At 41.3% G+C, this 72,089-nt stretch overlaps 4 protein-coding genes across 4 annotated transcripts; 2 read left to right on the forward strand and 2 right to left on the reverse strand.

Moving 5' to 3' along the window:
• The first annotated feature begins 18,972 nt into the window (after window positions 1-18,972).
• Window positions 18,973-21,572, forward strand: LOC139881830 (pseudouridine kinase-like). The gene is given in 11 exon segments (XM_071866235.1): window positions 18,973-19,053; window positions 19,146-19,274; window positions 19,720-19,822; window positions 19,924-19,971; window positions 20,187-20,284; window positions 20,381-20,495; window positions 20,589-20,671; window positions 20,835-21,192; window positions 21,195-21,266; window positions 21,269-21,397; window positions 21,511-21,572. Coding segments are annotated over 11 exon segments (1,278 nt in total).
• A 177-nt stretch (window positions 21,573-21,749) lies between these two features.
• LOC139881831 (HVA22-like protein k) lies at window positions 21,750-24,483 on the forward strand. The gene is made up of 8 exons (XM_071866236.1): window positions 21,750-21,785; window positions 22,907-22,965; window positions 23,045-23,142; window positions 23,232-23,316; window positions 23,395-23,458; window positions 23,761-23,856; window positions 24,168-24,240; window positions 24,353-24,483. Exons 1-8 carry the CDS (start codon window positions 21,750-21,752, stop codon window positions 24,481-24,483), a joined length of 642 nt encoding a protein of 213 aa, XP_071722337.1.
• A 25,487-nt stretch (window positions 24,484-49,970) lies between these two features.
• LOC139881832 (uncharacterized) lies at window positions 49,971-51,277 on the reverse strand. The gene is made up of 2 exons (XM_071866237.1): window positions 50,595-51,277; window positions 49,971-50,520 (listed from the first exon to the last, which is right to left on the reverse strand). The coding sequence occupies exons 1-2, from the start codon at window positions 51,275-51,277 to the stop codon at window positions 49,971-49,973; spliced, it is 1,233 nt and encodes a 410-aa protein (XP_071722338.1).
• A 12,175-nt stretch (window positions 51,278-63,452) lies between these two features.
• On the reverse strand, window positions 63,453-64,082 carry LOC139881833 (uncharacterized). Its single transcript, XM_071866238.1, has one exon. The coding sequence runs from the start codon at window positions 64,080-64,082 to the stop codon at window positions 63,453-63,455; it is 630 nt and encodes a 209-aa protein (XP_071722339.1).
• Between the last annotated feature and the right edge of the window lie 8,007 nt (window positions 64,083-72,089).

Below are 72,089 nucleotides of genomic sequence, written 5' to 3' on the forward strand. Positions count from 1 at the left end.
TGATCAAGGCTTCAAACCGTCTTCTAGCGGATCCGTACCGGGCCGTGTCTCCAGGGATCTAGGTGGGCGGCGGCGCTCTCAAAAGCGTTCTGTAGCCGCCGCTTCTGAGGCGAAAGGGGAAAAGCATTCTTTGGCCCCTTACCGATCTGCTGGGGCGGCGCCTAGGTCGGCGAGGGGGATGCCAGAGCCGAGGCTGATGGAGGGCTGAGTCCGAGGGGCTATTGAGAATAGGTATGGCTTTGTCCATTCCTTTGGCTTGTTATGATGCCGACGATTATGAGCAGGTGTTACGGGTGATGACTATACGGGCTCTCGGATTCCTTCTAAAATTGGAAGCTTGGGTGGCCTGTGCTGCCTCTTACTTCGCCGATGAACGCTCTGATTCTAACAAGGCCCGAGCGTTTAGTGAGGTCGTAGTTGTTATACAGGGTATGTACCCAAATGTGGCTCTTGCAGGGAAGCTCTGGAATCCTTACAAGGCAGCGTTGAAATGGGGCGGTGTGGATCATGATGCGAAGAGACGGGTGGCTCCCGTTACCTATCATGAGGAGGATTAGAGAAGCCAGGCCAAGGAACAAGGAGAAAGGCTGAGGCTGAAGCTCGGGATTTTGCCGATTCTCTTCTCTATCAGGAGGATGGAGGCTTGTGTCAAGTTCCTACTTCACCGGAAATGCCTCTAGGCTACTTTCTTCATGACGCCCATATTTAGGCTTTAGGGTTCCTCGGACATTTTGGCTAGCGGTCATTTCTTTTTGTCAACTTTCCTGCACTGCGCGCCATAAATGTTAGCCTGTCAGCCTTATAGATATCAAATTTTGTACATTTTCCTCGGTAGGGCTTTTGTCTCTACGAATGCAGCAACTTATCTCTATGCATTTTTGCACTTCTTTTCTGAGTTTTTGCTTCTTCGGCTTTCTGTTTTACGTACTTGCTTTCATTTTGCTTGACTTTTAGAGCTATCTGTCTGAGGCCAGCTCATAGTTTTCGACTTCTAGTGACTTTGTGTCATGCCTGTCCCAACAAAAATTAGCCTTCGGCGTCAAGCGATAGCTTAGCTTCCGCATATTCATAGCTTCACTCTCTTGGCGTTGGACTTAGACTTTGATTAGTTCCCATATGTAGGGGTGGCGTCGGTGTGGCCGTGGCTCTTAGCCGTCGCTTGAGTTGTTGATTGCTCTTATATGAGTCTTTGTCTCGATCAACTAAGGGCGTCGGCTTCATCTTGGGGAGGCGACGGCTTAACTCTTGTTGCTATTTCTAGGCTTTATTATTGCATTATCAAATTGAGCGTCGAGGTGGCCAAAGCTCTTAGTCAACTTGTTGCTATTTTATTTCCGCAAGTTTTAGTTTCTCTTTTTATCGTCCGAACAAAATGATCGTCGGTCTGGGCGTACCTCTTTGCCGATGTTTGATGCTGTGTTGGGCGTACCTCTTTACCATCTTTGCTTTGTGGACTTTGGGAAACTTTGCCTATGTAAAATGTAAAATGTAAAGTGTCTGGCGTGGCTGAAGCTCTTAACCAACATCTTGACCTTTTGGGACTTCAAATTCTTACCTCGCCCGAACAAAGAGAGGCGTCAGGGTGGGCCTACCTCTTAACCGGTGGTTTAGTCTGCAGTTGTTCACTGGTGGGTGTTAGTAAGAATTTTATCAGTCAAAAAGATTGTCGGGGCGGGCTTGCCTCTTAACCGACGTCTAGCACTGGGTTGGGCATACCTCTTAACCAGTTGACTAGATCCTTTATGGACTGATCCTCTCGGACCCGAGGTGACGCGGGGGTGACGCCGGGGTGACGCCGGGGTGGTCATGACTTTTAACCGGCGCTAACGCTTGGGTGGGTTTCCCTCTTAACCATTCCCTATATTCCTGAGGCCAAAAGATTACTTTTTGCTTTGCCATCGACAATGGGAGCCACCAGGGTACCTTAAAGCCACCGCTCTTATGTCGCGGTGCCGCAACCGCTCTTCTGCTTGTAACCGAGGTCGGCTAAGTGAAAAAGGTCGAAACGGTGAGTGATCAATTCACAAATTCGGTCCTTTTCACTCGGCCTCTTAGTTAAGCATAGTGTTTGAGCCAGGCCGAGGGCTAAGATGGTCACAGGCCCATGCCCATCAAAGCGCTCATTTGGCCTGGTCTATATGCTTTCTAAGCCAGTAGGATAACCGATCGGGTGGCCGTGGCCTCGCTCTATGGCGGATGTCGGCTAAGACTAGCCTGTATATTTTCACCAAAGATCCTTCCAATCATGCCTTAAACATATTTGTCCATCGGGAAGTTGGTACCTTACTGCGGCGTTGCTGCCATTGACGAGGGCTTTTCGGGCATAGTCTTGCCCGGAGCTCGTGGCGCTGCCTCCAATGGGTGCTTTTTCTTTTGCAGGCGATATCTGCTTCATGTGCCTTTGAACAGGCTTGTCGGTTCGTTCCAGGGTGGGAATGAGTGCTGGGCCAGATGTCGTGTGCTCCTCTTGCTGGGAAAGCGGATTAAGGGCCAAGCCGAATAGGTGTTCGGTCATATACTCGACGCTTCCTACCTGTTTTACGGGCTCCATCGTGCCGAGGCGACACTTTCCAATTACGGCTTGGGAGTCCCTCAGGGTTTCAATATCTCTTGAGATGGTGATCACGAACGTCCGGGTGGAGCCGGACGGCTCTAACTCCTGTCTAATCACTGTCGGAAGGCAATGAGCTTCAGTCTCTGAATGAGCTTGTCCGGCATAGGATGCCGGTCCTAGGATCTGCTCTTCTTTCTTGCTAGATGATAAATCGAAGGCTGTGGTGGAGATGACTAGGCAAGCCGGCGGAAATTCCATTTCTCTTGGAGTTGCCGGTAGAGCAAGAGAGGTGGAATGTCATTCCGACGTCAAGAGGTGCTCCCGTTATTTTGAAGTTTCTTCGAAAGATCTTCTGAGAGCAGCGAAGAACTGAATGCTTTTACCTCTATCACAACTGGTGTACTCTTGCACCGTTCCCGCGCTTTTCATCTTCAGCGTCCCGACAACAACTTTGGGTTTGTTACAAGTGGCACTCGTTCCCATCGGGAAAACCATGAGGCCAAGGGATTTTTCAGACCCTACATCTAAGGTCCATTCTGTCGAGTTCAATTCTACCTTGCATACACTAAGTGCAGTAGCTAACAGTTCTAAACAGTGCCTACGGCTACCAGCTCTAGTAGTCTTAAACGTTGTGCTATCAGCAGATATCCTAAAATAGTAACTAGCCTGAGATTTAGAGGTCATATTCACTAACCTCCGAGATGTGATGCTCGTATGTCCGGTGCCGTATGGTAGGACCTTGGAGCTGGGTGGACCTTGGATGTCGGCTAGAGAGGACTCAGGCGCATCAAACAGCGGTATTTAGGTCTCCTTCAATGCATTCCCTCCAAATATGAGCTCGATGAGCTCCTCGGCCTGGGCCGGACGTGTCTAGCATGACGTCGTGACTTTCGTCAGCTCGGCTTGAGGGGCGGTGTAGTTATCCTCGACATCGTGATCCGTGGTTGGGGAATGTCCATAGGCTCGGTGCAATGCTTCCGGCACCGTAGCAGCTCTGGTCGTGCGGGCAAAGCGAGCTTTGAGGGGCCGGCTAATCCGTCGTGCACTTTTGACTCTACGGTCGCCGCGCGGCGTCTCCTACTTCGGCCTGGGTACCGCGTACAACACCAATACCACCAGAAGTGGGAAACTTAAAAGCTTGGTAGAGAAAAGATGACATGCCAAAGAAAGCCGATATAACTCTTCTGCTGAAAATTACATCATACTCTGTGGGGCCTTTTATGATCAACCAAATGATCATCTGCAGGGCTTTACGAGCTTCGGTCCCAATGGTCACGGGGAGCCGTATTTGGCCTTTCACGGAGATCTTGACCCAATTGACTGCGTAAATCGGTCTTGGTGATGGTGACAAATGTGAGTTCGTCAGACCCATGGCTCTGAACACCCGGTAATAAAGGACGTCAATGGAGCTGACGTCATCTACTAAAACCTTCATGACTGGCATATTGGCTATCATCATTGGGATAACTAATGGGTCTTCCTCCGAAAAATTTAGGACTATGATAGGCGTTGCAGTGCGGCCAGCGACGGCACAGGCCTTTCCCTTTCTTGGCGCCCTCGTATCCAATAATCAAATGTATTGCGCCCCCGATCATGGTGGAACTGGGGTTTGACCGAGCGGAGGTTTTCGGCTCGGTCGTTGGAGGAGGAGCACGACATGGACCCGAGGGAGGTCTTACTGGTTGCCCGTATGCAGTTTGGTAATAAATAGCGTAGCCGGTTGGAAATCCGTTATGCGCAGCCGTTGGGCATATAATGTGCAGGCATTCCTGGCATTTGGGCAAACTGGTGTGAGGGGTAGTACGGCTGCGCGAAGCATTGTAGTAGGATGCGGTCGGGCTCCGTGATGGAGGAGGCGACATCCTTCGGTCCAATTCTTCACGGACGCGAAGTTAGATTTCTTCTTCCAATAGTCGAAGCGATCGGCGTGTGCCAAGTCGCGAAGCGCCTCCAGGAGATTGTGGAGAGCAAGACCGAGGCGAAATAGGCATCTGCCTATGGGTACAGTTGTCGTCCCGATTAGGATGGTTTCTCTCTCTGAGCTGACGCATGTCATATGTTAGAGGGATGTCGACATGACGCCGAGAGTCCTCCGCCGTTCTCCGCTCTTTGATCCTGTCAAGAAGTTTTCATACATCGTCAAACGACTTTGACCCATCTGGGACGTTACGATTCCTCATTGTGTGCCAGAGGTCTCTACCGGGTCACGATGACCGGGCGGACTGGTCGTGAGGTCGTGATGTAACTTCTTGTTATTGTTGAGTCTGGGCGCGCCTAGGTAATGGAGTAGGTCGTGGAGCCGAAGGCATCGGGCTGCGAGCAAGGCACGAATCGGTTGCGGTACTCATAGTTCCTCTTGAGGAGCTAGAGTGACTCAAACTATTGTCATGTGCTTTCCCATTAGCATATCTGGCAAGTCTCACGAGCCTTATGCTAATATCGTTTTTCTCCTCGAAGGGAGTAGGATAAGGTCTCCGATTTCTGTCCCGGCGACGAACAGTTCTGGTCATAGGGGGAAAAGCAAGTGGCGCGGTTTCCAGTTCCGGATCAGATTCGGCACTAGCGGTTCTGATCCTCATGCTTAAGAGACAGTAGGGTAAGTCTGGGAGACTTATGTAGAAAGTTACCCGAAAAGGCAACTGTGTGTCGGAACTTGAAAAAACTCGATGAAGACTTGATGCTGAAAAAGGTGACTTTTCACGAACTCCCGGCAGTCGGCGCCGATGTTTCGACAGGATTCGAAACTAGTCAGAATGGGGGATGAGAAGTATTTGAGCCTCTACGACCTATCCGGATTGAGTGAGGCTCACCACAAAGCCGAGCAGCTACGTGGTGGATCTCAAGTCTAGAGAGGGAAGTATCCGACTTCTAAAGAGAGAGTGTAAATGCTCTTGATCTCTTATGTGTCTCTAAGTGTAAGTCATGGCTTACTTTAGACATCTAAGAGGGGTCTTTATATAGGGGAGACCTTTAGGTTTGACTTGGACTGTCAGTGCTGAAAGCGACCTGTACCGTTGTGAGGTCGTAGGTCTCCTCGACTTTGGGCTCTTCGGCCTCTTCGGGAGGGCGAGGCCAGCGGTGTCCGTGCCCTCGGGCGCGTAGCTATCAAAGGGGTGGAGCCGCTGTATGTACCTGGCCGATCCCTAACCGGAGGAACCTACGACGGCACGGTCCAAATTACCTAAAAGCCCCCATGTCGTATTATGGTCCATCTTCCACAAACTCTAAGAGTTCTCTCTTTCTAGTTCCCAAACCATATCCACAATCCTTCCACTTGACACATACTAGAACTCCCACTCTATATTCGCTCATCAACTTAGGAGATGAAATAGTAATGATCATTTGGGACCTTTTCTCCAAAAAAAATTCAAAACAAGGTAATTTTGGTTTGTTAAGACTAAGTTTGACAACTTTCGGTGAGCTAAGAGGAATGGTAGGGTTTGACTAAGCTTCAACAATTTTCACATTCCTACTAGGTAGCTCTAGGAGACCCTTATTAATAGCAACTTCACGAGGAGGCTTGAACATGACAATACCATAAGTAAGGTTCAAAATGTGACACGAGCTAAAAGGATTGTCTACCAAGGGGTTGTATTGGCCATAAGGCATCCAACTCTTGAGCATATGGATGGATTTTCCAAGAAAATATGTAGGTAATAGAGGGGGTTACCTTGGACAAGCTCGACCTTAAACCACTTTCAGATTTGAGAAAATAAATATCGGGTTTCTTTGATGAAGACTTCCCCTCTTATGTGGTAGGATTCCTTGGCATGTTTGTGCACTTGGTAGCATCCTTCATAAAAGTATAAGTGTTGGCATATCCATCATGATGGACTCTTCTATCAAACAGACAAGCACGACCATGGAGTAAATGGCAAGCCGTTATTGGTATAATGTAAAACCAAGAATCATCTTGGTACTGACCAATAGAAATTGGAACCAAGCCCCGTTTCCATACTCTAACGGCATGTTGAGGATCTACCCAAGTCAATTTGTAGGGCTTGGGGTGTGGAATAGCTCATGGCCAAATTTTCTATCATGCTTTCATTTGCTACATTCTCACATGCCCCCTGTCAATAATCAGTTCGCAGACCTTGTCATTAGACTTATACCGAGTATGGAAGAGCGCTTTCCTCTAATATTCATCTTTGGGTTCAATGCTCAACAAGTTCATTATGACCAGCATTTCACCTTCTTCATCTCCATAACATTGTACTTCTTTTATAGACTCTTGCATGGGAAGAGCATCTTGATTCTCGGCCACTTCACCCGCTTGACCTCCATCTTTTACATAAGCAAGATTTCTAGTGGCATTTGAGGGTCACTCATTGAGAAAGTAAACTAGACCACCGTGCTTGAAGCATTTGAGTTGAGATCTTGGTAGACCACCTCTAGGGCTTGGGGTGTGGAATAGCTCATGGCCAAATTTTCTATCATGCTTTCATTTGCTACATTCCCACATGCCCCTGTCAATAATCAATTCGCAAACCTTGCCATTAGACTTATACCGAGTATGGAAGAGTGCTTTCCTCTAATATTCATCTTTGGCTTCAATGCTCAACAACTTCATTATGACCAACATTTCATCTTCTTCATCTCCATAACATTGTACTTTTTTTATAGACTCTTGCATGGGAAGAGCATCTTGATTCTCGGCCACTTCAACCGCTTGACCTCCATCTTTTACATAAGCAAGATTTCTAGTGGCATTTGAGGATCACTCATTGAGAAAGTGAACTAGACCACCGTGCTTGAAGCATTTGAGTTAAGATCTTGGTAGACCACCTCTAGGAGGATTTGGTGAAGGGGCATTTCGAGTCCTTGGATGAATGTTGGAGCTCAAAGGAGGCTTGCTGATAGTGAATGGCCTTAGTATGAAGTTTGATTGCTTATTGAAAGTGGTGGAATGAGTTTTAGCTATTCCCTTTCCTTTCCTAGCTTGATTATGCTTTATGTTGGCTTCACATTGAAAGGAAAAGTCTCTTGACATCATTGAAAGTATTGAAACTTTGTGGTTTCACAATATCACTCCCATCAAGATTCAAACCTAGGATAAACTGAGAAATGGTAACCTCCCCATCTTTCCTTAACCTACATTTTAACATCAAATGCTCAAAAGACTCGATGTAATCTTCAACCAATCCCTCCCCTTGCTTGAGTTCTGAAAACTCATTAAGCAATTTTTGCCTATAGTCATGGGGAAAAAATGTTTCTTTCATCAATCCCTTCATCTTGTTCCAAGAATGGATTTTCGACTTTCCCTTGCGCTCTCTTTCATACACGACATTGCCCAACCATATAGAGGCGAACCTCTTGAGCTTAAGGGCAACATTTTCTTCTTTTAAATTTGGTATAACATATGTCAAGTAAAAATACTAGTATTACTTTTTAATGAGTTGGCAAATAACGCAAGGATATTGTTCACTACAATAGAGGGCAAGGCAAATAAGTCAAGTTGATATATTTAGCTTGTTACTAGTAAAAAACTAGAGTGTCAATTGACACGCCTCTTGATTTCAAAAGAAAAATTTGTTATGCTTGTTAGTTTTTCGTAGAGTAAATTATGGAGTCAAGGTGTTATCATATCAATAGATTATTTCCTAATTAGGATCTAATTGATCTTATAGATTGTTTCCTAATCCAGACCATTATGATAAGTTAGAATCTTCAAACGGTATATTAGAACCTTTCCTTTCTAGAATTTTCTTTGTAAAATAAAATTACAATATCACAATAATCTTGATCAATGGTTAAGATTGATCAAGTTAGAGATTAATGAAGACCACAACTTAGACTAGTGGAGGACAATAAAGATAGAATAAAGTAAATTAATGGACAATATTCATTAAGAGACTTATCTACGACAGAGTGACAAGCAAACATATTTGTAGAAGATTACATGTAAGATTTTTTTATGATTTTAACAACTGACTGTTAATTCCCATCATCAATTTGATCAATATTACGAACTGAATACAAGCCGAATTACCATGGAATTTATTTATAAAAGTTGTATGTCGACATCTGAGCTTTCCAACGGTTTAAACAGTGACTCATTTGAACATTCACATCCGATCATGCACAGAAAGTGATTGATTGATATGGACATATAGTAGATAGTATTGGAAGGCTTAATTCACAATAACTCGATCAGACTGCATGCTACATTACGTACTCCAACCAGTATCAAGACTAAAACATTAATATTATTCTCTTTGTCGTCTATTTTACAAATAAATAAATATTTGAAGCTAAATTATACTGTGAGATGAAAAGAGTAGAGTAAAGTTATTCAGCAGCTAGTCGGCTTGCGTTAGCAAAATTACAGGAGGCTCTACTCTCTGAGTCTTAATTAAAATAGCTAATTACTAGCTGGCTAGTGATTGACCATTACAGTACATACTTACTATAAGTTATTGATCAAGAGTTTGTTATGCGAATGGCCTTACTTTGAAATAAATTTTACAAATTTCATACAAACTCGTGGGTCTACCAAGAAATATTGCTCGTAGAAGAAATATTGCTCGTCGCAGACTTTTATTGGACTCGTGGGTCTCGTTAAGCCTGGAGTCGTATCCTTCATTTGTAGTAGTGTCGGTTTAGCATAGGACTTGGCCCTGCTCCGATAAGTTTGCCCCCGCAAGCCTTTGTCGGAGTGAGGGTCTTTGTCTTAGGCTTCGGTCAAATTCTCTTAGGAAGGACCGGTCTTGAACTTTGAATTTTGAATTCTGCCTTATCAATTCTGAGGAGAAGGATGTCCATCTTCTACTATGTGAAAGGACTTCTTCAGAGATGCTTTTTGACGGACCGATGGTCTTTGCCCAGTTATCATAAATGAGGCAACTGAAGAGATGTCTCATTTAGCCGTTCTAGGGTAGGCAAAAGGGGTTTTGCACGAAACGAGAGAATGCAAGTGCATGCTTGGCTGACGTGGTGAGTGTTCGCTTAATCGAGGCGTCTCTTCGCTTTCGGACTCTTGATCTTTTTTATCTCCTCGTTTCCAGTCATTGCTATAAATAAACCCCTTTATCGCCATTTCTCTCTTCATCCTTAAAGCTTCAGTCGTCTTCCTCGTTAGTGAGAGGAAGCGAGGGAGATAATTCTTTCTTCAGATCTTAGATTTTCCTTAAATGTTTCCTTCATGGCTTTACTTCTTCCTTTTCTGTGAGTGTAACCATGTCTCAGAGACAGTCTAGCCAGTCCCACAAGCCGTCTTCGAGTAGGTCAACGTCACATCATGTTCCCAGAGGTCAACGCGAGGGGCAGCGCTTTCTTGAGCGTTCTGTGACTGTCGTTCCAGAGAGGAGAGAGGAAGAGATCATCCTTTGGCCCCTTATAGTTCTATTTAGGTGACGCCTAGGTCGGAGAGGGCGGCGCCGGAGCCGATATTGATGGAGTCTTCTTTTAGATCCCAAGCAGCTGAGGACTCAAGAATGATTGACTCTGAGTGGTTGCTGCAGATAGATACGGCTTTACTATTTTCTTCGGCTTGTCTTGATGTCGGTGATGTGAAAAGGCACTGCAACTGGCGGTTACTCGAGCTCTGGGATTCCTTCGAAGAATGGAGCTTTTAAATGTAATACGCTCTCGTATGGGGCATGTATTGTAGGGCTCGGTTCTTCGATGGCACCTCTAGAGTTTGACCGTCTGCCAACAGGGGTCATCGATTCAAAGCCTAAGCGGTAGTAGAGAGCTATGAACTGGTGAACGTTCGAGCTTCGGACTTCCCTCAAAGGATAAAGCCGGAAACACGATGGACTCTTTTTTACGGACCTGGATCGTTGGGCTCTGTTCTTTGAGGGTTTTTCCGCATCTCGGCCTCTTGCCAATCTTGAGGAGCCATGCAAAGCGGGTGATATTTGTTTGAGCTCCCGGGTTCCCTCCAAGAATGGAGCCGAAAATCGGAGAAGCATGGCTCAGGTGTTTGAACGGTTGGGCTCGTTTTCTAGACAGATTCTCGAGATTTCAGCCGATTATTGTCTTCCAGCCATGTGCGGGGCCAAGGTCAGTGTCATGCTTCTGCCATCGGCAGAGTTAAACTCCTATTTGAGTTTCGACGTCGAGGCTTGAGCAAAGGTCTAACTCTATCGGATGGCAGATTGCGATAACTTCGGCTCTGGGAGTGGAGCCGAGGAAATCCATAGTTGGAGCAGAGTGTCCGAATCTGTCACCTACTAGATTCAACTACTATTTGGGTGGCATAGCTAGAGCCTGATGAGTAGTCAAATTTCGTAGGGTGACAGATCTCGGCGTCCTCGATTGCGGAGCAAGGGTTCACGGAGAATCGTGTCCGGTCCTTCATTGGCATTGGCCATTTTCATGCATTTAACTCATGCTTTGATCATAGCTATTTTGCGAAATGGGCAAGCGAGGCTGTGACTCACGGTGACCGGTCGAAGTTAGAAACCAAGAAATTGCAAGAAGTAGTTGATGGAGCCTTTGGTAATAACAAGCTGGTAAGTTCTTCCTATTCTCTTTCTCAAGTTGTCATCCTTTATGACTTGCTAACCATTTCTTTACTAGTTGCGCTCGGCTTCTGCGTTTTAGGCCGCTAATCATGTCCAAGAGTTGTTGAGAAGGTACGAGGACCGGGGGCAAGTCCTCAAAACTATGAAGGAGGATCTAGAAATCACCCAGAAGGAGAATGCCCATCATCGAGCTCAGGTCTGGGCGGTTGTTTTTGAGACCAAAGCGATTATTAGGGATTACCAGAAATCGAACGATTTCCTGGTCGACGCTTGGGACGTCGTGGAGGAGAACTCGGGCTTGATCAAAGCTAACGCCTTCAGTGAGGCCCTAGCGATTGTGGGTGCAGCCTTTCCCAATTTGACGCTTACAGGGAAGATCTAGAATCTGTACAAGTGTGAGCTAGAAGGGGGCTTAGGCAATGGCAGAGTCATGTTCGCCTCGGACTGACTCGTCCCCGGTTCCCCCTTTCTCTTGGTCTCAAGCTCGGTGGAATCCGTACAAGTGCGAGCTAGAAGGGGGCTTGGGCGATGGCGGAGTCATGTTCGATTCGGACTGACTCGTCCCCGGTTCCACCTTTTTCTTGGTCTCAAGCTCGGTGATGGTGTCATATTGGCTCCATCCAACTTCAGATAATGCCTAGAATCCTTTCCTTAAGAGCATCAGGACTAACCTATTGCTATGACTCCATGCTTGGTCTTGTGTGGCCTACTTGTCTATGCTGACTTCTTCTTTTATCAAGAGGGTCCAATCCCTACTCCGTCAGAAATACCTGCAAACGTTACATCGTGATTTCTTAGGCATTTGGTTTGTTGTCACTTCTATTAGCTTTTCAAGCCTGCGCGCCATAGATATCGGCCTGTTGGCCTTGTAAATATCGAATTTTGTGTATTTGCCTGGTCACGGCTTTTGACTTTATAATTGCAGTAAGTCGATTCTACGCATCTCTAGATTTTTGGTTTTTTTTTTGCGCTTTTGCTTCTTGAGCTTCTGTTTTGCATGCTCGCTTTTGTTATGCTTGAAGTTGCTTGCAATGTCTGTCTGGGGTCGGCTCGTAGCTTTCGGCCTCTAATGACTCTATATTATGTCTGTCTCAACAAAAAAGAGCCTTCGGCACTAGGCGAGGGCTTAGCCTTTAAAGATGCTTGGCTTCATTTTGCTGACTTAGGACTTAGATTGAATTTCGACCCAAATAAAGGGTGGCGTCGGCGTGGCTGTAGCTCTTAACCGACGTCTTAGTATTTTCTTGATTGCTCTTGCTTGAGTCTTTGTTTTTCATTAGCTGGGGGCGTCGGCTTCATCTTGGTAAGGCGGTGACCTAACCCTTTTGCTGTTATAGAAGGGGCGTCGGCTTCATCGATGTGGCCGTAGCTCTTAGTCGACGTCCTATCCTTAATGCTTCTATAGGTCTTAGTTTCTCTTTACACTGTCCTAACAAAAGGAGCGTCGGTGTGGGCATACCTCTTAGCCGACGTCCTGCCCTTTATTGCTTTCTAGACTTGGAAAACTTTGCCTGTTTGACTTGGGATTTATCATCGATTTAGCTCTTGGGCTCTTAGTCGTGATTTTATCCTTATTGGGGAGGAAGTGTTCGGGGTGGGCGGACCTCTTAGCCAACATCTTGACCTTTTATCCTTAAGGGGACGGAACCGCTGCACATATCTGGCCGATCCTAAGTCGAAGACACCTACAGCTCCACGGTGCAAATTACCTAAAAGCCCCCATGCCGTATCACCAACAAATTTAGAAGGTCCTCGCTCCAAAATTCCAGCTTTTCTAGGCATTTATCGAATGTTATGGTGATCACTCAATGCTTGGCAAAAGTGAGCATTAATCACCTACTCTTAAAGTAAAAATAATATTATTTGATCATTTGTATTCCTATTTAAATAAAAAATTGACTGTTTCCTAATTTTTACTCATTATTTTAAGTACGCCAAGTAACTAGCCCCATAAGGAAAAAAATAAAATTTTCATCTCTCCATAAATTACCAACATACAAGTATAAATATACTAAAATTTAATGAAAATACATCATATTTATCTCTTATCGAGAGTTTGACTTTCTTCTTTAATTAAGTCTTCTATTCTTTATTATAATTTCAAAATTTAATCTTTTTGTTTTTAGAGAAGAAGAAAACAAAACTTTACTTTTGCATATCTAATTAAAGAAGCGGGAAAAAGATAAAATAAAAAGAGAAACAAAGGCCGGAACAATTATAAGGAAATGGTAGTGAAGGTATAATCGGGAATTAAAGAAAAAATTGAATGGAGAGAACCACAAATTAAAGTAAGTACACGTGTCTATAGCTGAGCATTCTTAGGCTAATTGTTGTGATTTCATTCTAAGTCTACAACATTTCTCATTTTGAAATGAGAGTGGCGGATGGGAAAAATGATGGATGAAAAGTGATAGTGTTTTGACGTATAAAACCCTAGGATTATGCTATTACATTCAAAAAGTTTAGGAAAAAATGTTTAGTCATAAAATTGGTCTACCCATAATGGGTAAACTTCTAATACAAATACTACTTAGTCACATGAGTGCACAAACAATACAAAAAGCAACTCATGATAGTTCTAGGATTAAAATATGGAATTAAAGATAGGACCGAACCAACACGCGCAGGTGACTTATGAGAGTTTCACAAATGTAAGAAAGGTCCTCAATAGTTTTCAAATATTACACTTAAATGAAAAAACATAAAAGATGATATTAATTCATCACCTTTACATTTTTTTTTCTTGTATCCACCTTAGCCACTTTGACGTTCTTGCTTGGATCCAGATTCAGTGAGATTGTAATGCTCTGACGAGACTTTGGCAGGGATTTCGGCCGTCGATCCGACGTTGACCAAGGGCAATGCAGCGTTGACTTTTGCTTTCCTTGGGCCCTTGTTAAATGATACTTGTGAAAATAAAGCTACAGGTGCTCCGCCACCATCCTCCCACTCTTGAAAGGGAATCCTCATCAAGGAAGAGATCACCTTCACTAAAGGTGCTCCGCTGAAAATGTACATACTACACCATCAACAATCTTGATTTTGCATTAACTAGGGCCAAGGACATTCACAACTTCAAATGGTCCATCTTCCACAAACTCTAAGAATTCTCTCTTTTTAGTTCCCAAACCAGATCCACAATCCTTCCATTTGACACATACTAGATCTCCCACTCGATATTTGATCATCAATTTAGGAGAGGAAAGAGTAGTGATCATTTGGGACCTTTTCTCGAAAGAAATTTCAGTACAAGGAACTTTTGGTTTGCTAGGACTAGGTTTGACAACTTTCAATGAGCTAAGAGGAATGGTAGGGTTTGACTAAACTTCAACAATTTTCACATTCCTACTAGAGAGCTTTAGGAGACCTTTATTAATAGTAACTTCACGAGGAGGCTTGGACATGACAATACCATAAGTAGGGTTCAAAATGTGACACAAGCTAAAAGGATTGTCTACATAGGGGTTGTGTTGACCATGGGGCATCCAACTCTTGGGCACATGAGTTGTGATGGAGGACCATCACCATTTTCTCCCAAAGTTCTCGGCCAAGATCCACAAGGAGAAGAGATGAAGCTTTTATCAAATTATCTGCCTTTTGAAGGTTCTCTTAGCTCAAAAGAAGTTCCTCCAGATTTAAATTAGCTCAAGGAATCTTTTCAAGAAGAGATTCAGCTTATTAGAGACCGTCCTAATGAGGATCAACTCATATCAGCTCAACTCCTCGATTAGAAGACAATGAGAAGAATTCGGTTTGTAAGGACAAGACTCTCCAAGACACATTAAATGCTATTCGGACAAGAATCTCTAAACCAGCTTGAGCTTTCCTTCAGCTCATACCAACCATTTTACATGAAGAGTCTCCAAGTTTAAATGTAAGTTCATGCACCTCCAAGTACATGAACCGAATTGAATGCAAGTACATGCATCTCCCTTGCATTTTACTCCATGACTTTACTCCTTTCACATTATGTTGCCGAATTATTGAGTTCTCCAAGGTTCATGTAACAAAAGTTAATGCCAGTTCATGAACATTCTCCTAGTGCATGAATCCTACTTTAATGCGAGTTCATGAACACTCAAAGTTTTAGTTGCATTCATCCCCCTATACATGGCCGGTCGAATTGTTCAATGAACCTGAAGTTATTATCACATCTTTAATAATGTATTTAGATTATCTTTATGTTTTTAAGTTTTACAAGCAATATATTTAGTCTATCTAAGTATTTTTCATTTATTTCAAGTTCATGTATGGCCTTAAATGCCTCTTGGCTGAATTTGGCTTGTAATCCCTATAAATAAGTGTTGTGATTCAATAAAATTCAGAATTGAAATTTGAAAAAACACTTTGTTATGTGCATTTTTTTTAGTTGTGGATTTTCTAAAATCCTCAAATGTAGTTTCTTTCTAAACTACAAGTTTCTTGATTACTTTAAAATCAAAATTCCGTTTACTTCTTTTCCTAGGAATATAGTTTCCGCCTTCTCAGGGGGAATTGCAAGTCTTGGTTTCTATCTATCCATTTGACACTTAGAGAGCTCTCAACTATTTAAGTACTTATTCACAAGATTACCTTCATTCTACAAGGGCAGAATTTCGACTAAGGCCTTATTTTGTTCCTTTTGTTGGTCTTCTTTCATCCTGTTCGGTGTTGTTGGTTTATCGTGTGATTTTCGTCACTCGATACACCATCAAGTTGATTTTCCAAGCAAAGATATAGGTGATAGAGGGGATTACCTTGAACAAGCTCGGCCATGAACCACTTAGAGACTTGAGAAGAGAAATATCGGGTTTCTGTGATGAAGACTTCCCCTGTTGTGTGGTAGGGTTACTTAACATGATAGTGCACTTGGTAGCATCCTTCATAATAGTGTAAGTGTTGACATATTCATCATGATGGACTCTTCTATCAAACAACCAAGGATGCCCAGGGAGTAAATGGCAAGGCGTCATGGGTATAATGTCGCACCAAGATTCATCATGGTACTGACCAATAGAAAATTGAACCAAGGCCCTTTTCCATATTCTTACGACATGTTGAGGATCTACCCAAGTCAATATGTAGGGCTTGGGGTGTGGAGTAGCTCATGGCCAACTTTTCTATCATGCTTTCATTTGCTACATTCTTACATGCCCCTTGTCAATAATCAATTCGCAAACCTTGCCATTAGACTTACAAGAGTAAGGAAGAGTGCTTTCCTCCTCCAATATTCATCTTTGGCTTCCATGCTCAACAAGTTCATTATGACCAACATTTCGCCATCTTCATCTCCATAGCATTGTAGTTATTCTATAGACTTTTGAATGGGAAGAGCATTTTGATTCTCGGCCACTTCAACCGCTTGACCTCCATCTTCCATATAAGCAAGACTTCTAGTGGCATTTGAGGGGCACTCATTGAGAAAGTGAAATAGACCACCACGCTTGAAGCATTTGAGTTGTGATCTTTATAGACCAACTCTAGGAGAATTCACTGAAGGGGCATTTAGAGTCCTTGGATGACTGTTGGAGCTCAAAGAAGGATTGCTGATAGTGAATGGCCCTGGTGTGAAGTTTGATTGCTTATTGAAAGTGGTGGAATGAGTTTGAGCTATTCCATTTCCTTTCCTAGCTTGATTAGGCTTTATGTTGGCTTGAAAGGAAAGTCTCTTGACATCATTGAAAGTATTGTAACTTTGTAGTTCAATATCACTCCCAACAAGATTCACCTAGGTTGAGAAATGGTAACCTCCCCTTCTTCCCTTAACCTACATTTTAACATCAAATGCTCAAAAGACTCGATGTAATCTTCAACCAATCCCTCTCCTTGCTTGAGTTTTGAAAATTCATTGAGCAATTTTTGCCTATAGTCACGAGGAAAAAATGTATCTTTCATCAATGCCTTCATCTTATTCCAAGAGTGGATTTTCGATTTTCCCTCGCGCTCTCTTTCATACACAACATTGGCCAACCATATAGAGACAAAACTCTTGAGTTTAAGGGCAACATTTTCTTGTTTTAATTTTGGTATAACATATGTCAAGTAAAACTACTAGCATTACTTTTTAATGAGTTGGCAAATAAGGCAGGATATTGATTAGGGCAATAGAAGGCAAATAAGTCAAGTTGATATAATTAGCTTGCTACTATCAAAAAATTAAGTGTGTCAACAGACACGCCTCTTGATTTCAAATGATATATTTGTTATGCTTGTTTGTTTTTTGTAGAATAAATTATGGAGTCAATGTGTTATCATATAAATAGATTATTTCCTAATTAACATCTAATTGATCTTATAAATTGTTTCCTAATCAAAGACCATTATTAGAATCTTGAAAAGGTATATAAGAAATTTTCCTTTCTAGAATTGTCCATATAAATAAAATAAAAATTAGAATATCACAAATAATCTTGATCAATGGTTAAGATGGATCAAGTTTGAGATTAGTCGAGACTCACAACTCAGACCAATGGACGACAACGAAGATAGAATAATTCACTTTGTATCGATAACTTCATAAAGTAATTTAATGTACAATATTCATTAAGATACTTATCTACGACAGAATAACAAGCAAATATATTTGTAGAAGATTACATATAAGATTTTTTTTATGATTTTAACAACCGACTGTTAATTCCCATCATCAATTTGATTAATATTACGAACTCAATGCAAGCCGAATTAGCATGTAATTTATTTAAAAAAGTTGTTGATCGACGTTTGAGTTTTCCAATTATTTAAACAGTGACTCATTTGAACATTCATAGTTCAAGATTTATGTATTATATAAAATTGGTTGCAGCATAAAATAGGATGTGAATCTTAAATGATATATAAATTAAACGTGGATATCAAGAAAAAAATCATTTATGTATCTTGATAGTATCCCAATCTACGATTGAATGATGATCAAGTAATATTGGACGAACGATAACTTCCATGAAGTAGTTGATTTTTCTATGTTGTTAGAATAGATAACGAATATAAAAAGTGTGTATACTTGCAATCTCAGCAAGAACCTCTATTGTAGTAAATGGTGAATGTGCGTCTGAGCAAAAGTGGCGGTGAATAATATCTTGAGTACTTCGTATATTATATATCTATCGAGATCATAGTTTGTATTGATTAAGTTGTTCTTGATCATTGTTATCCTTTCCATTTGTAAATTGAAAAATAATCAAAACTTTAAAATTAAGTTTCTTTCCTACTTAAAATACAACTTAAAATGATTAGAAATGGGAGTGAGAACAACTCAACTTTGTTCTTATTATTATCTATAAGAGAAATCTAGACCCTCTGCACCCTTGTCCGTTGGATTAAAAATTCAAAATCCGTACTTTTAATAATGTAAAATGATCATATAATTAATTATTTATTTATATTAAAAAAAATAAATTTATGTGAAATCTTGAACTAATAGTAGAGAAAAAATTATACTCCTTTAAATAAATGTCGTTTTGATTTTTTAGATTCATTTAAATTTTCGTATATCTAGATAATAATAATAACCGGATACATCAATTTTTGAATAAATTTAAAAAAAATAACAACATCTATTCCAAGACAGAAATATATATCAAAATTTCATTGCATAAAGAATTATACAATTAAAATAACTTTATTTTATTTTTCATGTTGACTAAAGAGATAAGATTGAAGTATAAAGATTTGTAAATTACTAATTCATTTCGGTGTGGAAGAATTTAAAAAAAATTGTTTCGGTCCCACAAAGATATAAAACTTTTTTTATAGCCCAATCGGTAAGTTCTTGGACTACAACTAGAGCAGCGTTTGAGCCTTACCCAATTTCAAGCACTTTGTTTTCCTTTTCGCTCCTCCTACTTAAGATTATGTTTCAATTTAGTCCAAAACAGTTTTTGAAAAAAATATTCTAGAATCTCGTCCTGGTAACTAAAGTCTCCGTCGTCATACGACTTCCATGTAATGAAGAGCTGGGGAACAAATACAATGGAGGCTCAAAGACGAATTGGAATTATTTCCAAACACCTCAAACAACCACATGAACCTAATAATCATGTTCTCAATCAGGTTTGATCATGTGGGTCAATCAAACTTAATTTGATTTTTAATTTCTAAGTCAAAATTCATTCCAGTCCTTTTTTTGTGGGTTTTTTTTCCAGGTTTTGTTAAAAGATGAGAACTTGAAGCAAGAGGAAGCTGCAGAGCCTGTAATAATTGGAGGCATGGTGTTGGATATTCATGCCATTCCTTCAATCCCTACTAAGCTTGGAACTACATCTCCTGGCCAAGTATGCAAACTTATTTTTGGGGTTTATTTCTGCATATCACATGTTTGTTGATTTTACTGGTAAATATATGTATTTTGGTTCTGATGTTTTACTTTGATAGTGAATAACCTGAATGTTTGATTTGCATTTACTTATCTAGTATACATAGTTACTGGGTTGAGTCTATTGTCTATTGTCTGTTGATGTAATGTTGGAATTATAGAACAAGCATAGTTGTGAGTATTATATATTGAGCATAATAAATGTAGTGTAGGCTTCTTTCGCTATATATATTTAGCTGGTTCAGTGTGTGATAATACGAGGGTTTTAGACTATGTAGGACGGTTCAAAGTATAGAAACTTGGAAGTGGTCTCAGTTTTCTAGAATAAATACAGGGTTTTAGACTATGGGAAGGTTCATTATAGTTTTGCAAACGAAGCTGATCCAATAACATAACCTCTTCAGGTCAATTATGTGCTAGGAGGTGTAGCAAGAAATGTAGCAGAATGCATGAGTAAGCTTGGAGCAAAGCCTTACATGATCAGTGCTCTGGGGCTTGACATGGCAGGTAACTTGCCATTTTTCTATATTACATGAAATATCCCTTATTGCTATCACTGTAGCTTTCGAATTTCCCTATTATTTATTTCTCCTTTATTTTCAATTTAGGAACTGTGCTTTTGGAGCATTGGATATCTGCTGGCTTGTCGACAAAAGGTCAAACTCTTCATACTACGACCCTTAGTTTCAGTGCAGTTTTCCTGGCAACATAATTGTCCTATCTCCTCTATTTCCATCATTTGTTTGTCTTAACAGACAACTAAGCTCTGAAGTGAAATTTGCTCCATCTAAATATTTTAGATCAGTCTGAAAATATTGAATTTCACCAAGTGTGCTTTCTCAATTCTCACACTATTTTACTGATAGAATAGGCATCAGGAAGCACCAAGACATCAGAACTCCAGTTGTGTGCAATATTCTTGATGTACATGGAGAATCTGCTGCTGCTGTTGCAAGCCTGGAAGCAATTGCAATTGTAAGTTGATCTTGATGGCAAAATCGGGCTTATTAATATTCCTGCAATTTCTGAAATTTAATTCTCTAATGATGACTTTAATTTAATCAGGAAAAATTTCTTACTCCTGAATGGATTCGGCAATTTAAGTCCAATATATCCTCATCTCCAGTAGTGATGGTTGATGCAAACTTAACTCCTCTTGCTTTAGAAGCAGCTTGCAAATGTACATTTTTTGCTTTCCCACACACAGAACATGTTTGTTTATTTTTTGTGCATTTCTGATTAATACGCTTCTTTTCATTTCCATTTATTTCAGTGGCCGAAGAATGCTGTACTCCTGTATGGTTTGAGCCTGTATCAGTAGCAAAATCCAGACGGATTGCTTCAATCGCTAAGCATGTGAGCGAGTCTTTCAATATTTTATTTGTGTCATTTACAGTGAATGGCAGTCGAGGAGCAACTTTGTCCATTTCTATAGTGTTCAGAAGTAAAAACCATTTATACTTCATTTGTTCCTGACAAAAACAGTTTGCAAGTCTCAGATAATGTTTGCTATGTACAGATAACATTTGCTTCACCAAATGAAGACGAACTAATTGCGATGGCAAATGCTTTGTCTGAAGGAGAAGTATTTCATCCAATCAACAAGAGTAACAGAGAAGACAAGCCGTCAGTAGAACAATTATTTCATATCCTAAAACCAGCCATTTGGGTTTTGCTTGAGAAAGGTATTAAAGTAATTATTTTGACTATTGGGTCGGAAGGAGTATTATTATGCACCAAAGGAAACCCAAACTTCACGATAATCAAAACAAGAAGTAGCTCGGAGAAATACAAACCTAGTGGCTTCAATAGACAACTTTATGAGATCATGTCATCAGCACACCATCCTCTGAGAATGTTTTCCAGCTCTGATAGAAGTTTTTAGTTGCTCATCTTCCAGCTGTCCGTGCATCAGTCGTTAGGCTTACCGGAGCCGGCGATAATCTGGTGGGGCCACCCTTGCTTCTCTTTGCGCTGGTTTGGATCTTGTACATAGTGTGGCTGTTGGTATTGCAGCAGCCAAAGCTACCGTAGAGACAGAGACAAATGTGCCCTCCAAATTTAATTTGGCTGCAATTGCAGGTAATATATATATATTCTTTCTGTTGTTTGTTGTGTCTGATAATTCAGTATGTAGAGAATTGAATCTCAAAAGACTGATGATGACCACAATATGATTAATTTCTCTCGTGCAGATGATGCAAGATCGATTTGTTCTGCTGCCAACGTTGTGTTCCGTCATCAATCAATGCTATAAAGTTCAAATTGGTAGCATAGCAGACTGAAATAAAAACTGAAGGTTCCTTAAGAAGCAAGTTATCTCCTGAAAAAGGTGATGAATAAATCTTCTTGGACTCCGTCGTAGTCTGAGGTTTATTGAAAGTTTGATTGGCTACAATTCGAAAATATTTGTCATTTATTATTGCCACTCAGAATGGCACTTTTGTCAATGACTAGTCAGAGGTTAATGGTGGGGTAATCTTCATAAGAGATTTGTGCTCTAGCATTGCGTGAGAGTTGATAAAGTGGTGTGTTAAGACTCACCCGTTTTGGGAAGATGTTGTAGTCCGTCTTTTCTCGTGACCTCCAGGCTATAGAGGAGCAACCTTAATCGAATGCGTCAAGGCTATTGCGTAAGAGTTGGTGAATGAATGATGAAGTAAGGATTAATGTAAGATCAAATATGTTTATTTGGAAAATACTCTTTGATGCCCTATTCTACTGCTACTATACTATATAGGCAAAAGTAACCGTTTGGTCGTATTTTTAGCGTTTCTGATCCACTTCGTCCTTTGTTTGAAAAGTGTACTGTTTTGACCCAACCTTTACGTTTCCGTTATATTACTTGCTCCTTCTACGTCAACGGTCTTTAAAAATTGTATAATTGGCAATATTATACAATCATAACTTGATACCGGCATAATACGTGTGAAAATATTTTACACGCCGAAAATCGAACTGAACTGAAATCGGTTCGAATTTGAAAAAAGAAAAAATCAATTTATTATCGTAAATGTTTGTTTTTGAACAAACCCAATGGCCAACAGGGGTTGGGCCTTCTTCTTCTAAATAATTTCCACATTAAAAATAACTCGAAGAGAATTGCTCATACGATACGATTACGAAACTTCGTCGCTTTGAGTAGAATCACAAATTCAATCTCTCTGCAAACAAAAGTGAATTCATGGCTCTCCCTACCGAGGTTCGCTCCTTTTGTGAATTGGGGTTTGTACATTTCTTTTGCACTGTTGATAAAATCACTTTGTTGCTTGTTTCTCATAAATATTCATAGTTTGCCTTAGTTAGAACTAGCATGAAATGAAACATAAATTTATTAGGTCATGTAAAACTTGGAAAGGTAATACCACAACTGTGAGATTCTTCTTCTTAATTATTACTATTATTTTTCCTGGGGATGTTAGCTGTTCATTGCACTATTTTATGTTAGTTGCAGTATGTTCTTGATTCTCTATGATTCTATCTTCTTATTGCTGAGTGCCTTGAACTATGTATAACTTGATTCCATCCTGTATGAATGAACTCTTCGTCATTGTACAAGTTCAATGCTTTGATCGTTTTCTGTTGACCTAGGTTGGGTTGCAGTTGCTCCTTTCTCCACTTGGCTCCAACGTGGTTACTCGGGCGGCATGGTTAGTCAGTCTCACATAAGCTTATAAATACCCCTAATTGGCTTGTTTGATTTGATTTGCTGAAGAATTGCTTTTTCAGCTGTTCTATCGGGATTGGCTTACCCGTTTACTCAACATTTAAAGCCATAGAGAATAAAGATCAGAATGAGCAGCAGAAATGGCTCGTATATTGGGCAGGTTCATTGATTGTTGCTCCCATCATTTTCTTAGTTTAAATAACTGTCTTATTGTTTATACTTAAAATTCCAGGGTTTGGTCTCTTGCAGTTTATGGATCTTTTAGCGTTGTCGAGGTGTTCGCGGACAAAATTCTCTCAAGTACCTTTCTTTCTTACCCCTTGCTTAAACTATGGCCATTCCCTCCAAGTTCTTGTTTCTATTTTAGTTTTGCCTTCCTTACAAGAATGTTATTCTATCTTGTACCATTCAGGATTCCACTATACTACCATGTGAAATTTGCATTTCTTGTTTGGCTACAACTTCCGACTGCTAATGTAAGCTTGCTATTTGCTACAACTTTCCCTGTTCTTATTGCATCAGATGTTGTGGTTCTTTTTAGCATTGCTGTTTAAGTGATAATGAAGTTAATTGGAGTACCATACCTCTGCATCTTACTTGAATGTCTTGCTGCGGAATTTTTATTTTATGTTTGGAAATTTCGTTTACAATGCTTGATTCAGCTCGTGGATATATCACCTATTCGAATTTGGTTTTAGTAAATTGAAAATTATGAATTTATATGTATATAAGATATTTACAGCACAATTGCCTTGTTTATAAACTGTCCATCTGACAGGGTGCTAAGCAATTGTACGAGGGATATCTGCGGCCATTCCTTTCAAGGCACCGAGTAAACCTTGACCAACTGACGGAGTTCGTAAATTGCCGAATTGTAAGAGCTTGCATAACACATGATTGTTTATTTCATATTTTAACTTGATTAAAGCATTTCATTGTAACCTATCTCTCTTGAGAAATCTTCCTGAGCTTCTTTCTTTCAACCAATCTCTCCCAATCAAATGGGTGAGCATAGTCCTGAAGTTGATCTTTTCATTTAGAACAGTGGACCTTTATTGGTAAAATGGAAATTTCTTTTCATCGACATCCTACAACATATCTTGGCACACAAACTGTGTCGGTAAATGATTAAATAATTTAAGCCGCAAATTGTGGAGCTCTGACAGATTTATTACTTGTTTGCAGACTTCATTTGTCATTGCACACCAGGGAGAAATCCAGTTTGCTAGGGAACTTTTTATGAAATCTCTGAAATCAGGTATGGCTATGTGTGGAATGGACCTAATGTATATTTATGATAGTTGATTGATTTATTATCATCACAGTGTGCGTTCATTTATATGATTTCTGGCCTGTCTTGTCTGGATCAGCAAATCAGATGATAGGAGACATTATTCGTCCGGCAGGAGGGCAGTCAAGGGGTGCATTCCAAGGTCCATCGAGACGAATTCAAGATTCAGAGCCAGATAACAACAATGACCAGAGCTCCGATGCTAATTAGCATATAAAATCCTATTTTCTTCGACTTGTATTTAGGACGGTGGATGGGATTTTGGAAACGGAGGCTAGGGGCAGTGTGATTTTGGTCAATTTGGTTTATAAAGATTATTCCATTCTATGCATTGAAAAATATATCATGGATTTAGTTTGTAAATATTTAGCACTTCTATCCAGTGCCGTTTTTTGGAGTGAGAAAAGTATACTTTAATCCCACATGTTTTATCCGTAAAATTTTTTCAGTCCCTCACGTATTCCGTCTGCCTGAAAAACCTCTCCATTTTCTCGAGCAACCAAAAATACTCTTCAGCCATTAACTTCTCTTAGGTGATACCTATGTGGCACTCCAGTTTATGTCTAGTCAGCTAACAGACTAATATATTTGTAACACATATCATCTAATTCATTAAAAAATTGACATTTCACTTTAATAGGATTATATAATTTAGTCCTTATATTAGTGGACTCCCTCCACTTAGGTCCTTATACTTTCCTTTGTATCAGTTGAGTATTTAACCTTCCGCTAATCACTCTGTCCCTCTGAATAGTCAAAACACGAAAAACCAGATTGCTTTCTTCTTCGTCGAGAAAAAACCGCTCTTCTTCATACACAAATCGCCTCTTCGATCGAAATGTTTGGAATCTGATTTCATAATCTAGCCAATCAGTTTCAGAATTGTTCCTGCATTCTTGTTGTTTGAGGTTGCATCCAGTTACTCGATTTTAGGGTTTTTGGCTGCATGTTGTGCTCTGCTATACATGGAAGTCAATCATTCTGATTTAGGTTGTTTGTTGCTCCGTATTGATTGGGACTTCGCCTTATTCATATATTCTGGTTGGTGATGACCATGTATGAATGCCTCCATTGCAGCCTTGTCTCGTCTTTCCAGTTGTTTTTCATAGCTTGTAGTACATCTTCAGGCTAGCATTGTCACTGTGTAGCAACGGCTAGCTTGAGGGGGGTAATAGGATTATATAGTTTAGTCCTTATAGTAGTTGACTGTCTCTACTTAGGTCCTTATACTTTCCTTCGTATTACTTTATGTCATTGTACATTGTCTATAAATAGACACCTACTAAGTACTGGTTTAATTTACACATAATAGAATATAACAGTTTATATTCTTAATAACTTTTGAACGTCACAATTTTTTTGCATGCAAAATGTCAAAAAAAATTATTTGTCAAATTTTTTTATGAGTATGATGACACGTATCACAAATATATTGGCATGTTAGTCGAGTAGGCAGCATTAGGTGCCACATTAGTGCCACATGCAAAATTAACAACAAAGGAGTATATATGGTCGCTAACGGAAAACCTAATTTTTTTAGACTAATGAAAAAATGAGAGAGACAAAAAAAGTGTTGCAGGTGAAACGTGAGGAACGAAAGTATACGTTTTTTCTTTCTAGATTTGCCAATCATTTGGAAAAAGTAGTTTAAAATACTACCTTTGTATCAAATTGCATGTTGTTTTCTCATTTTAAGTTTATCAATTAATCTTTATTTTATATACTATGAATTGATAGATGAATTTAAAAAGTGAAAATATTATATATTTTGATACAAAGAAAGTATTAATTTGCAAGCTTATTTGATTTTTCTGTTTGATCCTCTTATATATATTTTAAATCAAATGAAAAAAATTCATTTTTATCCAGTGCCCTTTTTTTTTATTAATGTCGTGTCTTTTATACTCTCTCCTCCATTCTTAATTAGATGCTAATATAAACATAATTTTTCTATTTCAAATTAGATACAAATTTTGATAAATTTAAGAAATATTAATTATGTTTATATATTATACCGTCATGCACGAACCTCACATCCCATATACTCTTCTTATATATTTAGTTAAAGATTTAAAAATATTTTAATCTTTATAATTATAATTATGTTTGACAATGAATTTATGTGGAGATTTGTTTAGATTGTGTAAAATTACAAGTATTTGTATTTAATTTGTGATGATGGAGTGGAGTTGAAGAGCGTCAAATCTTAGGGGGTAAAATATATTGATATTTTTTACATATGATGAGATGAGGGACATAGTAGAAGAGGTCAAAACTTAGAAGGGGTTTTATATTTTAGACCAATTTTGATAACTTAATAGTTTGAGAAATCACGAATAGAGATTCAACTTCGAAAACTCAAAAAAACAAAACCAGAGATTCAACTTCGAGTCCTACTCTCGTGAGTGGCCATATTTATTCGAGTCGGTTAAACGAAAAACTGAAGCAATAAAAATTTCAGGACAACTGAATCCGAACCGAATATTACATTCAGTGCAATCGGTTCGGTTTGTTGCCAACCCTTTGGTAGTTCACATTTCACAATCTGGCTTCTACATGAAATAGAAATTTCAGAATCTCCCTTGTCAAGTTGATAAATCAAGAAAAGATGAGTGTTTTGAGTCAATATGACCAAATTTCTACTCTGAAGTTAGTACTTCTGTATGGTTGATTGCAAAAGATGGTCACTATGGTTCAACAACAATTGCCATTTCCTACAACCTATTCCTTTTTATGAATATTTGCATTTAGTAACTTTGAACCAAAGTTCGGACATTACGAGTCACTTCCATTTGGAGAAGATTGGTTGTTGTCGCTGCTTTCACCATCAACAGAGTCGGATTTCTCGTCTTCCAAGTCGGCAATGGAATCAGGACCATGCATCTCGCAGAGCTCTTCCTGCATCATCATTTGCAATTTTGAAAAAGAAAAAAAAAGTGAAAAAATTGCAAAACTACACCATCAAAGTTAAAACATGATCAACTATCGAGGACCAAGGACCAACGAAACCACAATTATGCAGTTAAATAATAAGACTGTTTGTTACGCGGGATGGGAGGAACAATGTGGAACAAGGTAATACGGAGTAAACTAGTCATTGTTATACAAAAGTGGAGAAGACAGTACAACAGTTGTATCGTTGGAAATTTTTGAAGATGATGACTATACGCAATAAACGCACCCTAAAGAAGCAAGGTTAAAAAGTAAACCTTGAGGGACTCGTTCTCAGATTGGAGTCTTGCACTCTCTTTGGAAAGACTTTGCAGCTCGGCGACAAGCAAAGATTTTTGTTTTCTAAGCACCTCGACTGCTTTCTCTAGCTCTGCACATTCCTGATGAAAGATAAAAGCATTACAAACCAAACAACAATATTCTCGCTGAATATTGCAAAGTATGAAAATAAAACAAAGGGTTAAGAGTCAAACATGAAGTATATTACCATCTTGCGTACTTTGCACCTCTTAGCTGCCTCTCTGTTAGATTTTCTGATCCTGTCCTTTTTCGATTCCTCGTCCCTCTGTTGCAAAGCGCACCATTAATTGTTTACTGATTATCAAGCACTATAAGGAAAATCTGAGAGTAAGAGGTTTCCGGCTAGCATTTAGAGTATTCAAAAATGTAAAAGAAAGAAAATGGAAGAAGAAAATCATGTGATGTTCATTGAGGATAAAATTAGCGATTTAAAGATAGACATAAAAACAAACCAAGAGGATAAGATAACTTAGTTTAAAGGCATACACAGCAAGTTACATATCATGAGCTTAAACTTTTATAAAGTGGTATAAAAAAATGCGATAAATCTGCAATGAAATTATTCACCAATCTGTCATTCTATCAAAATGCCATGCCTCTAGAGCAGCACGCTCAGCTAGATTGCATATTCACATTGCAAACATTCAGTTTGTGAAAACATACAATACATAAACCAACATGACATGACAATAAAACAGTAGATTAAAGCTATTTCATCAGAATAATTACCGCTATGTTTTTGTCTCCAGCATCTGTTGTTCTAACCAAGTTGTCTGCAGAATCCTCCGGCACTGATGCTTGGGATTCACCAGGGTTTTGGGGAGTAGCATCGACTTTAGCAACTGCTTCTGTGTTAGTATCCCATGTCATCAGACTTACAGAGTTGGTTTATATGATGACAAAGATAAAATACTAATAATAATAACTCAGGAACTTCAAAATGTACCATCTGCGTGCTTCAATTTAATCTTTATCTTCTTAGTTACAGACGGTTTCCTTTTTAGCTGAAGAATTTTCCTGCAGAAAGTGTTTGGAGCGTTAAGTAAAGCAAATCAAATACTAAAATATTTATCTTGTTAGAGCTAATATAGTTGGCACGACAAGGAATTCTATACCCCAGAAGGATTTGGGCGCGCATAGACATCATTCTGAGTATAAAGAATTGGGACTTTAAGTAAACTCTGATATTGTTGCATAACTTGAAGCTGAAATGCCTGCAAAGAAAAAGTTCAGAAAAAAAAGTATAAATTCTGATTGCTGCATAACATCTCCAAGATTAAGACACATACCTGATTCGGGTTGGTCAATTGATAGGGATAAGCAGTTGGACATGGAAAAGAACCTAATCCGGCCGATGATTGAGCAGGAGCCCCACTGCCGTAGTATGCCTGTTTGAGAGAATTTGAAGTGCTTAAAGAGTACCGTGTGTGTCGAATCCCCACAAACGCAAAAAAAGGAAAAAAAAATATTTTACCTGTGTAAATAAATTTGGTGGGGGAGGCATAGCTGAAATTTCCTGCAATTGACAAACTTTAAAAGATTCAACAAGAAAAAAGAAAAGTACGATGTCAAGAAAATGGCTAATCAACCATAGAATGAGAACCTGACTAGGTTTTGAGGCTTCTCTGGCATTTCTTGCCGCCTTTTTGAGACGCTTCGCTTGCTTTGAGTCTGGAGTAATCTCTTCAGTCCCCATTAAGTCTCTACGAAAAGATCCTGAGCAAAAATTCCACCCAGTTAGTCTCAAATGCTGACTCGTACTAAAGCAATAAACTTCAAATATCAACTATCAATGTAAACAGGATTACAATTGAATAATCTGTCACTCAATTAGTTTCTACAATCCCCAATAAGCTTGTCAGTACATTCCAATGCTCTTACAAATCTAAACAGGGGCGTTAATACAAAATTCAAAGCTCAATACAATCAAAATCAACAGCATAAAACCTAACATCATTGCATTGAAGTAGAATTGACAGAAACTCTGTATCGTCATTCAATTAACACAAAATGCATACCAAAATTTGATTTTTAAGGATCAAAACCCATTCTACACAAAAAGGGTGGCGAGCACTACACAAAAAGAGTGACGAGCGAAACTTAAAATTCTAAAATACAACAGCTTGAAGAGTACAAATTCCCAATTAATTCGATTGCAGTGAAATAAACTCAGATTAAACCCTAATAAAAGAAAAAAGGGGGTCAGGCGTGAAGAATCTTATTCTTGTGCGAAACGAAACGTGGACAAGCGAATACGAAGTGGCGAGAAGATCAAGTCGATAAACCTAACCTAGTCAAAAATCAAAAACCGTTCGCGAATGGTGATCGATCAGAATTTTTTATTTTTCTTTTTCTTTTTTTGTAATTACACAATGCGCGCGTGCATATAATAACGATGGAGAGACCTGAGAGAGAGCGATATATATGAATGGCGCGAAAGGGAAGTTCAACTTCTAAGTAAGGAGAGAATATAATATTGGTCAAGCTTGAGTTGTACACTACAAAATAGTGAGAAATTTTATGCACCATGTGATTCGGATCCCCGCCGATCAGATTTTGACATGTGTATTGTTTGTCTCATTCATTTTTTATATAAATGATTTAGTTGTCATGAAATAATAGTTACGTCATGAAATCAAAATATATAAATCACTTATATGAAAAGTGAATGACGCAAATATTCTACATGTCGAAATATGATTGGTGGGTGTACGGATGACGTGGGTGCATCAAGTGCATGTAAAAATTTCTCCAAAATAATACATTTTGAACAAGTTCAGTGTAGTTGCCATGCTACTACTACCTCCGTTCTTAATTAACGGTCTTTTTTCTATGCAAATTATATTGAAAAATCACAATTAATTATGGACGGAAAGAAATACTTCGTAATGAGTCATGCTAACAAGTTCATGCAATAGTATAATTATCATTTGAGGAGTATTTTTGTCATTTCACATGTTTTCTGAAACTCCTTTTCTCGTCTTGTGTAAAATATCGATTTAGAAATCACTAGTAAAAATCTCGAGCTTTAGCTTCTAAGAGGGTCTGGCCGGCGCAAAATGGCGATCTTGGAGCTTGGCCATCTTTTCTGACAAGTGTTGTATCCAAGGCCATGGCAGAAATGGCAGGCAGATAAACAAGGGTTCCTCTTTTCTTGGACTTGCCAAAGGAGCACGAGAGCTGAAGTGTTGCCCAAATTCCATAAAAGCTTTTCGGTATTTCGGGACCCCTTCAAAAATCCTCCTTAGAGTGTCGAAGAATTGGAGGTGTTTACCTCCGTTGTTGTCGGCACACTTTTGCACCCATTCGATGCTATTCAACTTCAGCACTTTCATTAATACCTTAGATCTTTTACAATTGGCACTGGTTCTCATCTGGGAAGCCATGAGACTGAGGGATTTTTTTGACGCTATATCTCAGGTGTTTTTGACCGGATTCAGTTCTATCTGGCATTCACTAGGGGCAGAAACAGACAGTTCTAAGCTATACTCACAGCTACCAGCTCTAATAGTTCCAACCATCATGCCATTGACAAATATTTTCAAATAATAACTAGCCAGAGGTTTAAAGGTTCTGCTCACTAACCTTTGGTGGGCGATGCCTTCATTCCTGATGTCGAACGACATGACTTGGGGCAGGATGATCCTTAGCTGATAGTGAAGGAGACTAGGCGCACCGAGTAGCGGCACCAGGATTTCCTTTCGCACATTCCCTCTAGATTTGGGCTCGGTGAGCTTCTCGGACGGAGCCGGATGAATTAAGGTTAACATTGTGACTTCATCTAGCTCGGCTTGAGGGGTAATGAAGTCGTTGCAGGCGTCAAAATCCGTAGCTGGGGAATGTCTGGGAGCTTGGCGTGGAACTTCCAACTCCGTAATAGCTCTCGGTTGCACTAGTGAATCGTGCTTTGATGGGTCAGCTAGTTCGTTGTGTACGCGGAGTTTCCTAGCTTCGGCCTGGGCACCGCAGACAGTACCAATACCACCGGAAGTAGGAAACTTAAAGGTTTGGTAGAGAAAAGATGCCACGTCGGAGAAGGCTGATATCCTTTTCTGCCGAAAATTGCATCGTATTCTGTAGACCTTCTATGATCAACCAATTGATCATTTGTAGAGCCTTACGAGCTCCGGTCCCAGTGGTCACGGGGAGCTAAATCCGGCCTTTAATAGGTATTTCAACCTTGTTGACCGCAAAGATCGATCCTGGTGGTGGTGAGAGATACGAATCCGTCAGGCCCATGGCCTGAAACACATGGTAGTGGAGGACGTCGATGGAGCTACCGTCGTCTACTAATTTCGCGACCGGCGTATTGGCTATCATCATCGAGATAACTAGCTGGTCCGAATGTAGGAACAGGATACCCTATAAGTCCTCCTCCAAAAACTTAGGTCTGTGCTAGGCGCTGCAATATGGCCAGCGTCGGCACATGTCTTTCTTTTGACCGGCGCTCTTGGGGCTGATGTGTCGTATCCAGTAATCAAATGTATGGTGCCTCTAGCACTAGAGGAACTGAGGTCTGAGCGAGTGGGAGGTTTCAGCTCGGTCCTAGGAGGAGCACGGCGTGGAGCCGGTTGAGGTGCAGTTGCTTGCCCATATGTAGTATTCTAGTATATGGCATAGCCAGTCGGAAGTCCATTATAGGCGGCTATAAATTGAGCGTCCATGTAGTATGTAGACATCCCCGGCATCCGTCATAACGAATGTGAAGGGTGATATGGCTGTTGGAGAGTGTCATAACACTTGCGGCTGAGCTCCATGTCGGAGGGGGCGATCCTGTGGTTCATTTTCTGCGTGGACGTGGCATTGGATCTCTTCTTCCAATAGTCGAAGCAATCGGGGTGTGCCGAGTCGTGGAGCGCCTCTAGGCGATTGCGGAGAATGAGGTCGAGGCTGGGCAGGTAACGGCCTGTAGGCATTGCTATTTTTCGTGCACGGACAATTTCTTTCTTTGAGCTTGCACATATCATAAGGTAAAGGGATGTCGGCATGACGCCAAGAATCCTCTACTAATCTTTGCTCTTTAATTCTGTCAAGAAGCTGTCGAACGTCGTTGAACGACTCTGAAGGGGCGTTACGGCTCCTCATTGTATTTCGGAGGTCTTGGCCTGGTCGAGATAACTGGGTGGACTGTCCTTCAGATCGTGAAGTAGCGTCTTGCTATTGAATTCGAGGGCGCCTTGGCAATGGAGCAGGTCGTGGAGCTGAAGGTATTGGGCTGCGAGTGAGGCGCGCATTGGTTGTGGTACGCATGGTTCCTCTAGAGGTTTTAGAGGAGTAACTCAAACTGTTATCATGTGCTTTCCCATGTGCATATCTAGCAGGACTTGTAATCCTTATGCTAATATCATTTTGCTCCACAGAAGGAGTGTAAGATCTCCGATTTCTATTCTAGCGGCGACCAATTCTGGTCATAGGGGGAATAGCAGGTGGCACGGTTTTCGGTTCTAGATCAGACTGGTCATTAGTGAACCTGATCCTCATGCTTGTGAAATAGCAGCGGTAAGTCTGGTAGACTTATGAAGGAAGTTACCCGAAAAGACAACTGCAGCTTTGAACCTAGAAAATTCGATGAAGACTGGATGCTAAAAAAGGGAACTTTTTACAAACTCCCACGATCGGCGCCAATGTTTCAACTCAGTACGAAAGGAGATAGAGGTGGAGAGCACGTGCCTCTTGCTGATCAGTCCTCAAGCTCAGTTTAGGACTTAGAACAGAATGGGAGGTGAGAAGTATTTGAGTGTCTACGGCCTGGAGCTAGCCTACAAGGCTCGCCACGAAGTCGAGCGGCCTTGAGGTGGATCTCAAGTCTAGAGAGGGAAGTGTTCGCACTTCTAGAGAGAGTAATGCCATAAGTCTCATGTGTGTCTTTTACGGATAACTTGGTTATCTGGACATCTAAAAATGGTCTTTATATAGTGGAACTCTTAGAGTTTATCTGGATTGTTAGTGCTGTGAAAGCGACATGTACAATAGTGGAACCAGAGGTCTCCTTGGCTTTGGGAGCGTTCGCCCTCTTGAGGAGGGCGAGGTCGGCGGTGTCCGTGCCCCCCGGGCACGTGGCCTCACAAAAGGGGACGGAGCTGCTGCACGTACCTGGTCGATCCTAAGCTGGAGACACCCACAGCGCCAAGGTCCAAATTACCTAAGCCCCCATGTCGTATCAAACTCAAAAAACCCTAAAATTACAGAGACAGAATAATAGCTTACACCCTATAGTTGTTACCTTTTTAGCTTCAACTAAGATTGTCGCAGCTTTGGCGATTGTCGAGCTTCGAACCCTAATGTAGAGCTTGGCGATTATCGAGATTTGAATCCTAATGGAGAGCTTGGCGACTATCCAACTTCGGAGAGAAGGTTTGTCGAGCTTCAGAGAGAAGTGAATTAATGAAAACGAGATATGTTGATTGGCGCACTTGTCACATTTTAAGTATAACACACCCCAGTTTTTAGTATACTATGCCACGATTTTATGTCGTCTTAATTCTCCATGTTTTCTAAACCAAAACTCCATCCAGTTTTAATCTCGAAGCCACCTATATTAGATTATCCTTCGCATGCATATACAATTTGATTTCAATTCCAATGAAATATCATAAAGGAACATTCTATAAAAAGACAAACTAAATTACATAAAAACTTTATTAAATATTGAATCCAGAACACAAATCCAAGATGATAAAGGTTACAAAAACTACTTCTCGTGCAAATCCCACATGAAACATAAAGGTTACATAAGCTACTTTCTCGTGCAAATCCATAGGAAGACTGAGAATCTAGCTAGCTAACGTATATAGTTGACCCATAAGAAGTCTAATCAGGGTTCTACACATTCCTCCCAATCCTCCCATTGTTGGAAGACGCAGTTCATATAATTCATTATTATATTTCATCATTTTTTCAACACTTCTAGATCTTCCTTCATTTATATCTCTACCTCTTTATTTTACATATTAGTACTTAAAGTTTACTCCAGTTGATTTTCCCTACTAGTTGAAAAAAGAGAATTTTTTTTAGAAACTTTTGATACATCTTCATCAGACCAAGCTCGTTTTTTTTTAGACCAACGTGGAGCCTTTGACCCATAGGAACACTAATCAGGGTCTACACATTCCTCCCATTCTTCCCTTTGTTGGAAGACGGAGTAATTGAGCTCATTGGTCCTTAACAAGAAAAAGACCAAGTGTATAATTGACCCTTACTTGTTTCTTCAGAGTCTGAACAGGATTCCAATATTTTTTCCCTCCGTTGGACGAGGGAGTAGTTGAGCTCATCGGTCCTTAACAAGAAGAAGACCTACGAACTGCATGGGGCATCAATGATCTAGTACAATATTGGTATACATTTGGATGGCGCCAAAGAAAAAAGTGATGATATAGGATGCAAACTTTCTCGGTTAGGCCAATTTGGCGAAGGAAGATATTGGGATGAGTAGTAATGCACACAGGAACCGGATGGAGTATTAACGTACATTTGGAAATATCACACAGGTTGCTGACTCGAAATGTGAAGTACTGCAACCTGGGATGATGTCTCCAAATGTACATCAATACTGCACTCGACCTCTGCTTGTAATACTACCCATCACCTTCTCTTAGCATAATTGACCTATTCGATCTGATTCACATGTCACCGTTGCTTTTTCATACCTTAGCGAGTGTATGGCTAGATGATAGAAAAATGTGAAGATTAATTAAGAAGGTCAGTACCAAGAAATGTGAATTTGAGATGAAATCCTTAAAATATAATGAAACAATAATACAATATTACTTACAAAATCCAATCGATGATCATTTGAGTATAACAAATAGATTTTTCATTCACATGGTGGCTATTTAGGGTAACAGAAAAAAGTTTGATGACTAGTTTTTGATGAACTCTATGTCGATCCCTTTTAACCTACTTTGCCTTACCACAATGGCTCTGCATTCAAAAAGAATTGAACTAGCCGGCGCTGATTCAATTATAAAAAAAGAAAGTATTTTTCTTGCTGGACATACTCGAAGACGACCTACTGATTAACTCTCATAACCTTAGCGAGGAATACCATGTATGGCTCTGAGGTCATTCCAACCCATAACAGTCTAAATCTGTCCGCTACTACTATTCTCTCGTCTTACAAAATAATCCCCACTCATGGTCTGAAATATTGTTGGAATGATTGTCCTCCATGCTGACCTTCAGCTCACATTTGTAAACCCTCGACCTAGAAAGAAATCGAACTAGAAAGACCTGATCAACCGCAAGTCCTAACCATCGGAACACTCTAGGTCAGAGCTCCTGAAAAGAAAAAAAAAGAAAAATATTAAACAAATACCTATATATATGTAACATATCAATTAATAATAAAGGATGTTAAGAACATACAATGGTGCTTGTTTTGTAATATGTATGTGGGTCACATCATCACCAAAGAAGAGTTTCTTCCTGGACTCTATTGTGAACCTCAATGTAATAGAGTTGAGGTCAAAGATATTCTAGGTACGAATGATCCATTCGTCAGGGAGTCCCCATGAATTTATAATATCCGTTTCAATTACTGTTACACGAGCAGTGAGATTGTCACCCTCCACAGCCAAAGAATAGAACCGAAGACTGAAACTCGCCTTCAATCTATGCCCGTTGACGAATTTTGAGAATTCTTTAGTGGATAATCCGGTACTCATGCTTTCAGTGCTTTGAAGACGACATAAACGGATAGGATACGGTTCTCGACCTGGCAAACTAAGGAGAATATGCGTTGCAGCTTCACGGCCTAGAATTCCAGTCAGCCAAGCCCTTGGAAATAACTAGAAGGCAATGGGATAATACAAAACATAAGTAAAAGGTTTTAGAATAAATATATCTAACAACTTAAATGGTCATGAAATTATATTCATCTTACCACTGCTTCTTTGGTATAACAGATGTGTTCTTGGTACTGTGAAATAGTAATCTGAAAGTGGTGCACCATTTTGTGGCTTGAAAAGAGAGTAAACCAAATGGATTAGATAGATTTTTACAATCCATACATAGCAACTACAACTACCAACTATCACAAGCGATGAAACAAAATGAAATCATTAATGAATAACAGACCATAAACGCAAATTAACACCAAATCGATAGCAAAACAAAGTGATTGAGAGTAAAGGACAAAACTTCCTAAATTGATGTAGAGGTGTTAAATCAAAGACAGTTAATCATAGAGTAACCGATGAAAATAGAGATTTTCTTTGAGTTCATCGATCCAAATCAAACTACATGAGACTAAATCAGAATACTTCCAAAAATATTAATTACTAATAGAAATATATCTTTTTCCATTCTTTAAATAACAATTACATGCAAAGTTCTATTTACTCATAGAAATCACGCAAAAGAATAAACTATCATCAAATCATTCATCCATAACCATGAGAATAGAAAATAACATCAAATTAATAAACTATCGTCACTTCATTCACGGTGCATTTGAGGGACTAGTGCCTAACCATGATGAAAGCTCTTAAAGAGGGGAGAATGATGGAGGACCATTTCCATTTTACTATCATTCTCTCGGCCAAGCTCAACAACAAGAAAAGATAAAGTTTCTCCCAAATTATGATCATTTTGATAGCTCCCTTAGCTCAAGATAGCTCCAATCCAGCTCAGTGAAGATTATCTAAATAAAGTGAAGTTTAGGTCAGCTCAAATCCAGCTCCATGAGTTCCCCTCAGCTCATTTCAGCTCAAGAGAAACTTCCTCAGTTCGATCCAGCTCAAGGAAAATTCCCCCAGCTCACAAGCAAGGGAGCTCAGGCCATGAAAAGCTCCTTTAGCTCCCAACCACCTCACAAGCAAGGGAATCCAGCTCAGGAAAACTCCCCCAGCTCCCAACAAGTCTCCCAGCTCCCACAAGTCTCCTAGCTCCAAGGTTCATGCATCTAACTTTAATGCAAGTTCATGAACCTTCAAAACGAAGCTACATTCAATGGATCTTATGATGGCCAAACCATTCAGTGTATCTAGGGTTTATATTTTATCTTAAATAATATATCTAGTCCATCTTAATGTATTTCCTCTCTACAAGTAATGTTGCATTTAATTTTTGATTCATGTTTTGGCATTTAATGCCCTTTGGCCGAATGATCTTGTATTTCTCCTATAAATAGGAGCTTTTTCATTCAATAAAATTCAGAATTTTGCCAAAAAAAATCTGTGTCATTTTTTTATCTTTTTGTTGTTTTATTTTCAAGTGTGGTTTCTTTCTAAACCATAGTTTCTTGATTATTTAAATCAAAACTCCGTTTATTCTTTTCCTAGGAACATAATTTCTACATCTCAAAGGGAATTAAAAAACTCGGTCTATCCAAATTAGAAGCCTCTCAACTTCTAAATACTATTATCCAGAAAAATACTCCAAAAAAGACTAAGAACAAGTCTTTCGCCAGATCTAACCCTTGTCCACAAAATAGTTTTTCTCACTCGTCCTAGATCAGGATTAAGCGTTCTCGGATCCGTTGAAAAGTAGACATCCAGCTCTACATTTTAGCATCCGACCTTGCTCAATTTTGAATCCTAAAATATCCAGAATCATCGTCCAAATTCGCTGCTTGTTTTCTGCCCGAGCAGAAAACTTCCTCTACTTTGATCCGGTTATTCACGTTGGTTTATCGTGTGATCTAATCGTCACATCGATATGCCATCACGTTTTTTTTTATGCTAAGTATAAGTTCTCGTTTGGTGATTTCAGATGATATAACTGTAGGAAATTATAATTGTATATGGGAAAAGAAAAAAGTAAACATTTTATTGGAAAATTCGCTGTACGTAAACATTTATAGTTGTCCCGGAATTGAAATTTCCGGGACAACTATCTTAATGACAGCAGTTAGCATAATTTAATGACCATTAAGTGATTCCGTGTACTGAGTACACGGAACCAGTTCAAAAAAATTTGATTCCGTAAACTTGAAATACGGGTCAAATGTGTCAGATTCTGCATGTAGTACACGTGTCGGCGTGGGAAAAAAAGAGGCTTTATTCCGTAAATGTGATTCACAGGACACAAAAAAATTCTTCATTCCGTAAACGTCATTTACGGGTCAAAAAAAATATCTTTATTCCGTAAACCCCATTTACGGGTCAAAAAAATCTATTTCTTTCGTGTTTTTTGTTTACAGAACAAGTTCAAATAAAACTCTTCTTCTCCTCTTCCTCTTTCACAGCCGATCGATCTCTTTCCGTCTCAGAAATTTCTCTCTCTCAAATTTGTAGAAAAATCCGGCCGGAGCTTCGTCAAACCTTCTCAATTCTCCATTTTCATATAAAAGTTTCTCTCTCGTAAGTTGTACTCGAAAAAATAAACTTTTCACTTTTTTTTCATAAATTTGTTCGGATTTTGGTTAGATTTTATGGATTACGTTGTTTTTGTTATGATTCGGTATATTGGTTTGATATATGTTTCGTTTTGTTTCGGTTCGGTTGTGGATTCGTTTTGTGGGTTTAGTTTGTTTCTATCGGTTCGATTTTTCGGTTCGGTTGGTTCTGGTCGGTTCATTTGATTTGGGTCGGTTCGGTTTTTGATGGATTGGTTCAATTGGTTCTGTTCTGATTAGCTGGGTGGGGTCGGTTCGCCTGATTGGGGTCGATTTTTTCGGTTCGGGTTGGTTCACTGGGTTCGGATCGGTTCAGTAGGTTATGGTCGGTTCGCCTGATTCGGGTCGGTTCGCCCGATTCGGGTCGATTATGTTGGTTCGGGTTGGTTCACTTGGTTCTGATCGGTTCAGTAGGTTTGGTCAGTTTAGTAGGTTCTGGTCGGTTCATTTGATTAGGCTCGGTTCAGTTGGTTTGGACCGGTTCAATTGGTTTGGACCGGTTCAATTGGTTTGGACCGGTTCAGTTGGTTTGGACCGGTTCGGTTGGTTTGGATCGGTTCAGTTGGTTCGGGTCGGTTCAGTTGGTTCGGGTCGGTTCACTACGTTCGGGTCGGTTCAATAGGTTCTGGTTGGTTTGCCTCGGTTCTGTTGGTTCTGGTCAGTTCAGTTGGTTCGGGTCGGTTCAGTGGGTACGGGTCGGTTCAGTTGGATCGGGTTCGGGCCAGTTGGTTCGGACCGGTTCAATTGGTTGGGGTCGGATAAGCTGGTTCGGGTCGGTTCGTATAACTGGGGTTGGTTTTAGTTGGTTCGGGTGGTTACGATTTTTCGGTTCGATTTTTTCGTATGGATTTTCGCTTTTGGTTTTTTTGATTACTTTGCTTCTGCTTTTGTACAGATTATGGCGGCGAGATCTTCTTGGATTATAGGACTCATTTATTTATTTATTTTTACAGATTATGGCAGAGAGATCTTCCTGGATTCCGCAAGGACGTACTGAGGCCGATCTACTGTGGTTTCAGCCGCAGCACAGATCGCGTGACGTTTATTTGTCCCACCAGGAGCATGATAGGCCACTACTTGTGAGGAGAGCGGACGCTTTCTTCTGGGAATGTATGCGGGATGACATCTATCGCATACCTCAAGTCATGACGTATATACAAAATGATGGGTTTTGGATTGATTTCTACTATGGAGTACGACCATCATCTGCTGACGACACTGACCGAACAATGGAGGCCCGAGACTAACAGCTTCCATCTATCCATAGGCGAGGCAACCATCACGCTGCAAGATGTTGAGGTTTGCCCGTTATAGGTAGCGAGTCGTATCCCGCCAATATCGACAGGTACCTACAGAGGCTGTTAGGCTTTGTCCCGGAGAGAACTAGGAAGACTGATATTCGGCTCGCTAGCATTAGGACCCACTTGGAGCGCCATCGAGCCCGTGTTGATATTACAGACGAGGAGGCGCTACAAAGGGCGCGCTGCGACCTCGCATTCCTGCTTGCTGGTTGCTTCTTCCTGAATAAGAGTCAGAACAAGATAGATCTCTTCGTACTGCGGCTCCTAGAAGACCCTGAGGCTTGCGGTTGTTTAAGCTGGGGGAGCGTCGTCCTTTCCTACACGTACCGCGCATTGTGCGATTCTGCCCGTTCCGGAGAGCACTATACGAACATGTGCGGGCTACTCGTGCAGTCATGGGCATGGACGCGAATTCTGAAGGTCAGGCCAAGATTTCGTCGAGCACATGTGGTGCCGGTCAGCGCGCCATTTGCTGCACAGTAAGTTCGTGTACATTTAAATTCATAACTAAATTGATTATTGGGCTATTCCTGCGCCCATACGTTTATGGCGTACTGAACTTTTATTTGACGCAGGTGGACAGGACCTTTGTCCAGAACAAATATTACAAGCCATGCACTTGTGGCTTACAGAGATCAGTTGTCCATGATGACTTCGACACAGGTATTTTATCATTTAAGTTATCGTTAAGTTTTTAATCTTTAGGAATATTATTTTTGAAAATATAAATTTATTTTTTACAATTACTTTCGTTATTTCGTTTCAGTTCCTATGGACACCCTATGCCAAGCACATGCTCGGTCTACCGGATGGATGCCGTCAGGACGAGCACATATGGATGTCGAGGACATACCTCCACTATTATTATATTGTGGAGGGGCACTACCCCGACAGAGTCATGCGGCAGTTTGGGCGCCTTCAAGCTATTCCAGAGTCTCCTCTAAATCAGACCGAGACTGACAGGTTGCACCGGATTAAGAGGTCGTCCCACGTTAAAAATTGGGAACAAGTCCATGTCGTTTACGTTCATGATTGGCACATTCGGGCGAACCATGTCGTGGAGGCTCCCCAGACAGCTCACCCGGAGGCGGTGCCTCTATATCATCCTTGGTACCGTTGCAAAACCGTCCGCTTTGTTCAGGAGCCTGGTCGTGAGCCAGCCACAAGAGGTTTCCATGGTCACACGGATTCGGTCCATGCCCTGGTGCGTATGATTTGTTTAATAGTTTGTCATTCGTTAAGCGATCTGTACTGTAAAATAATAATTCATTATTTATGTCATGGGGTACTTAATTGCAGAGCGAGGAGTTGAGCCAACTTATGCATTTGGCGAACCATCTTCGGGTTGCGTGCGGCGACGACCAGTATCATGAACAGTGTGCACTGAATTTCGGACAGTTTTCGTCACGGATTCGGTCTTTGATGGAGGCGACCGGTTTGCCCATACAGGAAGAGACCGCGGTCCCGACCCAGCCCGTCGTGCATGTCAATCCCTGTCAGGATTACCAGCCTCCACAGCGGAGATCGCTGTTGCGGAGGCTCGGGGGTCGAATGTTGGGGGGTGGTAGACGTGCCAGACATCCCCCACCCGAGGTACCTCCTCCTGCTGGACCTGCTCGTCATTCGGTATCGGATTTTAGGGTTGGACCCTCTCGCCCTGCTAGATCCTCACGTCATAGTGGTTCATCCCGCCATTCTACATCATCTCACCATTCAGGTGGTAATGTGCCCGTGCCAGAGTCACAGCCATTACAGAGCGATGACTTGTTCTCGTCGCAAATGAACTTCACAGATATTCTGAACACTCGGGCATTTACTAACGAGGAATTAGCGGATACCACTTCTCCCTATCAGCAGTTCCCAATGTCATCCACGGCTGCACAGTTTGTTTGGACGATTTACGCATTATGCAGCCCATATTTTCCGGTCTGATGCCGTCACGCGATATTCTGCTCCACGCCTAGTAGACCATATCGCTAGCGCACCATGAGCTCTTCCTTGTTAGAAAAATACGTCCCTAACTTTATGGTACTAGGGTCACCATTGTATAATTCTGGACCACTAGGAATTCGGCGGTTTGTTACCTCGTCGGGCCCATCCATGTTGCTGAACACATGATAATCTATTCGGCGGGGAACATTGTAATCCTCGTCGGATGAGGCATATCCCCATCGTCCACGAGGCCTACTACTACCTTCTCCACCGACATTCAATCTTGATGTCCGACCAGAATTACGAATCGGATGGTAGCTGATGAACAAGTCACGACTCCAAGAATGATGTTGATACATCAATGATAATGTAGCATCATCATTAATTACGATACACTGTTTTTCAGCGTTATCAACTGCATAAACATAGATAAGATTCAAATGTACACGTTCTCTTTCGATGCCGGCATAATTGCACATTACTTGAGAAAAATCATCATAACTCAACATACCATTGATGAAATACGTTGCATCGGGAACGCTATCCACTACGACCTTGCCTTCCACAAATTGTATAGAGCTCCTCCAATATAAATTTAAATACGAAGACATATAGAATATAAAAAAAAAATTAAAACTCAAAAAATATTGAAATAAATTCGAAATAAAGATTGAAAATTTCAAAATTAATCGAAAGAAAGGCGAAGGAAAAGACATGAAAGTAAGAGCCAGGACGAATGCCTTATATAGGAAAAATGTTATCGTAATCGGAATTTCCGGAATGATTATTCCCGTATTTCCAATTACCGGAACAAGCAATATTCATTCACGGGACCAAGCATTGTTCATTCACGGGACAACCTTTGACCATAAGTTGCATTTACGGGACAAGTTTTATCCCGTGTATTCTATTTACGGGACGAGCGTATTCCGTGTATCCCATTTACGGGACAAGTGTAATTCCGTAAACTCCATTTATGGGACTTGTGTAATTCCGTAAACTTCAAATACGGTTTCACGGTCATTCCGTATACCCTAATTACGGTTTCATGGTCATTCCGTATACCCTAATTACGGTTCAAGTTAATTCTGTAAATGAGGTTTACGGCATCATTTTAATTAATTTGGTGATTGCTGTAATTATTAGACAATAATTATTGCTAAAAAATTTTAAAAAATGATTCCGGAAACTCGAGTTTCGGGATTACTTAATCCCAAAACACTAATCACGATTACTCATTCCGTATACGTCAATTTTGGAAAAAAATTTCTATGTTCACATGCTAGGACTTACGTGTACAAAAATGGCGTGTCCGATATAACTGATGGTGTTTGAAAATTTATTTAATTGCAACCATTTATCATTGATTGATGTGATCGTCGATAGATAATTTGTAAAATATAAGGAACATGAATATATATTGAAAAATATTTGGATGCTTTCTTTTGGCAGGTGTTTACATACTTTCCCAATTTAAACACATCATTTAAAATTTAAAATTTTTCTTTTAAAATATAATAATAATATTTTATCATAAATGTCATATTTTAATGGGGAGCATGATTTTGGCGGTTTTTTAAGAAGCAGATAAGTATTGTCCATATATATTTGCGACACGTAAAATAATGTATAGGATCAGTATGTTGATCATTTTATCTTTCGTGCATCGATTACTTCAAAACCTATGAAGCACCGGGACGCCAAAACAATAGTGTGGGTCGTTCCGTTGAAGACCCGAAAATTTTAAGACGTATCTGTGGTCTGTGCTGCAAAAGAAGCGTCTCGATCGATCAATAGGGAAGGTCAAAGGTTGGTCAATGGTCAAAAGAGAAGGAAAAAATTGAGACTTTGTTGAATTTCAGATATGAAATTAACAAAACCTAAAACTGAAAACAAAACCTATTTGCAATCTGTTCACGCCGAACGAATCTCCTCCTCTTGCCATCCGTTCATCCACCTTAACTTTTCCCCCTCACTCCATTGTCAGACTCTGACGGCACAACCACAATTGAAGGCCGACGTGGATGACTTAGGTGTGTCGGGGAAAATGAGTAGGGAAGATGAGTAGAAGACTAGAGACTGATGAAAGGTTTCAATAAAACGAACCGTTTTTGGCTGATGAATATAATTGCAAAATAACACTTTTAATTTATTCTTTTTAAACTTATACAAATTAGTCCCTTAAGTTTAATTATATTAATTGTGGTCCCCGCTCCCAACCCTCCTTCGCGACTATTCGTTGCGTTAATAAATCATCCGACATAATATAATAAGTACTCAAGTCATATTTCATCAAGTATTGACGAACATACATTTTATTACACAAACTTATGTCTTAACTAGAAACATCATACAACTTATTCGTTTATAACATAGCAGCTTATCGATTAGAGAGAAAGAGTCCTAATACCGCGTGTCAATAAGAGAGGAATATTTATATGGTGGTTTATGTTTGTAGGCATTTTGAAAATGGACATGGACACGAAAACCATTAGTTAACAAAATAAAAAATAAAACGAGTCTGGAGAGTTGATTGTATGAGAGGAAGGTATTAGGCACCCACAATACTCGTTACACAAAACGATTACCAAATTCTTGAATTTATTTTAAGAGAAACAAACAATTTTTTTAGAAAATATTTATTCAATATTACATGAGTTTACCTAAGTTCTAATTAATTTTTTTGTCAAATTCATAAAAGTTATATTATTTAAATGCAAATTTATTAACAGGAGGGACTAAATGACACTAAAACAAAAATTAGAATGTACGTTGGATTTATTTGGAATGAAAATAAATAAATAAAATAAACACATTATATTTTATTGAATTTAAAAGTATAATTGATTAAATAATGAAAGAATGGGGATGTTTTTGAGTAAAAATAAAATCTGAAGTCCTATATGTTTCCACCATGCAGTGGAAAGTATGTAAGAGAAAAAAAGTACAGATTACAAAGAGAGAGCTCGAGAAAGAAAGGAGAAGGGAGGAAAAGGAAAAAAAAAAGAGAAAGGAAGAAAGAAAGGGATGAAGATCATATAGTGATGAAACAATTCTATATTTCAATTAATTAAACGTGTTAAATAGCGATAAGTATTTTAATTTTATATTGAGTTAAGTTATGAAATTGAGAATGGAAAAGTTAATCTTGGAAAGGTTATATCATAATTTTTCTTGATATTTATATTGATTTGTGTGTATTGAAATCGATATTATGATACATTTCATGTATTCATGATATTTTATATAGATTTATTGTCTGATATTTATTCTCAAAATTTCTATTATAATATTAATGTTATAGGTGACGGCGATCGAACGGGTGACCATGTGTGAATCATTCGAGCAGTAGTTTTATTTTGAGATGTAAGTACCGTACATATATAATATTATTATGTAATATAACGGTTTTGTAATTAACTATTATCTCAAATATTTCTTTAATAATTATTTAAGAAAATCTGATATTTCTATATGCTTATTATCTAGATATAATTAGGAATATGATTTGATTTATTTTGTATTTGGAAATTTGACTAGATTTTGAATTAATTGTGTTTAGAATTTCGAAACTTGATTTGATTAAGCTGTATACCGATTATTGGACTATTTAGTTTTGGGTCCTGTCACGCTTTATCATCGAGGATAGAGTGACGATTTGTAACGATGACGAATCCATGGTGAGACTAATGATTGCGCATCTAAGCCAAAAGATGTGGTGGCATGTTGTTACTCCGGCAAATTATAATTGTACCCCTAAACCCTAATAGGTAGACACGATAATGAATATTTTCGTTCACCTGAACGAAAATACCATTCCCGGAATTCCCGTTACCGGGACTGTTAATCTTAATCACGTAATTAGTGATTCCCGGATTCCCCGTTACCGGGAATAAGAGTCCCGGTTTTGGCGTATACGAGATTGAGGAGAGAGCGCCACGTGTCGCACATGCGTGAAGCGGTTGTCCCGGATTTGGGGTAACCGGGACTAGTCCCGGATTCGGAGAAACCGGGAATGGTTTCCTATACCGATCCGATCTGGGTTTTCTTCCTTCTCCTTCACGCGGCAGTTTCTTCATCTTCTTCCTCTTCTCCGTCTCCTTCTCCGTCTGGCAGCCCTCCACTCCCTTTTTTTATTTCCGTCCGTCCGGATTTGGCAACACCGGGACTCCACTTGAACAGGTAATTTTTTTTTTTTTTAATTTCTCTGTATATTTTGTTTGGTAAACAAATTTATTCCGAATTTTTATTAAAAAATTAGTTTGGATTGTAGTTGTTTGTAGTTATTTTTTGTGGAAATTTTGTTAGAATCGTCGTGTTGTGAGATTTGGGGTATACGCAGATTTCTTTTGAGTGTGATATGGGCGAGTAAATGGTGCCGGGTCGGTGATCCGGTTCGACTTGGGCCGGTTTGTTTTTCGGTTTGTTTTGGGGCGGTTCGATTTTCCGGTTCGATTCGGCCCGGTTCGATTTTCCGGTTCGATTCGGCCCGGTTCGTTTTTCCGGTTCGATTCGGGCCGGTTCGATTTTCCGGTTCGATTTAAAAAATATTAAAATTAAATATGAAATTGAAATACTTTTATCTGTCGATTGATTTATAAAAATTATACAAATTTTTATTAAGTGCAAGTAACCTGTATTTTTGTATCTATCGCAGATTATGGACGAGAGATCAGCATGGATTCCTCAGGGACCGGAAATCCCACAACTGTTGTGGTTTCAGCCGCAACATCGATCTCTCCATATTTACGCATCCAACGAGCAGTGCGAAAAGCCACTGGTTGTTCGTCGAGCAGATTCATTTTTTTGGGAGTGTAGGGAGTTACAGATCTACCGCATACCGCGGGTGGAGTACTACATTGGTTTGATGGGTTTCGGTTTAGTATCCACCGTCGGCTACATGGATTACGACCACCATCTGCTGACAGCCCTGGCCGAGCGGTGGAGGCCGGAAACGCATAGTTTCCACTTATGCGTGGGCGAGGCGACCATCACGCTCCAGGATGTTGAGGTATTACTAGGTTTGCGTGTTGATGGTTTGCCTGTTACGGGTAGAGAGTCGTATCCAGACGAACAGGACATCCCCGGGTACCTGTTTAGGCTTTTGGGGTTCGTTCCGGTGAGGGATGGGAGGACGGCTATTCGACTCTGTAGCATAAAGGAGCACCTGCAGCGAACTGTTACAGTCGTACAGATTTCTGATGAGGAGGCGTTGCAGAGGGCGCGGTGCCACGTCGCTATTTTACTGGCCGGATGCTTTTTCCCAGATAAAAGCCAGAACAAAATTGATCTTTTCCTGCTGCAGCTCCTGGAAGATCCTAAGCGTTGCGGGGAGTTGAGTTGGGGCAGCGCCCTTCTTGCGTACACGTACCGCTCCTTGTGCGACTCCGCCCGTTCTGGAGAGAATTCCACGAATATGTGCGGCCTACTGGTGCAAAGTTGGGCGTGGTCTAGGTTACGCAAGGTTAGGCCGAGATTTGGTCGTGGATATGTGGAGCCACATGGATTGCCATTCGCAGCGCGGTAAGTTCACGACTCTTTGAATGACATAAGTAATTAAATTCATAGCTTGTTTCGGGTTGCACATCAATTTCACGATTTTCATGCGCAGGTGGACTAGACCGTTGTCGAGGACAACTGTACCGAGCCACGTCCTCCTGGCCTATAGAGATCAGCTCTCTATGATGTCTCCGTCGCAGGTAAACCCTCTTCCCGATTCTCGTCGTATTCTAACTAATTACTGAATTTATTTGTAAAATTTAACTTGTTTGTTCCCTTTTAGTTCGATTGGACACCTTACGCCGGCCATATGGACTTTTTACCGGCTGGATGCCGTCACGGCCAGGACATTTGGATGTCTAGAGTGCCTCTCCATTTTTACTATGTTGTGGAGGGACACTACCCAGACAGGGTGATGCGTCAGTTCGGCTGCACCCAATTCATTCCGATCGATCCTCTTCCGGAAGCCGATATTCAGAGATTGCACAGAATGAAGAGATCGGCCCACCGCAAGAATTGGGCACGAGAGCACGCTGATCACGTTGCGCAGTGGACCGACCGGGCTAACCGTGTCGTTATGGGTTTACCCACAGATGAGCCCACTACTGATGACGGTTACCTTTCGTGGTACCTACGTAGGACCGTGTCGTTTATACAGGATCCCGGTCACATGCCGCCGACTGCAGGCTACCATGGACGCACCGATTCATCACACGCTCTGGTACGTACCACTTATTTGAACTCACATTTTTTTTTTCTTCTTTTAATATTTTAACTGACATTTTACTTTACAAAACATGGAATTGCAGAGCGTAGAGTTTAGTAGCCTCATGCGTTGGACTTCCGAGCTACATGAGACTTTTAAGAACGTCGATTATCTCGCAGAGCATGCGGATAATTACAGGCAGATTTCGACCAGGATCAGGGACGCCATGGAGGCCTCTGGCATGCCAATCGTCGATACCACAGATACTACGGATCAGGGAGTCGTCCATCGGAACCCCAGTCAGGGTTTTATTCCTCCACAGTCCAGGTCGTTTGTGAGCCGAGCAGGGAGACGGTTAGGCGGTAGACGCCGCAGAGTGCCTCCTCCTGAGGTACGTCCCACAGATGAGCTACATGGGCCCTCTCGTCGTTCTGTCTCCGGCGGTCAGCCTGTTGATGAGGCTGGGCCCTCCCGTCCTGCTGGGAGTCGACGTTCTGTTTCCGATGACTCCCCTTCCGCCTCCCCTACGCGATTAGATACTGCGCCATATGCACAGACGTTGGGGAGCGGTGGGTTGTTTTCAGCTGAAGTGAACGCCAGATTCACTGACATGCTAGTCGGCCAGGGTTACAGTGCGGATCAGTTGACCGACACGACTTCATCAGCTCCTCAGTTCGTACCTCAGGCCGCACACGGGACCTCCGCACCCGTAGAGTACACCTTTGATGAGATTTGGTCCGGTCAGCAGGAGGAGCAGCAGCAGCAGCCTACGACTTGCGGGACTCCTCGTCGCTCTGTCTCTGCAGACGTTCAGATGGGATTAGGTATCGGCTCGAGCTCCCAGGACGTACACTCCCAGTCTGGACACGTTCCAGACGCATCAGCAGATTCACCTTATTTGCCACCACGCGATGGCCGAGGTCAGATTGCGAGGAGAGACAGTTGGTATTATCCACCTCGTTAGGATTTATTCTGTTTTGTATTTGCAATGAATATTAATTTAGTTATATTAATATGTTATGACTTTCCGGTTACATTTATATTAATGTGTGCGAATTAATCGTTTATTAATTTTTTTTTAATAACTAAAAAAATGACATAAATTACACATAACATTATACATCATCGTCGTCGTCTTCATCATAGCGCTCGTCGTCGTCTTCGCCATAAGCCTCATCATCATCAGACTCAATAGTTTCGTCCTCACTGGAATCGTCAACGTAGTCGGAATCTTCGAAATCGTCATCGTACTCCTCAGCATCTATTTGCGCATTTCCACGTAGTCCGTAAGGATCGTACAGCATGTTCAACGGCAATCTATCTGCAGGTGGATGAGTTAACGTGCATGACCTCCTGTCGTGATCCCGACCATTGCAGTTGCCACACCTTCGTGTCCTTTCACCTGTTCTCCTCGCGTAGTCACTCGCTCCCAATCGTCTTCTATTATTTCTTCTGCGACCTCGTCCGGAATGATGGACCGTCCGAGTGTCATCCGGTAGGAGCAACAAATCGGGCTCCGGCCACTCATTTGGCAGAGGATGGAACACACCGCTGAACTGTTTTCTCCAACCATTCCATGTGTGACAACGATGAACCATATCTAGTCGACGGACGCCTAGTTCCTTTCCAACAGCCATTGCATGAGAACACGGAATCCTATAAGTGTCCCACTCTAAACATGTGCAAGAACCATGTCAAATTGTACAGTATGTTGCCGGCCCGGAACTCCGAGACGCAACGGAGGACACTTGACATTGAACGTACGGCCTGGAGAATTTGGGTAGGCTGATACTTCGTACCGCCTCGCTTCCATCCGATTGTGAGCGAAGGTTTCAGAAGGTATATGTGCAAGGGCAGATCTATACCTATTTATTTTCGCCATCTCGTCAGTAAAAATCGCCATAACTTTTGCGTGAGTGGCCTGGACGAATGCTCTTATTGGCAAGAATCGATCGCCTCTTAGGACGTTATTGTAACTCTCCGCGTCGTTGGAAGTAGTTACCCCCCATCGATAGAATCCGTCTTGGAACAATGTCCACTTCTCGAGGGGAATACGTTGTAGATATGCAGCTGCCCGGTCACTAGTTTGTATCAGATCTGTCCAAGCCTTCATATATTGTGCCTCATCCAACGCGGTAGACACGGCCCAACATAACCCATATATTCCTTTCTTCTTGGGGACGCTGGCCATCATATTCGCACGAACGTGCTCCATGCAGAACCTGAAGGGAGGAATATGTATAAGTAATGGATTTATTTTAATTATAAATGAAACTGATATTACTGTCGTCATCACCTGTGAATTCCCCATTCCGGAAATTTCATATCCATCTTCGAGATAGCAGAAATGATGCCCGAATTACGATCAGATATTATGCAGGTGAACGTATCTTCCAGGACGTATTTCTTTAGGTATTTGAAGAACCAATACCAGCTGTGCGTCGATTCTTCATCTATAATGGCGTAGGCGACTGGGACGATTCTGTGGTTAGCGGTTTTCACAAGCGCAACTATCGCCTTACCCTTGTACGCCCCTCGGAGATGCGTTGCGTCAACCGTAACTACAGGGCAACTATGTTCAAATGTGAGTTTCGTGGCACCGAAATGCCAAAATACGTACCTAAAAATCTTCCTCCCACTATTTATCGCTCCGTCCTCCTTCTTGAACTTCCACTGCACTTTCGTCCCATCGTTGCAGTGTTCGAGAGCTCTCATGTAACCGGGCAGTTGCCGAAAATTAGTCTCCCAATCTCCGTACAACGTGTTCAGAGCCACTCGCTTGCCGTCCCAAGCTTTCTTCCGGCCTATTTTACAGCCGAAATATGTCTCGCAGTCTTCAACAATGGATTTGATTGGATAACTTGGACGGTCACGAATCTTACCCATTATGACGTGGGCGACATGACTTTGCGAGATATTTCGATCCTCCCGTACGTTGTTTGATCCGTCACAATTATGACCCTCGCACCAGACTGTCATTTGCCACGTGCGATACTCGCCCTTAAAACAAGCACGGATCCTCCAGTTGCATACAGTATCGCTAAACGTCTTCTTATCACGTCTGTTAGGACGATTTACGCATTCTGCCGCCCATACAGTCCGCTCTGACGCGGTAGTGCGGTACTCTGCTCCCGCCTAGCTGACCAAAGTGCTATCGCACCCTGAACCTCTTCCTTGTTCGAAAAATGCGTTCCGAGCTTTATGGTGTTTGGGTCACCATTGTATAACTCTGGACGGGGAGGTAAGCGGCGGTTTGTTACCTCATCAGGTCCGTCCATATTGCTGAATACATGATAATCTGTAACGCGAGGAACAATGTAATCCTCGTCTGAGCGCCCGCATCCCCGCCGCCCGCGAGGCCTACTGCTCGACGCTCCCCCGACATTGAATCCCGGTGTACTACCCGAATTATGAATCGGATGGTAGCTTATGAACAAGTCACGACTCCAAGATTGATGCTGATACATCAACGACAATGTAGCATCATCATTTATCACGATACATTGTTTATCACCGTTGTCAGCGGCGTATACGTAGATTAACCTCAATTGTACCGCTTCTTTTTCAATGCCAGCATAACTGCACATAATTCTTGAAAAATCGTCATAACTCATCCTTGGGTCGATCAAGTACGTCGCGTCGGGGACACAACAAAAACTGATCTTGCCATCGACAAATTGTACAGAACTCCTCCAATATAAATTTACATATGAAGACATATTTAATAAAGAAATTAAATCAGTACCAAAAAATATTATGACACGAATGTTTGAAGAAAAGATTTTGAAGAAGAGATGAAGAGATGTGAAAATGAATTGTGCGGAGCCGGGTTTTATATAGGCTTTTGCATTTCCGGATATCCGGTATACGGGAGAAACAAACCGGAATCAAACCCGGTTTTGGCGTAACCGGAATCAAACCCGGTGTTGGTGTAACCGGGAATGAGTCCCGGTGTTGCCGTAACCGGGAATAAGCCCGGTTATCCCGTTACCGGGAATACCTGGTTCATTCCGTATTTCATGTTACCGGGAATGCATTCCCGGATATCCCGTTACCGGAAATAAGCGTGATTAGTGATCTCGGATTCGGGGTAACCGGGAATGGTTTTTGGTGTCCACCTCTTAGGGTTACTGTATACAACAGTGTCGCGCCCAGAGTTTGAGATGCTCATTCATCTGTCTTCTTTCGATTTCTCTCCACAGCTATATGAGACATGTATTTTTCTTTCTTTATTTTTAACTTTTGCCTTTGGCACAAAGAACGTCTCTTTCAACCCTCTCTATCAACTATATATATATATAGGGAGTACCAAGGCCTACTAAGTTGTTTAAGGTTGCCCTAATGTGTAGGCAACAAAAAAAGAATGAAATAAAGAGTACAACGAAGCTAGGTATAGACAATTCCCTCTAAAACTTTTTCCTGCTTGTCGATCGTCATTAAAGGCTCTATGTTGTTCTCACGTGAGGTGATTTATCCCCTCTCTCTATATATACAAGTGTCACGTTTATTATCAATGTTTCAATTGCATCATCATGACCTCTCGTGAAAGTTAATATGAGCAGATAGGATTGCTCTTAATAAATTATCTCTCTCTCTCTCATGTGTGTATTTTACTTCTTCTTTTTATTCCGAAACCGGAACCGATTATGTGTATTTTACTCGCATATCACGTTCCATGTAGTATATGTATATATTTTTTTTGAATATCCTCCATGTAGTATATACTATATGATGTATGATTCATGCACATAGCCACATAGAGTTCCTTGTGAACTATACTTTCGGGTTAGCTAGACTTTGGATGTTTTCCATAAACCCAATTCACATGATTCTCATTTCTCAAGGCGTTTATAATTAAATTAATGGCAAAGCCTATATCACTAGCATAATGATATCCTTTTTTTGAGGGTTTTCTTTTTTTTGAGGTTAGCATAATGATAACATGAAGAACCCTCGTAAAACACTCTCGATCTTAGCCGCTTCCAAACTTTCTTTATTATCTAATAATCATAATATTATAATAAAAAAGTCGTCCATTAAATTTTCTAATCTCCGACCCATATCTCTCAGAAAAAAAAATTAATGATCATATAAATATTTTCAAAAATATAGATTAATTATTTAAATTATAATAACGTGAACGTTTTATCGTTATGATTTTAATTGTTAGCTTGATCTAATAGTTTCACTTATTTTATTTTAATATTGTATTAATTTGAGCTATGTTTCCTTTAATTTAATATCTAATAATTTTAATTTTAATCTTGATGCAACTTATTATAATTAATAAGTCTATTTTATTTAGAAAAATTTACTCTTAATTTTTTATCATATTATTTAGGAATTATTAAGATTGGATAAATTATTAACATTAAAGGTATGTAGTTTAAATTCTACATGTGTTTTGGATATGAAGATATAAATATAATGATGTAAAGGACTAAAATATAAGTTTGATAATTGAAAGGATTGAAAAAAAATTATAGGGGATTAGTGATCCTCAAATTTGAGAGAGCACTATTCAATCCTTAAATTCTTATTGTGTAATTATTAAAAAAAATGAGGGATGAGGGATGAGGGAGTGGGTTGGAAAGAATTAGGGAACTTTTAAAAAAAATTGGGGAATGGGGGATGGGTCGGAGAAGGCCTTATATCATTTTCCCTTATAATTATATGGGTTGCGAGAACTATCTTTTTTGTGTAGTCCAAATTGATTAAAAAAATAAGTTGTTTTTATTTTTTTTTATAAAAGAGGAATATTATTAGTAAAAAATTTATGTGTCGAGTCTAGTCGTGTCAATTGACGATAATCCCGGATGAAAGCCATAATCCTCCAAATTAAGTAAAAACCATAGGTGTTATTAAAAGCATCGTCCACAATTAGACTATCGAACGAATTACAATAAAAGATATTATCAAAAATACATAAGCCATGATCGGATATAAACCATCTGATAAAAAAGACAAAAATAACAGTAAACATTAACATAAATAATACAAAATACGAAACATATGAGAAAGAAAAAAGGTCTAACAAATTTTATTCTCGTCGAAGATACAATTCAATCAACACTAAATTAACAAAACCTTCAATTGGCTGTTTTGTTAGCATACACCCGGTAAAGAATAAGTTATTCCAAATTAAAATTTATTATCATTTTCTCCTACACTGAAGTTCTTACCGCGCTTATATGTTCATGTATAAAATAATAAGAGTTTATTCATTAATTAATATACATAAATTTTATGTATTTTTGGGACAAACAAACTATATTTCTATAAATTTAATAATTTAATTTATATATTAAATTTTATTTCGCTGAATTAATAAGTTTTTCACACTTCGAGACCGTATTAATGTATTAATTTAAAGAGATTTAAAGGTAGTTGTTACAAATACAAGATAGGCTTCGGCGCATAACAGATGAATTTCAAACCGAGTGGATATCTAATTACATGCTTGCATATATAGTGTGTCAGAGCATCATGAGCGACAACTGACAATCGATCGGTTTATTCAACAGATAATTTTGCATTTGCATCATGATTGATGAAGAAAAAATCTAAATTAGTAAAATATCAACTGAATGTAGAGTTAAGGGAATTTGATATTTCATATCTTCCTCGACTATCGGTGAAAGGTCAGATTTTGACAGATTTTATCTTCAAATGCATCATACCATAAGAGCCGATCAAGAAGTCCAGGCAGACAATGAGAACACCCAACTCGATAATCCCACCCAAACTATCAGGTCAGAAAGGTCGGAGGCCGAATATTGGAACTTATTCTTTGATGGAGTCTCGAAGAACTCAGACAACGAAGCCGACATCGTACTCACAAGCCCCGGTGGCTTTCCCTCTATGAGACTCTATATAGACCATCTAAGGTTGAATACGCTCTCGCCTTGGACTTCAACTCCACCAAAACCAAGGCCGAATATGAGGCCATACTTGACGGGCTTGGCCTAGCCCAAAGTCTACGAGCCAAGAATATATGGATTCACACTGATTCCCAACTCGTAGCAAATCAAGTAACGGGGGAGTATGTGGCTAGGAATAAAAGAATGGAGAAGTATCTTAAAGCGGTCAAAGCTTTCCTCAGCTAGTTCGACAGCTTCGAGGTCCTACACGTGCCGAGAGACTAAAACCAACAGGCCGACCTCTTGTCCAAGTTGGTTTCGGGTGACCTTGAAGATATAGATCAACCAGTCCTACATAAAGATCCTACAGAAACCTTTGATAGCCATTGATTGCCCCGATCATGTGCTCTCCCGACTAGATGACGCCGATCCGAGCTTATATCATGGATGGGACTCTGCCCAACGACTCGGCCGAAACCATAAGCTAATGCGTAAGGACGGGAAGTATACAATCATTGATGGTTTGCTGTACAAGAGGTCTATGTCGGGTCCATTCCTCAAGTGCTTAGCCCCGGACGATGCCGACTACGTCCTTCAAGAAACACATGAGGGTATATGTGGGCAGCACTTGTGAGGCCGATCCTTGGCCTATAAAATACTTCGTCAAGGCTTTTATTGGCCGACAATCCACAAGGATTCCCTCGACTTCGTCTAGAGATGTGATGCATGCCAAAGATTCGCCTCCATCCCGAGACAACCAGCAGAAGAAAATCGCTCCAATAATGTCACCCATCCCTTTCGACACTCGGGGCATTGACATTCTCGGTCCTTTCCCTCGTAGGTCGGGTCAAAGACAGTGAGTAGTCACTGCAATCGACTACTTCACATAATGGGTAGAGGCCGAAGCACTACCCAGCATAACCGAGAAAAGGATCGAGAAGTTCATTAGGGAGTCGATAATATGCCGATTCGGACTCCCTCGATTCATCGTATCAGACAATGGGAAGCATTTCGACTATGAGGCATAGCGAAACTTCCTCAAGCTGTATGAAATCGAACCAACGTTTACATCCGTCGCACACCTAGCCGCTAACGGCCAAGTCGAAATAACAAATCGCTCGATCTTGGATGGACTCAAGAAGAAGCTCAAAGACTTGCCAAAGAAGGAATGGGTCAACGAACTTCCAAAAGTGCTACGGGCTTATCGGACTACCACCAGGTAGCAACCGGCGAGACCCCTTTCAAGCTTTCTTATGGCACATATGTCGTGATTCCAGTCGACGCTCGACTCCGCTCCTTCTGCATTCAGCATTATGAACCCGTTCCCAACAAAGAAGGACTCATGCTCAACCTCGACCTCATTGATGAGGTTCGAGATGATGCCGCCGCTAGGATCGCCGAACAGAAAATTCTGACCGCCAAGTTCTATAACATGAGGGTCCGTGCTGAGCCTTCAAGGTAGAAGATCTCGTGCTTTGAAAAATGGAGGCTTCCAAGCCGAAGGAAGCAGTGGGAAAGCTGAGCCCGAACTGGGAAGGCCCGTACCGGGTCGTACGCGTCTCTCGGCCCGACTCATATCGCTTAGAAGAATTAGATAGCAAGGAGATTCCACGGAGGTTGGCACACTACCAACCTTCGTGCCTATCACCCTTGAAGAACTCTTAGTCCAGTGGACATGGGTTGAGAAAGCCCGATCATTATATTAACATCGACAATTTTGTTAGGTAAGCCCGACACTCCCGAGTGGAATCGGCATTTTGGAAACTTGGTGATTAAAAAACATTTCTATTCAGCCCCTTGTGGCAAACTTATGTGTAAGCCCTACTGTGACACTTAAAACTCATTTAGTTATTTGTCTATGTAAGCCCCATGAGGTAGCTAATAGTCATTCGCTTGTAAATTTGCCTATCTTTTTAAGATGAAATCGCCTATAAACTCGGCCAAAATAGACCCAAGAGTCTTAGCCGAAGGACACTCATCCTTAGACTTTTCAGCTAACCCAAAAGGTTAAAGGGGATGAAAGCCAACAACAACGAGTAAAGGTTAGTCGCAGGCCGACAGCCTTCTAACTCTAGTCGCATCATCACTCTAGACAGAGGCTGATTACTATAGGAATGAGTCGAAACCGCTCAAAAGCGAAACTCCTCAAACCTTAGTCACCCTAAAGTCTAGGAAAAACTTTAAAACCTTACTAAGTAGTGAAGCCTCCAGAAACATTACGGAACCAGCCGATCCGAGTTCTCTCTCGGCTCGCCTCGTTTTGTTCGGACAACGTCGCATGCTAATGCCTATCTTAACAAGGAGTTAGCCAAACCAACGTCTGAGTGATGTAGATTTGACTTGTTCTTGAAAGGTGTAGGTATTTAGCGATAAGTGTGACAATCTAAAATCCCTAGTTATATTACAACTCATCGGCATATCTAACAAGAGCCGATCACTTCGTTTTGTTCGGGCAAGTATAGCAGACACAGCGAAATTTGATGCAAAATTTACTAAGTACAGAAAATCGATAAATGCAAACGAGATGAATAATCCAAAATGCATAAAAATGAAATATAAACATCAAAAGGTTAAACAAATATCCGGCAAGTACAATTATCCATAAAATGTTTGACAAATACATCATCAAGGAGATATAGAAGCCGAGACAGAGAAGAGTGGATCCGAGACAAAGGCAGGCTCATTCCAGGTTCTCAATGTGGACTTTGGAGTCGACAAAGTCTCGGTTCTTGTCGGCAACGCAATTGCCGGCCAAGACTTCATCGACCCCCGTCTTCTCCGCAGTTTGTTCCTGGCCCGAGTCAACGAGACCTGACTCAGCTAGTTTCTCAGCCTCATTCTCTCCTCCATTGGCCTCATGCTCTCCAGCTTCCTTCTCCTTAGCATTGGCCCCATGGCCATCAGCATTAAGCTCCTCAACTTCTTCCTCAACCTGCTCATCGGCCTTCAGGAGAACCACGCCTTCCTCCACAAGCCCTTCCTCAGCATTGGTGTTGTAAGGGTCGATGACCCGATCCAACAACTTCAGCTTTGGAAACCGCTCGTTCAAATCCACCAGCGCCTCTTGGTAGTACTTGAAAGCGAACTGGAGCTCTTGTCCTCAAGGGCCACAAGGCCTTAAGGGTAATACCTTGACTTTAGCTGAGGCTAATACCTGGACTCCAGTCTCTAAGAAGACGAATATAGCTCCTAAGGGTAAGAAGAAGTTGAAAGTTTATTTCATCATGACCTTGGCTACTACTATAAATAGAATCCTCCAACGCCATTTCTCTTCTCTTCCTTATAGTTTCCATTATCGTCTTCGTTAGTGAGAGAAAGCGAGAGAGGGAAAACGTCTTCATATCTCAGATTGCTTTCAAACTCTTTCTTCTCGGCTTTTGCCTTCTTTCTTCCTTTCTTTGAGTGCAACCATGTCTCAACGGTAGATGGCCCCGTCAGATGGGCAATCTTTAAGGAGGTCATCGCCTAACCCAGGGTCGAGGGATCCGTGCCAGAAACAACGCTCTCCTCGGCGTGTTCAGACAGTCGAAGCAAGGAGGGAGAAGGACGATTTTGCCCTGGCCCCTTATCGGTCGTTCGGCTCCAGCCGTAACTCAAGGGAGGTGACCACGGAGCCGAAATTGCTGACGTCTTCCATGAGAGCTACGTTGCGAGCAGGTAAGGTTTAATGATTGCGTTGGATTTGTGGTCGTGTCGTAAGTAACGGTTGTTCGAGCTCTGAGACTCCTTTTGAAGAATGAAGCCGAAAACCTAGAAGACTCTTTTCTAAGGTTCTAATGCGTTGGGCTTGGTTCTTAAGGGGCAGTTTAGGAGTTCGACCGGTTGTTAGCTATCGATATGTCGCGTGGGGGCTAAGAATGATGTCGGGGTCTGCCATCAATGGGATACGACTTCTATTCGCGTTCTGATACTGGGGCCTGGGCAGTGGTCGGATCCTGTTGGATGGCCGACTGGTGCAGTCTTGGCGTCGAGGCAGCGCTGGGACATTTGATTGTCAAAAGGGTACTCGTCTGAAACTTTGTTGATTGCTTGCCCTTTACATTGTGCAACTAACAGGGAGATGTTTGCTGACGAGAGGGATGACATCGCTAGGCTCTTCGACCGAGGCCATACCCTTTCCAGGGATAAAGGGAAGAGGAAGATGTATGAGGCCGATGATGAGCTACCGGCCGAGGTTCCTGAGAAAAAGAAGAGTCGTTCCCTTGCCTCCGTAGCGCGCGTTAAGGCTAGGGCAATAAAGTCGAAAGTCGATGCCGAAGAGGTGAGGCTGAAGCCTGCCCCAGCCAAGAAGAAACCGGCCAAGATTGCTGCAAACAAGACTGGCAGAAAGTGGCAAGCCTTCCTGAACATGCTGAGCTCCATTTCTCTGGAGGATGATATGCATCCGACCGTAGAGTGGACAGCTAAAGTCGTAACTGACGGGGACCGGGCAAGGCTGGAGGCCAAGGACTGGAATGTCGTAGTGGATGGGGCGTTCGACCATGGCATGCTGGTAAGTTTCATTCTCGTGCTTCTTCGAAATTGCTATTCCCGTGACTTTCCAACGTTTATGTTGATCAAGCTTGACTCTCAACTGACAGGTTGCTGATCATACCCACGAGATGCTTAGAAGGTATCAAGAGTTAGAGCAGGTGCACCAGACTGCGGTGGAGGACCTGGTGGAGGCCAGAGAGAGTCGTCGTCAGCTAAAGTGGCCAGCTTGGAGGATGGGACCAAGGATTTTGATAAGAGGTTGAGGCAGGCTAGCCGTCGAGCTGTGGAGGTGTATAAGCTCTCTAGCAATTTTCAGGAGGATACCGTAGAGGCCACGAAAGTGGATATAAACTTCCACATGGGTGAGGCATTCGGTCAAGCCGTAGCTGAGGTGCGGGCTCTAATCCCTTTTGCTGGCGAGATCTGGAATCCCTTCAAGGCTGAGATAGAGAGGCACGAAGTGAGCGGTGATGTTGAGGCGCACTAGGAACCCGTTGCTCCTTTTGGAGAGAATCTCCCTCCAGTAGTAGGAAATCTGGCCGAAGTTGGCACTTCTGAGGCCGAAGATGAATGTACCGCCAATGAGTCTCTCTTTCTTGAGGCCCAGGAGCTCCTACGTCAGCTCCCTTCCTCGCCTTCTTGGGGCTCTATTGATTGACTTGATCGGGCCGACGCGCCTTTGATATTGGCTTGTTGGCCATGTAATTAATATTTTTGGATATTTTGGCCCTCCTGAGGCTTTTATTTTAATCTTCGTCTTGCTGCGCGTTTTTGTTGCTTTCACTTTCACTTTATATTATGTTTGTCCCAACTAAAATGAGCCTTCGGCACTAGACGAGGGCTTAGCCCCCAAACACGTGCGGCTTCGCTTTGCATCTTTTAGGACTTCGCTTGATTTTTGGCCCGATCGGGGGTTGACGGCGGTGTGGTTGTCGCTCTTAACCGGCGTCTTATTTACCTACTCTTTGTCAGAGTCTTTATTTCGATCAGCTGAGGGCATCGGCTTCATCTTGGTGAGGCGACGACTTAACTCTTGTTGCTATTTCTAGGCTTTATTATTGCTTTATCGAATTGAGCATCGAGGTGGCCGTAACTCTTAGTCGACGTGCTGCTCTTTTATTTCTGCGGGTCTTAGTTTCTCTTTTTATCGTCCGAACAAAATGATCGTCGGTCTGGGCGTACCTCTTTCTCGACGTTTGATGCTAGGTTGGGTGTACCTCTTCACCAGCTTTGCTTTCTGGACTTTAGGAAACTTTGCCTATTTGGAATGTATTGCGTAATCGGTTCGGCTCTCAGGCTCTTAGCCGTGATTTTATGTCTTTGAGGATTTGGAATCTTGGCCTATTCATGAGGAAGCACTGGCATGGTTGTAGCTCTTAACCTTCGGCTTGACCTTCAACTTTAGGACTTATCAAATTTTTCCATGTATGAGGAAGTACTCGGGTTGGGCATACCTCTTAACCGACATCTTGACCTCTTGATTTTGCAGTCTCGTGTGGGGCGTCGGTGTGGACGTACCTCTTAACATATGGCTTATCCGCTTCTGTTGCTTATTTGTTGTAAAGATCCTTGCCTAAATACTAGGAAGCTTTGGTGTGGTCGTAGCTCTTAACCTTCAGCTTGACCTTTTTATTTTAAGACTTACTGGATTCGTCCTATCTTAAAGGAAGTGTCTAGCGTGGCTTAAGCTCTTAACCAACATCTTGACCTTTTGGGACTTTAAGACTTGCTGGATTCGTCCTGTCTTAAAGGAAGTGTCTGGCGAGGCTTAAGCTCTTAACCAACATCTTGACCTTTTGGGACTCCGAATTCTTACCTCTCCTGAACAAAGAGAGGCGCCAAGGTGGACGTACCTCTTAACCGGTGGCTTAGTCTGTAGTTGTTCGCTGGTGGGTATTGGTAAGAATTTGGCATCGCTCTAGTCGACAATGGAGGCGTCGGGGTGGACTTGGCTCTTAACCGACGTCTTCGCTTCTTATTCGAGCAGTGCCCTACGCTTCGCTTTGAACAGGATCGACCTAATAAAAGGGCCCAGAAAAGCAATGATCAGTCGCTAGCCCAGACCACTTCGCTTGGTTTCCAAGCTAGGTGGTGTTGCCCGTACTAAATCAACTTTGGCGGACAAAGATCACCTGCTGGCCGCCGTATCTTTTTCCCAGTCTTTTGGGTACTTTATAGGTACTTAGGTTAACAACTCGGGAGATCGAGGTCTCGCTGCATGGCGGATTGGCTAAGACTAAGTTTTACGACGTCGCACTCTTGGGGGACTGCCCTTGTCTATGTTGGCATGTATCCTTCCAGTTCACCTGTCTAGTAATGGGGGGCCCAACGAGACTAGTTTGGCCTTACGGGGCTAGTTTGGTGCAAGCCGAGCGGACTAAGACTCTTGGTCTATGCCCGCCCTGTCTTCGGCTCTCACCATTCTTCTCAAAGGTAATATGAATGGCACTGCCCATAGGACTTACGCATAGTTGATTGGTATGTTTAGCGCCTTTGCAAGACTTCTTACAAAACGTCCCACTAAGGGCCGAATGGAGGGCCTTTAGCCAGGGGAAGTCGAGGTTGATTTTCCGACCTTATTAGTAGTATGCGCGGAGGTTAATAGCGTGCCAACTCCTTGGGATGGTCTTGCCTTCCATGGTCTCTAGGCAGTAAGAGCCAGGTCGCGATACTCGGGCTATTCTATATGGTCCTTCCCACTTGGAGCTCAGCTTCTTGGCGGCATCTGTCGGCTGGGAAACCTCCATTTTTCGAAGGACCAGGTCTCAACGCTTGAATGCTCGACAGCGTACCTTGCAGTTGTATGTCCTAGCGAGCAAAAGCTTTTGCTCTTCTATGCGCGCAGCTGCGGCGTCTCCCACTTCTTCGATTAGATCGAGGTTGAGCTTGAGTCCTTCGACATTATCCTTAGAGCCTGTTTCAGTGTTGTCTTTGGTGCCGGCTTCGTAGCAGTGTATCCTGAACGAACAAAATTCGACGTCCAGTGGGATCACGGCTTCGGTGCCGAACGCCAATCGGAATGGCGTCTCGCTAGTTACTGTTTTGCAAGTGGTCCGGTATGCCCATAGTACTTTGGGGAGCTGATTCGGCCATTTCCTACCCTTTGCTTCCTATAATTTTCTTTTTATTCCCTTCATCGACAGTTTCTTGGTGACCTCAACCTGACCGTTGGCGGATGGATGTGCCACTGAGGTGAACCTACCTTCAATGCGGTAGTAGTTCAGGAAGCTCATAAACCGTTTGCTTGCGAACTGAGATCCATTATCTGATATGAGGACTCTTGGGAGGCCGAAGTGGGTTATGATATTAACCCATTTGGTAAAGTAGTATATGGCTACTATTATCCATTTCTTCTTATTGAGGGACGGTGGCAAAGGACCCACGATGTCAATCCCCCATATGTCGAAGGGAATCGGCGATAGGATCGGCACGAGGTTGAGATTGGGAATGGGCGTAAACCTTTGGCAGGCTTCACAACGCTTTACATACTCGGCTGAGTCTTTTTGGACTATAGGCCAGAAGAATCCTTGGCAGATGATTTTCAAAGCCAGTGCTCCTCTTCCTAAATGTTGTCCGCAAGTCCCCTCGTGGGTTTCCTGGAGCACGTACTCAGCTTCGTCTGGTGTCAGACATTTGAGCAATGGTAAGGAGAGCGAGCGTCAATATAAGACTCCATCGATGATGGTGTAATGGGCAGCTCTGCACGTTAGCCGTCTGGCCTCGCTCGGATCGTCCGGCAAGGTGCCTTGTGAGATGTACTCCATTTTAAGGGTCATCCAATTCACTTGCTGATATATAGGGGTCGCTAAGGGCGTGTTGATTCATGCCGAGTCCAACACTTTGCTATAGACAGGCCTATTGAATTCCTCAAGATCTCCGGAAGCGAGCTTTGACAAAAGATTAGTGTCGGCATTTTCTTCTCTTGATCCATGCACAACCCATGACCGTTCGAATTGACCTAGTAGGTTTCTTGCTGCGGCCAGACACTTAGCCATTCTAGGCTCTCGGGCAGTATAATCCCCGGATACATGGTTGACCACCAATTGAGAATTGATGTGGACGCGGATTCTCTTTGCTCTAAGTCTTCTAGCAAGGGTGAGGACGGCGAGCATCGCCTCATACTCGGCCTCATTGTTGGTGGTGTCAAAGTTCAAGGTCATGGCATATTCTACCTTGAAGTCGTCTGGGGTGTAGAGGACTACTCCGGCTCCATTTCTCGACTTATTTGAGGCGCCGTCAAAGAACGTTCTCCAGTATTCTTCATCTGGACCTCCTTCCACGGGCGGAGTTGTAGGGATGTCAACCGATGTTCCTTCGGTATCAACCATTTCTGGCTCCTTGTCTGGCATGGTGCACTCCACGATGAAGTCTGCCAGGGCTTGGCCTTTGATGGCTGGCCGAGAATGGTAAGATATATCGAATTCGCTTAACTCTACTGGCCAATTGATCATGCGGCCGCTGGATTTGATGTCATGGTGGATTTTCCTCAAGGGTTGTTCGGTGAGCACTCAAATGGGGTGTGCTTAGAAGTACGACCTTAGTTTTCAGGCGGCCGTGACTAGAGCCAGTGCGAATTTCTCGACTCGAGAGTAGCGGACCTCGGCCCCCTTGGACAATTTTGCCGATATAGTATATAGGCTTTTGACCGGCCTTCTTCTTTCACCAAAATAGCGCTAGGGCCACAGACGAGATGGCGAGGTAGATGAACAACGGTTCTCCCTCCTTCAGCTTCGCCAAGAGGGGTGGTGAAACTAAATATCGCTTTAGCTCTAGGAAGGCTTCTCGGCATTCAGGGGTCCATTCGAAGGCCTTTTTGAGGGCGTTGAAGAATGGGAGGCATTTATCGCCAGCTCTGGACATGAAACGGCCGAGAGCAATAACCTTGTCGATGAGCCTTTGGACTTCTTTGATGCTGGTCGGTTCTGCCATTTCCATGACGGCTCTGATTTTGTCCAAATTGGCCTCAATTCCTCTCTAAGATACCATGAGGCCGAGGAATGTTTCGGATCTAACGCTAAAGGCGCATTTTGCCGGGTTCAGTTTCATCTGATATTTTTGGAGGATGGCAAACGACTGTGCCAAGTCCTGCACGTGATTTCGGCTCAGACGCTTTTGACGAGCATGTCGTCAATGTGGACCTTCATGTTATGGCCAATCAGAGGCTTGAAGATTTTATTCACCAACCTCAGGTATGTGGCTCCGGCGTTCTTGAGGCTGAAGGGCATGACTACGTAGAAATATAATCCCCTGTCCGTGACAAAGGAGACTTCAGGTACATCGGACAGCAGCATCAGAATTTGATTGCAGCCGGATAAGGCATCCATGAAGCTGAGGAGCTCATGACCAGCAGTTGCGTCTATCAAGATGTCTATCCTAGGAAGCGGGTAGTGATCTTTAGGGCATGCCGCATTGAGGTCACGGAAGTCGATGCATATTCTCCATTTCCCATTATTCTTTTTCACCATAACGGGGTTCGAGATATTTGATCTCCTTGATGAACTTCGTTTTCATGAGCTTGTCTACCTCTTGGGAAATTATGGCTTGCCTATCTGAGGCGTACGTCATTTTCTTTTGCTTCACAGGCTTCACGGTGGGATCGACGTTGAGTCGGTGTACCATCGCCGAAGGGTCGATGCCGGGCATATCCTCGGCCATCCATGCGAAAACATCAATGTTCGCGCGTAAGAATTCCACTATTTCCTCTCGAATATCTCCCCTGAGTTCGGAACCTATCATGGTGAACTTTTCGGGGTCGGTCGGATGAATTTGGATCGGCACCAGGTCTTCAACCAGTTGGGCTCGAGGTGTGGTGAACTCGTCCCAAGCGTCGAAATCCACCGCTAAGGATTGTCTGGACGCTCGGCGTGGGGCTTCCGGCGCTACGCCTAACCTCGACTGCGCGGGGGAGGAGTGCTCCAATGGATCAACCAATCCTTTGTGCTCTCTTGACTCTATGGTAGCCATGTGGCATTTTCTAGCTTCGGCCTGGGCACCGCGAACAGTACCGATACCACCCAAAGTAGGGAATTTAATGGAGGAAAGATCCCACACTAGAGAAAGCTGATATCCCTTTCCTCCCGAATATCGCGTTGTATTATATAGGATCCGCTACAACCAGCCAATCGATCATTTATAAAGCCTTGCAAGCTCTAGCTCTAAGGGTCACAGGAAGCCGGATATGAACCTTAACAGGGATTTCGATCTTGTTGATCACATAAATCGGCCCTGACGACGGTGACAACTGCGCATATGTCAAGCCCGTAGTCTTGAATGCGTGATAGTAGAGAATGTTGACAAAGCTACCATCGTCTACTAATACTTTCTTGACCGGCATATTGGCTATCCACATCGAGATGACCAGTGGATCTATGTGAGGGAATTGGATACCTTCCAAATCCTCCACAGAAAAACCGAGGGTTGTGCCGAACGCCCTTGCGCTACTGGCTTCGGCAAAAGCCTTCATTTTCCCAGCTTTTGGGGAGCTGAGTTCAAGCTGAGGTGGTCTCATCCTTGAGTTGGTGTCTTCCCCTTCTCTATAAGGAGTGCACATAGATGTGCGGTTTTTATTCCAACGACGACCGTTCCCGGTCGATGGGAAAGAGGCAGGTGATGCAATTTCCGGTTTCGGATCAGATTCAGCGCTAGCGGTCCTGATCCTCATGCTTAAGAGACAGTGGCGGTAAGTCTGGGAGACTTATGCAGAAAGTTACACGAAAAGACAACTGCGTGTTGGGACCTGGAAAAACTCGATGAAGACTAGATGCTGAAAAAGGTGACTTTTCACGAACTCCCCGCAGTCGGCGCCAACATTTTGACGGAGTTCGAAACTAGTCAAAAGATGGAGAGCACGCGTCTCTTTTCGATCAGACTTCGAGTTAGGTTTTGGGTTAAGGATAGAATGGAGGGTGAGAAATATTTGAGCGTCTACGGCCTATCTGGGCCTAGCGAGGCTCACCACGAAGCCGAGCGGCTACATGGTGGATCTCAAGTCTAGAGAGGGAAGTGTTCACTTCTAGAGAGAGTGTGTAAATGCCCTTAATCTCTTATGTGTCTCTAAGTGTAAGTCTTGGCTTACTTTGGACATCTGAGAGGGGTCTTTATATAGGGGAGATCTTTATGTTTGACTTGGACTGTCAGTGTTAAAAGCGACCTGTACAGTTGTGAGGCCGTAGGTCTCCTCGACTTTAGGCTCTTCGGCCTCTTCGGGAGGGCGAGACCGGCGGTGTTCGTGCCCCCAAGCGCGTAGCTCTCAAAGGGACGGAGTGGCTGCACGTACCTGGTCGATCTTCAGCCGGAGGAACCTACGACGGCACGGTCCAAATTACCTAAAAGCCCCCATGTCGTATCAATGTGAATAACATAGCTTGCAATCCTTCAGTTGTATTGGATAAACAAGCTAAGAGGACTGGACATATCCCTGGAAAGGGATGATGATAGGAAATTAGAATGTGAGGGGGTTGAATTCCTCCTCTAAACAATCAAAAGTAAGGCGTCTAATTGTGGGAAAAAGTCTAAGTTCATGTGGAGTGATTGAAACGCGTGTACAAAGTAGAAATATCGATAGAGTTTGGAGTGGTTGCAAGGTGAGAGATTGGGAACTGATTCATAATGGTTTCCGCCATCCTTTAGGTATAATTTGGATCATGTTTGATCCTCGCAAAGTGAAGATAGAGACTGTGCAGTTGAATGCACAGTGGATAAATTGTAAGTTACTTTTGGGTTCTGATTATCTTCATAGGACTGTAGTATACAGTTTTAATGATGCTAGAGACAGAAATAGTTTGTGGAATGAGCTAAGGGTGTTAGAACAGGGTGTTTTTGGGCTTGGGTGATTTAAGAAGACTTTAATGCTATGTTAAGAAGTTCAGATAAGTTAGGAGGTGTTCCACTTGGGCCTGATGATACTTGGGATTTTGAACAACTTATGCATGATTGTGGTTTAGTGGAAATGGCTAGCCAAAGTAGCAAATTTACATGGTCTAACTACCAAGATGAGGGAGATAGAATTTGGTCTAAGCTTGATCGTAGTCTTATGAACGTGCGCTGTCGAGATGTTTTTTCTGGGGTATATACTGAAGTGGTCGAGCCAGGGCTTTCTGATCATGCTCCTTTAATTGTCCATCTAAGAAGATTTGAAGATGGGAAGCACAGGGCATTTAGGTTTTTTAATATGTGGGTTCAGCATCCTACATATAATTCATTGGTGAGTTCTGCTTGGGAGCAGGAATTGTAGGGGACACCTATGTTTATTCTCTGGCAAAAGCTTAAGGCTGTTAGAAAAGCTCTTTAAGATCTCAATAGACGTGAATATTCTTCTATCTCTGATAAAGTGGATCAAATAAGACAGCTGGTGAAAATAGTACAAAGGAATTTGCAAAAGGATCCTTTGAATCCAGTACTACTAGAAGAAGAGAGGGCACTTGTTTTGGCTTTGCATGAAGTGATGTCTCAGGAGAAGTTATTCTATCATCAGAAATCACGAGTTGACTGGATGAAGTTTGGAAATGCAAACACTTCATTCTTTCATAAGTCAATGAAGGTACTTTCTGCTTGTAATGTCATTACTAGTTTAAAGTTACCTTCTAGAGAAATATATACTGATCAAGTGTCTATTAGTACTCACATGGTCAGTTTTTATAAGAATCTCTTGGGAGTTCTAGTGCCTCGTATGTGTAATGCTGATCAGAATGTTTTGTTGATAGGTCCTTTATTATTGATGATCAAGCTAGTTTGCTTATCTTAGAGGTAACTCTAATTGAGGTCAGTGATGCTTTATGGTCTATTAGTTCCTCGAAGTCTCTTGGTATGGATGGATTTAATGCCTTTTTCTTTAAGAAGAGTTGGGCTATTGTTGGGAAGGATTTCACTAGGGATGTTTTATCTTTTTTCTCTAATGGGAAGTTGGCAAAACAGTTTAGTGCTACAGTTTTAACTATCATACCTAAATGCCCTAATCCACAAGGTTTAAAAGACTACAGGCCTATTGCCTGTTGTTCTGTGTTTTACAAAGTCATTTCTAAGATTTTGATTGCTCGTCTTGCTAGAGTTTTGCCAGATTTGATGTACTCTACAGTCAGCGTTTGTCATTGGGAGAGCTATTTCAGATAACATTTTAGTGGCTCACGAGTTGGTCAGAGGCTATCATAAAGATTTAGGCAGCTTACAATGTGCTTTTAAAGTGGATATTAGAAAGGCATATGATTCAGTCAACTGGGATTTTATTGAAGAAGGGTTATTGGGGTTTCGGTTTCCAGCTCATTTCATTGGCTGGATCATGGCTTGTACAAGGAGTGTATTGTATTCATTCAAGATAAATGGTTCAGTTGAAGGTTACTTTGAAGGCAAGAAGGGTATACGCCAAGGTAATCCAATTTCTCCTTTATTATTTGTTCTGTCTATGGAATATATGTCTAGAATGTTAGCCATTCCCTCAGCTTATTTTAAATATCATCAGGGCAGTTGTAGTCTAAAGTTAACTCACCTTACTTTGTTGATGATTTATTCCTTTTCTGTCATGGGGATGTTGTTTCAGTAGATTGGTTAATGAAATGTCTTACTGATTTTTCTGCTGTTTCGGGATTATGTATTAATGAAGACAAAAGTTTTATTTTCTTGAGTGGTGGAATGTATAGTGACAGAGAACGAATCATTCAGTCTTGTGGTTTTGTGGAAGGGCAATTTCCTATGAAGTACTTAGGTGTACCGTTAATTTTAGCTAGATTGAAGATTGAGCATTATATGGAATTGGTTGAAAAAGTATCTAGGCTTGATGGTTGGGCTACTAAATCTCTTTTGTATGCTGGTAGACTGCAATTAATTCCGTCTCTGTTACAAAATATGCAAGTCTATTGGTGTATGGCATTTTTACTTCCTAAGGATGTTATTAAACTAATTGATAGTAAGTGCAGAGCTTTTCTTTGGTCTAGGGTTGAACGTTCTAGAAGATGCCATGACTTGGATAACAGTTTGCAGACCTAAGAATGAAGGAGGTCTTGACATTTTAGATTTAAAATGTTGGAATAAGGCTGCAGTTGGAAAACAAATCTGGAAAATCCTTTGTGAGAAGATGTAACGATCGTGTTCCACTTTATTGTCGAAAAATTTCATCATAAAATAATTTATCTAATCGACCGAAATATCTCGAGTCGAACCGGGAAAAATTGTATAGCACTCATCCTAAATTCCTTTGTTAATATGTGTCTATAACTACAAGCACATTTTAGAATATGCATATATCCGACTGTCCATTTGGGTTCAATTTTAAATTAGCAAGAGTGAAATATAAGATACAATTTGAGTTAAAAGAATGCGATGTCAATCAACCTATATCATGATTAATTAATTTTGTTTAGAGGTAATTAAAAAATGCGATGTCAATCAAACTATATCATGATTAATTAATTTTGTTTAGAGGTAATTAAATTAATTAAGCTAATAAAAAAAACTATGTTGTAATTGTGGGCTGGACTTGTATGGGCTAGACTCAATTGTTGCCAACTCTAATCAATTTAAAAAAGAAAGAAGAGACATGATAAATACGAAGCTGGAAGATTTTCTATTATTTTTTACTAATTAGTCAATGTACTAATTTTAATTTTAGCCTACTGATTGGGATAAGCATACATATCCAAATAGAGGGCTTGTTCTAAGTCGGTTCTGTGCTCTATATACATCACACAAACACTTCACATAATATCATAAGTTAGAAGCTCGACTATTCTTTCAATTTCCGTATTTTCTAAAGATTGAATTTGGTGAGCTTCATGTGGTTGTTTGTTAGTGATTTAATAATTATATCATTAGTTAGGACATGGAATTTAGCGAAAAACCACTCAATTGTCTTGACTCGCTTAATTCTATATCCAATAACTGTTATGATATTTTAGTGTCTATACAAATTCATTTTTGTTGTAGCCTTAGTAATTGTTAAGTAAGCTGTTTTGTAAGAATAAATTCAGACTATAGATAGTGCAAAGTCCTTCTTTCATTTTGTCATGTGGGCGGAATACATGAAGAGAAATAAATGGATAGTATATGTCCTTGTAATTGATAGAAACATTAATTTTAATGATAGAAGCTTTAAGCTGACTAATTAATAATTAGTGTAGGCGTGAAGGATTTGAGATGACTAGTTAATATTAAAACTTCTTTAGAAGCTGTATTCAGAATTGAATGGGTTAAACATATTCCTTTAGAGTTGGGAATACAACTTGAACATTTAAATTTGGTTGGCTTGTGCATAATGATTAGATGCTGTAGTACATTGAGATATACGGCTTAAACCCTAAAGATATATGGCCTAATTGAACAATCCAAATGAGTCTACATGCATTAAAATCACTTAGGGCAGTGTATATATGGTAATGCATATTACTTAGAGAATCGATAATTTACAACCATCCATCTTCATAATGGGTGATGAGATAGTTGGAGTTGGTAAGGAAAACGAGGCTTAACTTATTTGGACGAAATTGGTTTGTAGATTTTTAATCATTGTTAAAGTATAATCTTTTATTATGTATTTCGTGTTTGATTGTCTATATATATGTGATAGATATTCAGGTTGTTTGTATATTATCATATATTGAGGGTGCAAAATGAGTTATTCATTGTCTAAAAAGGAACGTAGTTTCGGAATATCTTTATGGGTGGGATAAATGTTTTTATCATGAACCACCATATGAATTGACGGATAAATTTCTTGGGTTCGACGGGACCTAGAGAGGAAATAAATTGGTCACAGGTCTGGAACCTTTGAATCGTTCGTTTCTTCGGAAGCACCTAGAATGGTTGTGATCACACAGCGACGACTCATTTAGTGGCTATGCTATGTGAGATCCGGATCTAGTATAGACCCTTGACTAGGGTAGCACAAAAGGTAGTGTATTTGAAGTTGGTATACACTAGACTCTTTTGGTGAAAGTGACTCACTTCCGAAAGAGGTACTGATAGTGGGAACCGGATTGATAGAGCTTGTGGTTCCATATACATTTTCTCTGCTTGTATGCTTGATTTATTGACACATCACATGGTTTTGACATTGAAACTATATCATAATTTACATGAAAAGTATATTATATACGGGTATATCTACGTATCTATATATGGGAAAGGGATGAAAACCCTTCAATGATCATTGGTCTATTCACAGGATTGTTGAATCTCATAAACCCTAATACCTCCACAGGTTGATAGTGATTTTGTGTGCGGTGAGAATCGCGGCGTAAATTACTTCATCGCAGTGTAGTAACTTCAAGGTATCTTCATGGCAGACTTTGATAGAAAGAGCTTACGTAGTTTATCTTTTAGATTGTATTTTGGGGTGGGCTTCACACTAATTATTTTATTGTAGCAATCGAACTTATATTGTTTTGAGACAATTCATTTAGGGTAAATCTATTGATAAAATTAAAATATTTTAGTTTCACTTGCATGATGAACTGAATAAAATGAATCCG

Source organism: Rutidosis leptorrhynchoides, unplaced genomic scaffold (genome assembly GCF_046630445.1).
Source record: "Rutidosis leptorrhynchoides isolate AG116_Rl617_1_P2 unplaced genomic scaffold, CSIRO_AGI_Rlap_v1 contig201, whole genome shotgun sequence".
In the NCBI taxonomy this organism is placed as follows: domain Eukaryota; kingdom Viridiplantae; phylum Streptophyta; class Magnoliopsida; order Asterales; family Asteraceae; genus Rutidosis; species Rutidosis leptorrhynchoides.

What these genes read in the sequence shown, in the direction of transcription:
- LOC139881831 (XM_071866236.1), top strand. Translation starts at nt 21,750, where the DNA reads ATGGCACTTTTGTCAATGACTAGTCAGAGGTTAATG. An exon ending in GTGGTTACTCGGGCGGCATG is followed by an intron (nt 22,966 to 23,044) that starts GTTAGTCAGTCT and finishes TTGCTTTTTCAG; the next exon opens with CTGTTCTATCGGGATTGGCT. An exon ending in ATGGCTCGTATATTGGGCAG is followed by an intron (nt 23,143 to 23,231) that starts GTTCATTGATTG and finishes GGTCTCTTGCAG; the next exon opens with TTTATGGATCTTTTAGCGTT.
- LOC139881833 (XM_071866238.1), bottom strand. Translation starts at nt 64,082, where the DNA reads ATGATCAATTGGCCAGTAGAGTTAAGCGAATTCGATATATCTTACCAT.
- LOC139881832 (XM_071866237.1), bottom strand. Translation starts at nt 51,277, where the DNA reads ATGACAGTCTGGTGCGAGGGTCATAATTGTGACGGATCAAACAACGTA. An exon ending in CCGGAATGGGGAATTCACAG is followed by an intron (nt 50,521 to 50,594) that starts GTGATGACGACA and finishes TCCTCCCTTCAG; the next exon opens with GTTCTGCATGGAGCACGTTC.